The 72,089-nt window shown below is 36.8% G+C and overlaps 1 protein-coding gene and 1 pseudogene across 2 annotated transcripts; both read right to left on the reverse strand.

Moving 5' to 3' along the window:
• Positions 1 to 18,777: 18,777 nt before the first annotated feature.
• Positions 18,778 to 34,077, reverse strand: LOC121969920 (ferric reduction oxidase 7, chloroplastic-like). Of its 2 annotated transcripts, none has more exons than XM_042520240.1 (9): positions 33,805 to 34,077; positions 33,625 to 33,721; positions 33,351 to 33,548; positions 32,382 to 32,616; positions 26,552 to 26,879; positions 25,368 to 25,638; positions 24,842 to 25,097; positions 24,339 to 24,762; positions 18,778 to 19,280 (listed from the first exon to the last, which is right to left on the reverse strand). In XM_042520240.1, exons 1-9 carry the CDS (start codon positions 34,031 to 34,033, stop codon positions 19,111 to 19,113), a joined length of 2,208 nt encoding a protein of 735 aa, XP_042376174.1. In that variant the 5' UTR covers positions 34,034 to 34,077; the 3' UTR covers positions 18,778 to 19,110. The 2 variants fall into 2 exon arrangements, with proteins under 2 accessions (XP_042376174.1, XP_042376175.1); XM_042520241.1 differs by having other exon boundaries at positions 33,631 to 33,721; positions 33,805 to 34,076.
• A 7,870-nt stretch (positions 34,078 to 41,947) lies between these two features.
• On the reverse strand, positions 41,948 to 42,062 carry LOC121974043 (annotated as a pseudogene).
• Between the last annotated feature and the right edge of the window lie 30,027 nt (positions 42,063 to 72,089).

The raw sequence follows: 72,089 nt of genomic DNA on the forward strand, positions 1-72,089 counted from the left end.
ATAAAAGGGTCAAGAAACTTATTCTTTGACTTATCTTGGATTTAGGATTTTGTCCCTCTCCTTGAGAGAAGAGTTTTCCCCATAGGAGAAAACCCTAGAGCTCTTCTTCTTCATGATTTGTCCACCTCCAGAGCAAGGGAATGTCTCTAAAAATATCGGGCTTCAAGAATAAACACTCTCCTTTCTCTATTTCCATATATTAAGTAGTTTGTTACTTTCATTATTTTTTCGTTGTATTATCTTGTAATGGAATAGATCTTTCCTTTTCTAGGATGTATGGAGTAATTTTGATATTTTGATTGATGTATAAATTATGTATGTATCATTTCCTTATTCAATAAAGTGTTTATGTCATACTCTATGTGTGTTGTACCTTCTATGTGTGTTGATGAAATATGTGAATGGTATAAACATATAGATGTGTATTGATTGTTCACCCTGTTGAGAGAATACTCTAGATTGTATGACCGGGGGTCCTAGTGATAAGAGTATCGCCTTGAAAGGGAGGATAATTCTCCATAAGAAAACATCTAATTAGATTTAATGGGTTATCCCTAATTCTATGTTACTAAGTGTCTTGTGTAATCTAGCGATTGTATGATAAGGAGGCTATAGTGATAAGGGTATCCCTTTAACTGGACTTGCTAGGTTACCTCTTCTACTTAGTGACATCATATACCAATAGGAGTAGCATTCTAACATGACCATCGAGGGGTAGTATCGGTATTTAGTAAACTTTCTACATGTTCATAAGGATAGAGGTAAGGATATGAACAATGTATAGAGACATTAACTAGCATCATAGTAAAATTGAACTTCTAGAATCATTTTCCCCAACTAACTCTCTCTCTTTGTTCACTTACACTCACAGTCTCCCTCTCGCTTCTCTCTTTCCTTCTCTCTCTTCTCTCAATCTCTCTCTCGAGTGTTCATGAACTACCTTTTGATTGTCTAGATAATTTACTATGCAAAGTTAACTAGTATTTAATCATTAATCCTTGTGGGATTGATATTTTATTACTAACGATATAATCGTACACTTGCGGTATCATACTAAGTTTTTGGAGCCATTGCTAGGGGTTATTACGATTAATATTAGTTGATTAGCATATGAGTTACTCTTGACTTGTTAATAGGTTTTTCATTTACTTGTTTGTTTTCATTTTTACACCTTTCTTTCTTGCAATTTAAATTCTATATTTTCTTTCTTGCTTTTCGTTATGCATTTTATTTCTTGTCTTTAATTTTTAATTTTTATTTTTTTCTCATAATTTTTTTAGATATCATGAGTACTAACATATTAAACAAGCTTTTAAGAGAATTTTTTATACCCATGAGTGCAAGAGTAAGATCTTTCATTGATAAAAATTATGATTTAGATGATAATCAATTTGAGTACCTTTGTTAAATGTGTGGTAGTACGTTTTATCCAACTACTATTTGTCACTTCTTCCAAAAAGCTGCTAACACTCCTACGAAACTTCAGAATCTATTCGAACCTAAACATCAAGACATATATGATTAAGTTCCTAATATTTCTAGCTATGACTAGGGTGATCATCAAACTCAAAACTTGCAACCACAACACACTTCTAAGGAGGATGAGCAGTTACTACCACAGTAGTATATCCTTGACCCACCTCAGTACTACAATCAAGATTGAATGGATTATCAAATATTGATTATAGAAGCATGCAAGGTGTTGATCAATCTTTTCAACCATCTCAGAGTTTGTTAGAATTTCAGGATGATTTAACACTAGATGGACTACATCAATCTCAACACATTGAGCTGATTTTCTGAGAAGAATCCCAAAACGTAGAAACTCTTGCTCTCAGTCAAATGAAGACCATAACACATGATTCTGAAGAGCTAATGGTGCAATGGGGAATCTGGTTTCTATAGACGTTATAACAAATTAATGAAGATTTTTCTGATGAGGATGATCAATTTGAAATTTTTTATGAAATTGTCGATCATTTAGTTGATAATATTGATGTTATTGGTCTCTTCACCAATTATGATGATGATGTGGTGGATAAAAGTGTAGGGACATGTACTATAGAAGAAATATCTCAAGAATCACCTCCTTTGACCACACAACCAATTGACACTATGAAATTTGTAAGAATGAAATTGGTTGATGATAAATGTGTAGTGTTTTGTGCAGTGGAAGCAAATCCTCAAGACTCACCACCTTCAGCGACACCTCCACTTGAGCCAGAGCTAGAGCCACTATAAGACCACGAGGAAGTCACATCACATCCATGTGTTTTAAACTTTCAGTACCTCTCAGTAATGCAATATTAGTATTTTTGGTTATCTTTTAGAAAATTTCATAGTACCTGTAATAGATTTTGTTAGATGTGATTCAATTTTTAATACATACTTAGCTCATCTTAATATGCTTATGGTACTATCTTATATAGCATGCTTGTGGGATGCATATTTTTTCTTTGGGTGTGCAGATTTTACTTGGGCCAAAAATTGGAAGTTCAATCTGAACTATCTTCGACCACTTACAAGAACATTCAATAAGACAAAGATGGAGAGAGCGATACTTCACTTTATAGCTCCTATGATGAAAACACTCTCCGTAATAAGATCCGTTGGTAAGGAGGTGTTGAAATATCCTACCCCTCCAAGAGCGAAATTTAGATGAATCTAATGGGATGATTGAGCTAATGACCTAAAACAAACGCTTCTTGGAAGACAACCCAAGTTCTTTCTAGTTTCTATTTAATTTTTTTTGTTTCTTTTTAGTTTCTTAACCTAAACTCTACTTAATTTCTCTTGTCCAATTTATTTTTGTAGGTTTCAAAGTTGTGGAGTAATGTAAATATCAGAAGTTTTTTTCTCTATCTGAAGTTTTTTCAGAAGAAAATTTAGTGTATTGCCCATTGAAAACGTCTTAAGGGGGTGTGGTCTTTGGAATAGTAGTCGTTAGGCTGCGAACCAAGGAACCGATCATGTATATATATTTGTTTTTTTTTTAATTTTATTTTTCTTCCACTATGCACTCAACTTTGGATAAGCCGGCCAATCCTACAACTAGGGCTTCTTATCTCCCTAAGAGTTCACTTCTCTGGAACTTCATACCATTCTTAAAGTCAGTTCTCCATGACTTCCATCTACTAGGATTTCAACCTCCGAAAATTCTCATTTGTCAAGACCTATTGGCCTTTTACCCGCCAAGAATTCATTCCTTAGGATTTTGTAGCTATTAGGAGTCACTTGCCCACAATTTCCATCTGTCAAGAGTCCCACCACAGGGACTTTGATCTCCTAAGACCTCTTGAATAAGAACTTTCGGTTTAAACCCTCGTAAGACCAAGCTCAAGATCGAGCTTCACCATTGACTACAACCTGAACTCTCTACAAGTCAACTAAGCAATCCCTACCTAGTTTACCCACATCAATATTGACCAAAAGAGTAAACCACATATTACAAATTCACATTTAATCTCTCGTAATACATAAATAGCTTCTAGATCGTCAACCACTGTATGATCCTTGATGATGTTGCCTAGAGTTTTCTCGGAGCGGTACAGTGATTGAGACATGGAGTGTTGTCACATGAGATCTTGGAATCAAAACTCAGCGCCTCCGAGTATGTCATCCTCTATGCCTTGACTACTTGTACTAATTTATCTTCTCCATGTTGACTTAGGAACGGATTGGTGAGGGTGCGGGGGCGAGTGAATCGTCTTCTTACCCCATGATGATGTTGTTTAGAGCCCTGGGGCAGGGTTAAGTGGGCTAGTGTGAGACAGAATTATCACCATAGGACAAGGATTCAAATCTCGGCAAAACTAAAGTCTTCCTCGTATTAGCCAACTACAGCTTTCCGATTTACTTCCTCATATATGATCCTAGGATTGATCGTGTGGAACTGTTAAAATGACGAATTTCATTTTTTACTATCATTTATTATGTTGCCTAGAGATTCTTGCCTCTATGTATTCACATCTCTTGGCTAAAGACTCCTTGCCCCTAGATCTTTAACTATTAACCTAAAGACTCCTTATCTAAGTCTTCAACCATGTCTGCCTAACTCGACCACATTGAGTCATGAGCTCTCTGGCCTCCAAGCTCATTCTATTGAATCCTTGTACACTTGATGCACATATCAATAATATAGACAAATCTAACTTAAAGACTTTACAACACATCAAAATAAAATATCAAAACAACTTGAATATAATTCACTAAACCACGTGGGAGCATCATTGTATCAAGATGGATGACTTCATGGGCTTCAAAGAATATAAACCTTAAAACTTAACAAAGCATGATAAACCATAAAACTCCCAAAGTAAAGTCTAAAAGTTGAAACCCTAAAATATTTTTCACTAACCTTGGTAGACCTTATGGTGTCAATGTGTGTTCTTGAAGATTGCTTGGATTAAATGCGTTGAGAGCCTAAAAGAATCACGAAAGGTGGTAATTGGAACGACAAGGTCGAAGAATCATAAGAACAACAGGAAGTGAAGTGTGAGTGATTTTCGAGAATAGAAATTAATAATGAGGTTAAGCAATTGGTTAAGGCTAGAAGAGAGCCAGTCGAGTTTGTTTGGGCAAATACGTGAGTGGTTCAGGTAGATTTAGAGGGCATATAAGGCTTTTCACAATCAAGTGCAGCATCTCTAGGAAAATAAATAAAGTGTGGGGCTTTTAGTGAGAAAAATATAAATGTACGAGCATGATTTAAGAATTTTTTTTGTTGGAGCAATCTTAATGGTTCATACGATCATGTATTTTGATATTTGGATAAAGGGTTTAAATTAGGTTCATCGTTATATTTGATATATGTATGTAAGTGTGCAAGTTTATAGGATACACATATGACTCAGTTTGATGACTTCGGGTTCGGTGAAAGATGGAGAATCTGAGGGACTATGTATAAGGCAGCAAGGACAAGGGCCGAGGGAAGCGACTTCGAAGCATACACGAAGGATGACATTGGGGATGAGCCATGAGCTTGAATGCATCCGAGGGACGAGAGCCAAAGGAAGTAGGCTTGAAGGCAAGAGGTCAAGGCTGCAACGAAGAAGAGTCAAGTGAGTCGTAAGGGTGAGGGTCCGAGTGTTGAGAGACTGTACTGGGGGTACTAGTCGACTGATGGAAATGACAGTCGATTGGTACAGTCGTCTGGGCAGTCGACTGGGAGCAAACAGGATGTTTCTGTTCGCTCAGCCAGTGTGGAGCAATCGACTGGTATCGAGCCATTGGATTATAATGGTCGAATCTCCACAGAGGGTAATCGACTGACACTTTCACCAGTCGACTGGTAGACAGAGTTTTCCAACTAGTGGCCTACATAACCAAAGCTTTGGAGTTTGGTTATGGTTGATGAAATTAGTGGTGGTTAACCCTAATTAGTAGTCAACTAGTGCCCTAGCAATCTGAGTGCTCTTGGTTGAGTTGTGGTGAGGTTTCTCCACCGACAAGGAGGATTGTGCTAGCCAGAGTTTCCAGGGATTAATCCACCGACGGATTGAGAGATTGTCCACCTTACAGACAGCCATGGAGTAGGAGCAAGTTATCTCCGAACCACATAAACGAGTTTGTTAGCGGTTTGCATTTCTTTCTTACTATTTAGCTTGTTTATTTTGTATTATTCCGCTACACAACCTAACAAGTGTAGGAAGCTATTGATTTGGGGGCACCGACTATTTAACCCCCTTCTAGCAAGCCATACAAGATCCCAAACAAGTGGTATCAGAGTGAGGATGCTCTCCATTGGACTAACCGCCAAGGAAGCAAAAGTCTAGAGGGGGCAAACGGAAGTTGAGCCATGCTCAACATCCAAGGAGGAGAAGGAAGATGAGGTATCATCTACATTCTCAAGGATTGAAGAAGAATCCAAGACAAGTGAAGAAGAATCCAAGACAAGTGAAGAACAAGAAGAGGTCTTGGAAGTCAACTTAGAAAGCACCTTTACCGAAGTGAAGTCAAAAGAACACATTGTGTGCTTCGGGTGCAATGAGAAGGGACACTACAAGAGTATGTGTCCAATGGGTAAGAAGAAGGTGTAGGGAAATAGGTTGCTAAACACGCAAACACGCAGCGGAAAAACCTATTTCCTCCAGAAGATCCATGCGAAGGGAAACAAAACTTATACTAAGTTAGATCTAAAGAGCATGAAATTATACCTTTATAGCGTGCACTCGATTTCCCGACTGCTTGGATCTCAGCACGATCAAAGCGTCCGTGCCTCTTTCAGTATCCACATGAACAAGTACTCCTCCGTTTGTCTTACAAATTCTCAAATATGGAGAAGAAAAATCACATATGGTTGTGCTAGCAACCAAGAGTAATTTCGGTCAAGGGAGGAAGAAGAAGAGAAAAAGAATGAAGAAGTAAGGAAAAATGAGAAAAAAATAGTTTAAGTATTTTTCATCTAATGAAAAACAATTAATGCTCATTAATCCTGTATTCACTCTTCATTAAGGACCATTTTGAAAACTCCTCCTTTCATATTCAATTTCAAAAATTGAATATTATGATTCATTGAATTTCGAAAATTCAATGAATACTCTCTCATTTCATATTCACTTGAGTCTAACTCAAGTTTAGTTCACTTGAGTCTAACTCTAGTCTAATTCAATCGAGTCTTACTTAATTAATTCTCATGCAATTCAAATTCAAAGAATCACTATTTCATTAATTTGAATTGACTTCCTCGAGTCTAGTTTGAATTGGACTTGATCCAATAATTAGATCCAATTGAGTCTAACTCAATAAGTCCAATTCAGATTAGACTTAATCCAATTATTCATCATATGAATACATCTCCAAATTTACTTGTTCTTTATGTGTGACCCAATAGGTTCTCGTAACGTTGGCAATGCATCCAAATCAACATTTAGATACATAAGCAATGAGTGACATCTAGCAAGGCATCATTGCTACCCAAGTGACGAGAAAGTTGAGATTCGACCTAATCTTTCCATGACTATTATCTTGTGTGACTTGGTCTCTCTATCTTTGATATTTAGATTGATCAATGAGGCATAGACCGTGTCATCCTCTTATCAATCTTTGCGTTTCTTGATCTCTAAATAGACACACTCAATCAAATGAGCTCAATATCTCATATTGACTCATTTGAGCATGACCATGCTTTCTTTGTGTCCTACTAATCAAGGGGCCCACAGATATCACTTTTGTCATATGGAAGGGATAGATCCCATCTACATCACTCACATCCCTCCGCATAATTCATTGCATACCCAGTGAGCGACTTTATTGTCCATCTTGTTACAAGTGACGTTTGTCAAGACCAAAGTACACAACTCCTTATGTAGGGAACCATAGTGACTTCAGGTCTAAGGACTATTCATACCAATAGTCACATGAGAATGTTTATGACACTCATATAACGATCCATGAAACATTCTCATGGCGGGTCATTCAGTATATATTATCTAATATATACCCATGTATCAACCTGATATCTCATATCCATAACTTGTGAGATCAAGTCATCCGTTGACCTATATGCTAGTCTCAACGCATTAATATTGTCCTTTTATATTAATGCTCGACTAGGAATAGTTAAGAGTAGTGTTCTCTATAATATCTCACTATCAATTCAACCAATTGATATACTGTAGATAAGAACCTACTACCCAAGAATATTATTATACTTATTCAATTGACACTGAACTGAAATAAATATAATAACCAACTTTGCCTTTTATTAATAATGATATATGATATAAAATGAGCCCTTTACAATCATCTCATAATTGGTACTAGGGCTAATACTAACAGAAGGTAACTCCTAAATTCATTTAAGTCAATTTGAATACTAACAAGGGTTGTAGGAATGAAGAAGCCCAAAGAAGAAAAATGTGCATTGTGTGCTTCATGTGTGGAGAGAAGGGTCACTACTATACTAAATGCCCTAAGAAAAGGGAGATCAAGAAGCTAGCGCAATTGAAGAAATGGGAGAAAGAGAAGAAGAGGAGCTCAAGTCTAGAGGGAGCTTCAAGGGTAAGGGAGGTATACCCTAATTTGAATTGTAATTCAAATCTTTGTTCTCCTATGCATGCTAGGATAAATAATGATAATCATTATGTAGCAATGAAAAATTTTTAACTTTAGATATCAAGATAAAAATAGGGTAAATGTAGATCATAACCTTATGAGACTCATTCATGATAAATCTAGAAATGGTAGACCTAAGGAGGACCAAGACATTAATCCCAAGAAGGGGAGACATATGTCTAGAAAAATGGATAGGTCTAGGAATGCTCATGGTGGACATGTTGACTCTAGGTTTAGGAAGCTAGAAAGGGAAAATCAAGCTTTGAAGGCAAAGCTTAATAGTTTGGAGAAAACCCTAGCAAGATTCATGGTTGGATCTATAGGGTTAAGCATGGTGTTGGGTAGCTAAAGCCCCAACAATAATAGATCGATTTTAGGATACCGATCTAGTGTCTCCAAGGCTTATGGAAAGTCTTATGTTAGGGTTGCATATGAATATAGCAAGGAGAAGTCAATAAATGTCAAGGAAAAGTCATTTAATGGTAATAAGAAATTAACCAAGGACAAGGTATCCAAGGTTAAAAAGGTTAGATTTGTAGGCCAAGTGTCACCGGAGGTGCACCGATATGGCCTAGCAATTATGGATAAGTCACCTAGGGAGGTGGCTAAAGCTAAGAGCTCTAGGAGAGCTCAAAGAGTCAATTTAGGACCCATGACAAATGGATCTCAAATAGGTTTTACTTCGGAGTTTAGATTGGGTCATGAAATGTGCCAAAAGGTTTAGAGATGAATTTGAGTCTCAACCTTAGGGAATTGATATAATTGGGTTGTGTTTTATGCAAGGAAATATGACATTAGGGTCATATTGCATGATAATTAGTTTTGGATGTATAGATGTCATATAAACCAGTACTAGGGATGCATTGTGGTTTAGGATGAGCAAATACATCAAAAGGAAGCCAAAACTAGGACTTTAGGTCAATGTTCAATTGAACCATTTAGCTAGTTTTGGATTCTGTGTTAATCTTGGAATTGGTGATAGATACATTTTTGAAGGTATTTTCCCTAAGTAGACATGGGTAAAATAGACATCACCACAAAATTTAGGGATTTTTGGATGTCTGTGAAATTTCTGGTGCATTCCTGAAATTAGTTCAGAATGCTATTTGGGTTGAAAATAGTGTGCCAGTCGACTGGTACAGTTACCAGTCGATTGGTAACAGTGTTTATCGAACACAGAATGGTTCTGTGAGTTTGTTTCGATAAGGGCAATCGACCTATACTTTTGGCAATCAATTGATACCAGTTTGAAATTATTTCTAGCACTAGATTTTAACCGGGTCAGCTCGTATAGGTGTATGAGATCCTAGGGGGATAAATACATGAGTTTAGGGTCAATATAGATGATAAGTTTTCGCAATTGAAATATTGTTGGAGTTTTTTAATATTAGGCAAAGAGGGAGAAGTAAGGTTTAATTGAGAAAACCTTAAATGCCTTTGTATGAAATTCCTAGTTCAATGGGGAGCATATGTGTAAGGGGAGTCTTGTGATAAGTTCTTAAATAGCCCTGTGGTAAAATTCCTAGCTCAATGGGGAGCATAGGTGTAGGGGGAGCCTTGTGATAGGTTCCAATGCATGTTTGCATTTTCCATTCGGCAGTATAAGTCCAAGTGTGTAGCCTTGGCAACTCAAGTCCATTCGATGATGTAAGTCCAAGTGTATAGCCTTGACAACGTAAGTCTATTCGGCGGTGTAAGTCCAAGTATATATCCTTAGCAATGTAAGTCCATTATTTTTAGCATGTTTATTTTCTATTATATTTTTCCTAACTTAAACGTATTGTCAAATATCAAAAAGGGGAAGATTGATAGAGCAATCCCAATGATCCATGCGACCATGTGTTTTGATGTTTGGGCAAAGAGTTTAAGTTAAGTTCACCCTTGTATTTGATTTGTGTATGTGAGTGTGCAGGTTTGCAGGATACACATATGACTCAGCTTGATGACTTTGGGTTCGGTGAAGGATGGAGCATCCCAGGACCATGGACAAGGCAGCAAGGACAAGGGACGAGGGATGTGACTTCGAGTAGGGGGAGCCTTGTGATAGGTTCCAATGCATGTTTGCATTTTTCATTCGGCGGTATAAGTCCAAGTGTGTAGCCTTGGCAACTTAAGTCCATTCTGGCTTCGAGTCCGGTGAAGGATGGAGCATCCGAGGGACCGTGGACAAGGCAACAAGGACAAGGGACGAGGGAAGTGACTTCGAGGCATACGTGAAAGAAAGCATTAGGGACGAGCCGCGGGCTTGAATGCATCCAAAGGACGAGAGCCAAAGGAAGTAGGCTTGAAGGCAAGAGGTCAAGGCTGCAATGAAGAAGAGTTAAGTGAGTCGTAAGGGTGAGGATCTGAGTGCTAAGAGACTGTACTGGGGGTACCAGTCGACTGATGGAAATGATAGTCGACTGGTACAGTCGACTGGGCAGTCAACTGGTACAGTCGACTGGGCAGTCAACTGGTACAGTCGACTGGGCAGTCAACTGGTATAGTCGACTGGGCAATCGACTGAGAGCGAACAGAATGTTTCTGTTCGCTCGGTGATAACCATGATTTTGGCTATATTATCTTGATTCATAATGCATGTTTTAATGATATTTTCATATCTTAAAGTCATATTTACTCTACATTTCATAATTTCATTTTATCTTGGACCTAATTGCAAATTGGTTTATTATCATGGTATTTGGTGTTAATATTTGATTCTTATTTTGTAGGCATCAAAAGGTCATGGACCCGATCAGATCAGACCACACTGGGTTTAAATCTAGGGCTGAACAAGACGATCAAGCTCCAGAACAACCGTAGCCGTTCATTCAAGTGTGGAGCAGATCTACACCATCCATTGAAGATCTGACTCATCCAATCTAATGAGGAGTAGATCTGGACCGTAGATGAAGATCCAGAGACTTTGATCCAGATCCAAGATGATCTAGCCGTTGATCAAGCCCAAATCAATCTGGATCGTTCGATCAGATTTGAGGAGGTTTAAAAGCCGCGTGAGGAACTACAGTGTCCCTGGGCTTGGCATTTCCACGACAAAAACACTGTTCCTCCTTCTTCTTCCTTGCGGTGTCGTAGTTCCCGTTCTCCACTTTAGATCCAGATGTTAACGTTCTTCATCGGCGGCGATTCCTGAGCTCCGGTGATCATCGTCCGAGGGCGCAGAAGCGATAGAGAGTGTTCCCCAGTCCGCGAAGTTGAGCTCTGTCCATTTTACAATCCGGATTTAGGGGCGTTCTCCGATCCGCGATTACCATCATCACCGGAGTTCGAGGGCGTTCCCAGAAGCTCCAATCACACTTCCATTTCTCCATTCCATCAGCAACTCCGGGATCGATCTGATCAATCGATTGGTCTTCGCAAATTCCAGAACTCAGCGATGTTTCTTCGTGCGTTGTGAACTCCAGTCGGGTGTGAGCTAGAAGGGCGTTCTCTGAGGTTATGATCATCCGGATGGATTAGTTGATAGCTCAAGATTCAAAGCCAATTGCCGAAGGGCGTTCTCAACGGCAATTCTGTAGTGACAGTAGGAAGAAGAAGGTTTGCGGCAAGGATCTGTGGTTTGTGGAACGTTTAGGGTTTTAGTTTTCTTCATTATTTGTCTTTAAATTGTCTCAAACTTGCTCAGATCTTTAGATCTGATTTCCTTTACCTTGCAATTTCATTGTTGTTTCAGTTTTGTTACAATCCTATTTCTATTTTCTTCCTTGAAATTCTGATTTCTTTGAATTTCTACATCTTAACCCCATGTTCAGCTACTAATTTAGTCTTTCAATCTATTTCCTATTCTGATTTCCTTATTTCAGTTTAAACCAATTAATGTTTAGTTACTAACAAGTGTCATCTAGTGTTTTGTTTTGAATTTCTAGCTACTAACTAGGTTTTCCTTTATTAGTGTTGGTTTGACTTTTAATTTTAGTGACTGTGAACTAGTTTAGGTGTTGAATTGATCACGAGATGGACTTCATGATTTACCTTTGTATCATTTTTGTTGATGGTGAGAATGACTTGAAGATGTGTGATTGAGTCAATTGTTGAAGTTGTTGTAGTTGTGAACATGCTAGTCTGATGATCGCTTGACTTGAGATTTAAAATGCTGCTGTTAATATGAGAGTTGAATTCTTAGTTACTGTGATTTGAATAGAAGGTATATTAATTGACTCATTTAGTAGATGAAACTTAAGAATCCGAATTTAATTGTGGACAACTTGACGAGGTGGAATTAAATCAAGTTTAGATGAGAATGAACCTTCTTTGATTTTATTTTTGATGGTAGAAGAATTCGATTTGCAATGTGAATCAAATGGAGAAGTTTAATTGATCTTGTTGATGTAATAATTTGATTGGAACCAATTCTAGAGTTGCACACACATACTAGTTATCCTTGAAAAAATACGACTTGGGACTCCGTACTACAGGAGTTTTCTTTAGTTAGCTGAGTTCCTAATCTTAATTAATTTGATATGCCACGTGACATGTGAAAATGGTCAACACCAAATTTTGGTGCCGTTGCCGGGGAAACAACTAACTAGTAGTGTGTGTTTAATTTTAGATTGTGTATTGATTGATTGTCTTTGTTAGCATCTTTCTTGATTTGATTGCTTATTCTTTTTGTATTTTTATGTTGGTTTGTTCTTGAATTTATAAGTGCTTTTACTGTTCATGTTTTCATGTGTACGAAACTTTATGCTTTTGAATCTTCTAATTTTGATTGCTAGTGTTGTAGTGAAGAACAAGAGATTTCAGTAGCATGAATTCATATTTTTAGAATTTTGGAGGTGGAATGGAGAATCAGTATTTTTAGCCTGAGTATCAATTTTACCCAAACATGGATCAACAGAATAGGTATGAATCATTTTCTAATGATTTTAATGCTAATTGGGTGGATAATTCATGTTTCAGGTATGAAAGTGCACAAGGACAATTTGTTGAGCCATATCTAGTCTACCAGAATTCATATGGGTTTCAAGAAGTTTCAACATTTTCTATGCCCAATTCTTTTCAACAAAACGATCCTCAGATGGATGAGTCAACATGGAAACTCAGAGAGATTATGCAACAAATGAGTGAACATCAAGAGCAACAATTTTCAAGGATACAGAACATACAGATTCAGTTAGATCAAATTGCATCATCCATCAATCAACTGCAAGCACGAAATTCCAGTGGAGAGATGGAAAGTAGTGATTCTGTCAGGCCTGACCCTACTTCTATCACTTCACATGATTTTTCTAGTAATTTTTGTGATAATGATGTAATTATGTAAATTTCTGATCCTACTGATATTGTTGTTGAAGATGTTGTTAGTGATTCAGGTTCTGAACATTTTTTTGAAGATGATTTAAATGTAGGGAATTGCTTACTGGAAGCATTACCTCAAGAATCACCAAGAATTAAGGATGAAAGTGTAGGGACTTGTGCTATGGAGCCAAACACCCAAGAATCACTACATGAGGATGTACATTCACCAGAACCAAAGCTTGAGCCATATCTTGATAAAGAGGAGGTAACAATCACCACTCTAGGTACTTTTCAAAATGACAAGGTGAGTATTTCTTGTGATTTATCAGAAAATTCAATAGAGGCACCATTTGTTGATTTTATTAGCTGTGATTCATTTCTTGACATATCTTCTATCGAAACTAATATTCTCCTATTTTCTTCTCATCCCACATGTGTATGGGAGGTATTTTCTTTTATTGATGTTGTAGGAGAATACAAGCTCCCGGAGTGGATGCTTGAACTGAACCGCCTTCGTCCTCCGGAAAGAATTTGAAAAAGTAAAATGAAGAATAAAAAGAATTTTAGTGGAACAACGATTACTCCATTTCCTGCGTGGATTCTTTTGCTAAATCTTCTTCAACCACTGGAATTAAAGGGGAGTTGGTTCCAATTTCGATTTCTTTTACATTTTAATTCATGCTTTGTTAATAAATTCTTTTTATGCATTTCTTTAGTTTCATACTTTGCATTTTGCATTTTGTTTCCACACTTTGTTTTCATATTTTGCATTTTGTTTAGTACATAGCATTTTATTTTGAATAAATCCTCCATGGGAATTTTCTAAGTAATACTTTTAAGATGGTAAAAGCCTCTTAAATTTGATCATCGATTTTAGGTCATGTGACATAATTGGATGCTTTTCTTACATGATATTGGTTAATATGGTGGTGGATTCCAATTTGATTGATTAAGCTTGATTGCATAAAAATACCTAGAGAGGACCACTTCAAGCCTACATTTTATTTTCTTGTTGTGTGACATGCACTTACAACAATTGAAACTCTAGAACTTGCTTGGCTTCTTTTAAAAGTCACAATAGCATTTGTATGCATGGAAATTGAGGATTTTGTCAATTTTGTTCCCCGTCATACTTTCCAATTTCTTTCCTCACAATTTTTCTTTATACATTCTCATCTAGCATTTTAATTCTTGATAATCTTTGCTTGTAATTCTTTAATTGGGTGTTGTGGTTGAATACTTGATGAGTTAGATTTTGCAAGATGGCAAAGGATTAAGTGTGGGGGAGGTGTGTAGTGTTTTTGAATTTTTGGATGCACTTGTTAATGGATGGGAAAATTCAAGCTAATGATGGAGTTTTGGAAGAATGCTGTTGATTCCAGCTTCGAGCTTCAAGTTCTAGAACACTTCAAAAGAATAAGAACTCCAATGCAAAAACTGCTGGTTTAAATTGTGATATATTTGATGTGTGAGTAGAAATATTATTAACAGTTTGGAATTCTGGACTTGATACTATGGTGATCTTTTATTGAGTTAGGGATATGTACATCAGAAATGCAGAAACCTGTTTGCTGGTATTGTGTAGTAATTTCAGAAGTTGTTCAATCTGATTATTGCTATTGTGTAGTGATGGGATTCTAATGGAGACCACTGAAATTCAAAAACATCATTGAATTTGAACCTTGTAAGTGTGTGCTAATGCTGTGTAGAATCCAGGGTCCTGAAATTAAGGTTGGCTGGTTCTAGAGCAGGAATTTTTAAGTAGAAGAGTTAAGCATGGAGTTCAGAATTCAGGTATTTAAAAGGAAATCAAACAAAGTGTTGAATTTGAGCTTTGTATCCCTGAGTTTGATTCTTAAAGAAGCAATCTGAAATTGTTTTGCACCCACTCGATTTAGCAATAACAATGTAGAATTCCGCAGAAACATTGTAGTGAAGAAATATTGGAAATGGAAAGTTTGTATCAAAGTTGTATCAAGATTTAAGAATAGAATTTGAATCAGTGAAAGGGTTTCGATTGCTGGAAAAGGTACAAGTGAAGGGGAAATTTAGAAACTGTGAAGCTGAAAAGTGAACTGGAAGCTATCCGTGGTGTTAATTCTGTGGGCTCTAAAGTGCAAAATAAAAGGAATTTTAAGCTAACAAAGAAACTAGAGTTAAATACAATTGAAGAAACAAATTTTGGAAGTTTTAGTGGAAGATAGTTCAATAATGTAGTAAAAGGAGCAGCTGGAGAACAGAATTCAGATTGGAGAATTTTATCAAGTATGTGTCAATTTTCTATCACCAGCTCCAAAAATAGTGAGGAAACATAGAGAGGCTCTTGCTTTCACAGTGACAAATGGTGTTTAATTGCTTATCATGTCTTTACAAACTGTGTTAAACAGCATGTTGAAATTATCATAATGCAATGAAAGGGAGATCTGGAAAACTGAAATGTTTGAGGTTGTAAGGAATTAAAATGTTGTTATTACACTTGGAAAACAACTTGATGAAATCAAAATGTTGGATATTTTTGATAAGGGCAATCGACTAGTACTTTTGGCAGTCGATTGATACCAGTCTGAAATTATTTCTAACACTAGATTTTGACCAGGTCAGCTCATATAGGTGCATGAGATCTTAGGGGGATAAATACATGAGTTTAGGGTCAGTCTAGATGATAAGTTTCCGCAATTGAAATATTATTGGAGTTTTTTGATATTAGGCAAAGAGGGAGAAGTAAGGTTTAATTGAGAAAACCTTAAATGCCTTTGTATGAAATTCCTAGCTCAATGGGGAGCATATGTGTAAGGGGAGTCTTGTGATAGGTTCTTAAATAGCCTTGTGGTAAAATTCCTAGCTCAATGGGGAGCATAGGTGTAGGGGGAGCCTTGTGATAGGTTTCAATGCATGTTTGCATTTTCCATTCGGCGGTATAAGTCCAAGTGTGTAGCCTTGACAACTCAAGTCCATTCGATGATGTAAGTCCAAGTGTATAGCCTTGGCAACGTAAGTCCATTCGGCGGTGTAAGTCCAAGTATATATCCTTAGCAATGTAAGTCCATTATTTTTAGCATGTTTATTTTTTATTATATTTTTCCTAACTTAAACGTATTGTCAAATATCAAAAAGGGGAAGATTGTTAAAGCAATCCCAATGGTCCATGCGACCATGTGTTTTGATGTTTGGGCAAAGGTTTTAAGTTAGGTTCATCCTTGTATTTGATTTGTGTATGTGAGTGTGCAGGTTTGCAGGATACACATATGACTCAGCTTGATGGTTTTGGGTCCGGTGAAGGATGGAGCATCCAAGGGACCATGGACAAGACAGCAAGGATAAGGGACGAGGGATGTGACTTCGAGTAGGGGGAGCCTTGTGATAGGTTCCAATGCATGTTTGCATTTTTCATTCGGCGGTATAAGTCCAAGTGTGTAGCCTTGGCAACTTAAGTCCATTCGACGGTATAAGTCCAAGTGTGTAGCCTTGGCAACGTAAGTCCATTTGGCGGTGTAAGTCCAAGTATATATCCTTAGCAATGTAAGTCCATTATTTTTAGCATGTTTATTTGTTATTATGTTTTTTCTAGCTTAAACGTATTGCCAAACATCAAAAAGGGGGAAATTGTTGGAGCAATTCCAATGGTCCGTGCGACCATGTGTTTTGATGTTTGAGCAAAGGGTTTAAGTTAGGTTCACCCTTGTATTTGATTTGTGTATGTGAGTGTGCAGGTTTGCAGGATACACATATGACTCAGCTTGATGGCTTCGGGTCCGGTGAAGGATGGAGCATCCGAGGGACCGTAGACAAGGCAGCAAGGACAAGGGACGAGGGAAGTGACTTCGAGGCATACGTGAAAGAAAGCATTAGGGACGAGCCGCGGGCTTGAATGCATCCGAAGGACGAGAGCCAAAGGAAGTAGGCTTGAAGGTAAGAGGTCAAGGCTGCAATATTGAAGAAGAGTTAAGTGAGTCGTAAGGGTGAGGATCCGAGTGCTAAAAGACTGTATTGGGGGTACCAGTCGACTGATGGAAATGATAGTCGATTGGTACAGTCGACTTGGCAGTCAATTGGTACAGTCGACTGGGCAATCGACTGGGAGCGAATAGAATGTTTTTGTTCGCTCCGCTAGTGTGGAACAGTCAACTGGTACTTTCACGAGTCGACTGGTATCGAGCCGTTGGGTTGTAACGGTCGAATCTCCACAGAGGGTAGTCAACTGGCACTTTCACCAGTTGATTGATAAGCAGAGTTTTCCAACTCGTGGCCTATATAACTAAAGTTTTGGAGCTTGGTTAAGGTTGACGAAATTAGTGGTGGTTAATCCTAATTAGTAGTCAATTAGTGCCCTAGCAATCCGAGTACTCTTGGTCGAGTTGTGGCGAGGTTTCTCCACCGACAAGGAGGATTGTGCTAGCCGGATTTTACAAGGATCAATCCACCGACGGATTGAGCGATCGTCCACCTTACGGACAACCGTGGAGTAGGAGTAAATTATCTCCAAACCACGTAAACGAGCTTGTTAGCCGTTTGCATTCCTTTCTTAGTCTTTAGCTTGTTTTTTTTTGTATTATTCCTCTGCGCAAACTAACAAGTGTAGAAAGCTATCGATTTGGGGGCACCGACTATTCAACCCCCTTCTATCCGGCCATATAAGATCCCTAACATTTTTCCCAACTACAATCAAGTTGGATCTTCTTTAGAGGAAAATTTTCATTCAATGTCGCAGGGTAATATAAAGATTGTTGTCACCTTTCTTCAGGTGATACAATGCCATATTTAACAAGTCGAAATAAGTGATACGAACAAAAAATATTGATCTTTGTCAATGAAGACTGCTCAATTCTTGTTGAGACTCCGTTACCTATCAACTTTTTATATTGCCAGCTGTATGCACTACGGAGAATAGGAAAACAATGTGTTTTGCAAAAGAAGGGGGATATCAACCTTACTATCGAAATCCTCGTGGAATATACAATGGAAGAAGGCTCTCTTTGGATGAGGTGGGTTCATCATCAGTATTATGGGAATGACAAGCCAAGGCATCGGACAATTATACTATTTTTTAGAGATAGCGGTATTTCAGAGATAGCCGGATCAACAAAGGAGGCCTTTTAGGTGTCTCTTCTATGCTTTACTTGATGTGGCAAAGCAGAATGTGCGCCAACATGGTGGTGGTGTGTGGAATATAGAAATAGTGTTTAGGAAGGTCCAACACATATATTTCAGTAGTAAATCCTTGATTGAACAAAAAGAGAATAGGAACAAATATCAAAATGTCAACTGTAGTACGAAACACTTGTTGGAGATCATTAACTTGTCAAAAAGAGAATAGGAACAAATATAGAAATGTGTGTTTCTGTTTATGTTCTTTCAAGTTCGCGGATAACGACACATGTGTCTCAACTAGCACTAAGTAATTTTGTTGGAATTTGAATGTCTATTTTTCTTGGTTTTATAGTTCATATGATGTACACTTTATACTATTTTTTATTACATATATAGTAATTTTGGTAAAATGTTCACAATTATACTATTTTTTTACAACAAAAACACTATGGTATAACTAAACAATATTCACTATCTATGGTAGATATTATAGATCCATCCAACTAAATAATATACAATTAGAAAGACAAGATCCAGCTTGAACATAGAAGAAATAATTCTTGGTGGATCCCAGAAACTTCCCTATCTTGTAGTGGAGTAGCCAAAGCTCAAAATGCAAAGTAGCAACTAGCAGACTGACCACTGATCCTGTACATAAATCTGGCATACTAATGATGTACTTACTGCATCATGTCTTCCATTTGACTTTTAGTTCAAATGGAAAATTACCTAGAAGTCAAAGCTGTGGCTGTTGAAATGGAAGATTGCCTGATTCCTTTTGCGCTTGATGTTCAGCGACCTGACCTCTTTTGCAACGCTAATCTGGAGGCCCGGTGGTCCACATACAATGACACCCACATCTATGAATTCCTTTTCCTTCACAAACAAACTGAATAAATCTAGATAAAAAGAAATAAGTTAGTTGTAGATATAGCAGTCATTTTGCAAGCTAGAACTTGTGTATATTTTCACTTGTTGAAAGTGTCAATAACAGGAATCCTTTAACAATGCTAACTGACATTTTGCTCCCTGAAAGTTTTAAGGTTCTGAGAGTTGGATAGTTTGAGGGAAGAAAATTAACTGATAGAGTTTAACGTTTGTTTCTTACAAAAAAACTGAACTTTCAGAAGTTTGGTAGTACACAGAATTTGGAGTGGGATCACCAATAAATTTTTTTTTTCAAATAATATACTGACTTTTGTTGAATTAATTAGTAGAAAAAACATATGATAGAAGCCTCAAACTACTATGCAGGTGAACTTTAGAAGAATGAAACATCTACTAATTATAGTGATGTGATAAAAAAAAAATATGATAATGTTGTCATTAGTATTAAAGATATTGAAAGTGTGCACATGATTTTTTTTTTTCATATTTGTGGGGTTTCGTTAAGAGTCAACTCTAAATAACTATTTTTTACATTAGTCTATAAGATGAACTAACAAATTATGTTCAAGATGAATCCCTTAATTTATGTTTTTTTACTGATGATATTTGTTAATGCCAAGAATGTAATTAAGCTAGAATTATGGACAAAAGTTTAGAAACTACAGGTTTAAAATATAGAGATCTAAAAATGAATATTTAAAGCATTTTAATCACAAGAAAATAATCAATGGGAAAACAAATCATTAAAAGGCACAAAAAAAAATCAATGGTCAAACTAGAAAGGTGCATGTGGAACCTTGTGCAATGGTTGTATTCCCTTTTGACTAAAAGAAAAGTTTTAAAAGCTATGGTATGATCACGAATTAAAATCTCAAGGCGAGCTAAAGTTTAGGTCCTTGTCTGGCTCAAGATGATGTCATCAATGTCAATATTAGTATCAGAGGTGTGAACAAAGAGGAGAAGAGGATGTCCGTGTTAGAGGAAAAGGAAGAAGATGTGTAAGAGATGAGGAAGCATACCTAGAATGGAGCTGATGATGAAATTTGATGAAGCTAGGATTTCAATTTTGGCACAAATGAGGAGAAGCTATAACACAAAGGAGGAGACCATGAAGGTGTGCCAAGTTTTATGGAATCAGTCAATGAAGGAACTACAATTATTGGTCAAGCATATCTACAATCTCACATGTGAGTGAGCGAAATGAAAAACATTTGTTGGTGCAATTATGCTCCAAATGTTCTAGTCGGCCAATTGAATGATATTAGGGGAGATTAATATGTTTAAGAGATTGTTGGTGCAATCACATCTAAGTGACGGTTGAGTTCAACCAAGTGGTTTTGATGTTTGAGTAAATGTTTAAGTTGGAAATATATGGTGTTTACTGATGAGGTTTGTTGAGTGTGCAGGTGCAAGATTACTTAATAAGGTATTTTAGGTGCAAGGCATAAAGCCTAAGTAGATCCAAGTTGACTGAAAAAGTCCGAGCAAATCAAGGACCGGATACTTTGCAGATGGAAGTCCAAGAAGGTCAAGAGTAATGCTTAGTGATTGGAAGCTTAGGTGGGTTAAACGAGATACTTAGTAAATGAGGAAGACTTGAAGGTAGTGGCCTCTTAGCACATAAGATCCGGATGCAAGACTTCTTGGCATATGAAGAAGTCCAAGCGTGGCCTCCTGGCAGACAACTCATGGTGAGTTGTGAGAGTCAAGTAAACCTATAATTTAGTTTCAAGTTAAACTTGACTTTGGCAAAGACTCAACCTTAGAATTGATTGTAGCCGATGACCCAAATGACTAAAGGTTGAATTGAATTAGCTGCAACCTTCAATTTACTACATGTGAGTCAACTCATGCTAATTTTCTCACAAATAGATTGTTTATATTTAGGGTGGAGTCGACTAGGCAGTAGTCAACTTAGGCAAGATCATGAGGCAATTGACTAGTTTCTTGATAATAAGATTATCAATGTAATAAAAAAAATGCTAAGATTGTTAAATGGATCAGGTGATGTAGTGCCCTAGTCAACTAGAAATTAATTGAGTCAATTAAAGTACTTGTTGTAAGGTAGAAGGCTGACGCAACCAAGGATTCAATCAATGGTAAAAGCATGAGTCAAGTCAATTGTTTTCGTGCAGAGCAACTATTTTGAGAATGAAATGTAGCTTACTTAAAGGCTATAAATTGGGACCAACGGGTGCTTGTGAAGATAACTAAAACTACTGAAAGTGTTCATTCTCAACATCAAATGCTCTTGTCTTGTTCTTTTATAGTCTTCATTTTATTGTTCAGCTTAAGGTTTCTACCTTTAAGCTTCCTGCTTTTTCCATTCTTACTTATGCTTATTATTGTCTTATTTGTAAGCAAAAGAAATGTAAAAGATTTTTTTACTTATGAAAGGAGAAAATATAGTGGTATTTGAGGAGTGACTCACCGAATGAGCCATAAGCTATAGAGCTAGAACTAAAACTTCCAAATCACTTAAATTGATGTGTTAGCATTGGTTCAAGTTCTTAATTGTTGCATTCTTATTTTCTCCGCGAAATTAACCATACACTTGAGTTTAAAAACTTGCATTTTTAGTTTTCATCTATTCACCCCCTCCGTATACTGGTTTCAACAAGAACAATTAGGGATTTTTTTACTTATGGATTGAAGTGTCAGGTAGGTTATTAAGAAGTATAACACTTAAAACATTAATATAGCATGGATCAGAATGCTAAGATTAATGTGTGGAGTTAACAAAATAAAAATACTAGTAAGTAAAGCAATTAGGTGTACTTCAATATAACAACAACCAAACTTTTATTCCATCAAGTAGAGTCAACTATATAGATCCTTTTATGCCATTGGACTCGATTGTCCACTATATTTCTCATCTATATTTAAATGAATTTTATCTTATTTTATAGTTGCTAACCGTTTTTTCTTTGCTCTCCTTCCTCAATTAATGTGTATTTATCAATCTCATATCATCTAATTGTGGCATTTATTGGTCACCTAAGTATATATTTATACCATCTTAAATGTGACTCTTGGAGTTTCCCTTCAATAAGTGCAATCCTGACTTTTTCTCAAATATTCTTATTTTTTATCTATCATTGTATGTCCATATATCCATCTTAATATCCTAATCTTTGTAAATTTCATCTTTTGCTCATATGCTCACTCATAGTCCAATATTCAATTTCATATAATATAGCATATCTAACCGCCGTTTTATAAAACTTCCCTTTAAAATTTAGTGATACCTTACAATCACAAAGAACACTTTGACATCCTCCTCCATTTTAATCATCCTACTTATATCTTATGTAAAATATCTCTATCAAATCCTTTATCATTTTATAAAAATACTCCTAGATACTCAAAACTATCATTTATAGGGAACTCATCAATTTTTATCGTAATAACTATCTTGCTACATTTACTACTACTAAATTTAAATTCTTGATATTTATCTTTACTCTACTAAACTTAAAACCTTTTACTTCTAATATGTCCGCTAAAATTTAAGCTTGACATTTACTCTTTCAAATGTCTTGGCTTTGTCCAGTGAGTTCATCCATGACTAGCATAAAAAAATATGAAATTAAAGTTGATCTTTGATATAACCCCATCCTTATAAGAAATTGTTCGATTAATCTACCTGGAGTCTTCATTCTTATCATTACATTCTTATATATATATATATATTTAATACTTTGACTATATGCTACACAAACACCTTTTTTTATGTAGAATTATCTCGAAACTCTATTATAATTTCCTTATAGGGAACTCTTGTAGTATATAATTTCCCTCGGGATGTTATTGTAAGTTTTTTCTAGATTACAAAATCTAATATAGATTTTTTTTTAATTTATTGTTGTAAAATTATAATCGTCATACACATTATCATATTCTTCATAAGAAAATAGATTGAGATAATGCTAACATTTTCAAAGATGTTCAATAGATTTTGTAATTAGAACAATTGAATTTATTCAAGAGGGATGTGAAAAGGTGAAGGGAGGCCATATAAAATATTCATTAATGTAATAAAAAAATTAATTAATTTAAGAGTCATTAGTGATATCGGCTTGCAAAAGGGCTCAATAAAGGGGAGGTAGAAAACTTATCTAGCAAATCTCAAATATTTGGGTTAATATGGATAAATTTGGCATGATGATATAGAATTTTAGTGGCACAAAATAAGTTAAAATCATTACGTGATCCGGAATGCATCCGCACAGTTCCATTTGTTGAACTTTATCCATTTTATCTGAACTAGGTCATCTATTTATTCAAATGGATTTTTCTCCACTACAATACTATCTAGTTTTGAGGAAGTGTGTAATCTTCATTATTTACTAATATAGTCTTGGATTTATGCAAAACGAATATGTGTTATGAATGACATTAATGTATCAATTATTCAGATAAAATGGATTAAAATTGATTAATTGATATCCTTCAAAAGCTCAAACTATTAGGAAACGTAACAATTGTACTTTGATTATTAAAGTTGGGAGAAAAATATTTCTTTTTAATTGAAGAGAATACAGCTTATGTATTTAACCCACTACCTCAAATACTAAGTAAATATATGACTAGATAATATGAAGAAAGCCTACACTAAGTACTTCAAAAGGCATTCTTTCTTACTGTTAGAATATTGTAACATAATAACTAGAGGTATTATTGTAATTATAGTGTATATCCTTCTCTATATAAATCAATAACTCCGTGGTGTCTGATACACAGTTTTCTCTTAACAATTACAATATAAAAGCCCCTGAGTGTAGATCAACTGATTGGATGACAGATCCAATCCAAGCACAACAACATAAGACATCAATATTATGTTAAGATTGATAAACTAATCATTTAATTATCTCAAATTTTTTTACTCTTAAGAAAGGAACCCGTGTATGTATATGTGCTTAATAAAGGGTTCCTTTGGCGACCTTTGCACCATGCGACAGACCTCCTTTAGTTTGTATATGCATGTGTTTAGTGTAGTTTGATGGAACTATAGAATTAACATCCATAAGTATAACAAAGAGTCGTGCAAGAAGTAGAAACCTTACCATGGAAATCTGGTCGGCGTCCATATTGAGGGGAAAGCATGCTTGTAAAATCGACATGAGGCAGGGTGCTTTCCTCACTATGCAGCACACTTTTGTTCTCATCCTTTTCAATCCACTTTGCATTACCTGAATTCTTCTCCCAGTGGTTCCATAAGAACAATACAATTCCTCCAAAAACAACAGCACCAGCAACCATGCATAGAGTAAACAAGAGCCCACGATACCACCACGCATGAATTCCAAAAGGACCTATATAGTATTTTTCCACCAAACCAAATAGCAGAATGAAGCCGAGTGTAGATACTGCATAGTATATTGCAGAACAAAAGGTGTTCCCTGTGCCAACCAAACATGACATGCTCTTTCCATTGATAGTGAAGATGGAGGCAGGCTTCACATCTTCATGAACAAGATTGCCCTCTTCCTGAAATAATTAAGATGTAGAACATAGAAAGTAGAACAATTATCAAGAAAAAAGAACAGTTTAATAGACTGAGTAGTACCAATGGAGGTTCAGATTCTTGAGTGACATAAGCTAGTAGATCCAGATGCAATTTGTCAAAGCAAGATGATGAAATGCACTGTTCATTAAGAACTGAAAGAAGAGAAAGCTCCTTGGATTTCTTTACAGACCAAATAACAAGCACATTCTGGGGGAGGCATGGTTTGCCTTCATTGATTCGCCAACATATGTCACTTATAATAGCCAAAAATGGTGTAATGCCAATTCCTCCAGCTACCAAGATAAGATTCTTGTACCTGGGAGTTAGTAAATAATCAGTTGTGTGAAAATCTTTTGTTTTCTTTTGCAGATGGCTTGTATTTGATATTGTATATATAAAATGTCTTACTTTACCTTCTTTTATGCCCTTATTCTTTGTTGTTTCATTTTGAAAAAAAAAATTTACAAGGGAATGGAAATTGTTTATGGATGTAGTAGTAAAACCAAGACTTGGTAAAATTAAAAAATGGGGTTCACTAGGAGTATTTCATGTTAATCTGTCACAGGAAGTCACAGGAGAGACTTACATCAAATGGTATGGTACCTCATGACCATAAGGTCCTTCAATAGAGGCAGTTATCTTATTAGCTTTTGAGTTAATGTTACTTTCTTGTTGCTCTGGTGAATCCGTGATTAGGCAACACAGTTTGTCTGTCCATTCACCAAGAACTTTTATAAGAATAGATAGATGGTAGCTACCATCCATTGGACTGGAGGAAACGCTGAAGGGATGCCATTGCAGCCATGACAACTCTCGAACTTGAAGGAAAATAAAACTTAGTGCATTATACCGAAGGCCTGCATAGTTTAACCAAGTGCTCATTAGGAAACCACAGGAGAGCTAATAAAACTATAAGACCAATCAATTTTAGAGGAAATTATTACAACATTTAGATTTAGTCACACATTGCCAATGGTTTGCTAATTGAGATGAATAGTCTATTATCTTTTGTATTTAATAAAGAAATAGTTTATTATCATACTTAACCTACTGCATGTTATGCACGAGGTTATTAAACATCAAATTAGTGGATTTCTAATAATTAATGTCATAGTAGAATTAGTTATACTTTGTCATTTTTAGGATTAAACTTTGGGCTGTTGACTTGGGAACCTATTGAGTGGCAAAAGTTATAACAATCCAAATTAATAGATATCAGAAAAAATGGGTAATATTATGGCTGTTTAAGTCTAGAGGGGTCTATTAGCATGTGATTTGGGGCTCATTTTTATGCCCCTCTTTCAATACTGTTAATTTAATTTGGATCAGCAAAGAGGTATAAACGATCTAAACTACTGATAATTTTCTTAAAAGATAAACTTTGCGTTCTAATAAGGAAATAGTTCAGGATATTTAGATCAAGAAATATTCTCAGTTTGGACTTTATTGGGACATTGAAAAAAGATAACATTCTTCTCAAGCTGAAAGGGAAAAGTTAAGAACCATCTCTCCTCTTGTGGTTTAGCCCAATATCAGTATATCACTAATCAACACTTAGCTAATCATTTATCAAATTACATCTATGCTATCCAATTCCATGCATCCTCATTCTCTTAAATGACTTAATCTACTCTGCATCTCAAAGTAATTATTGACTCTTTTTTAATATTTTAGACAGAGAGAGTATTCTCGATATAAAGAGCAGAGATAAATGATGACCTTCACAATTAAAGAGTTAACCTTCACAATTAAAGAGTTAAGGAATTTTACTTGCTGGTTTTGAGAAAACAAGTTCCACAGTTCCACATGGTCTGCAAACTGCTGAAAGGACATCCACATTTGTTCTTGATTGACAGAATCTAAGAAAGCGATCCAGTACAAAAAGGAAAATTGCAGCAGCAGCTATGCTGAAAACGAAGTCCCCAACATGCAAGGCTAGGAATATAACAAAGATCACATACAGTTGATGAGTGTAAAAGAAGAGCTCAAAGTAGTTCTTCCTCACAGGATGAAATGATGTAACCCACATAAATAAACCAGCTAGCAGACTAATAACACCTGGGAGATTGGCAACACCCACTTCCTTCCACTCTAGAAGCTGCAGCAATGTTAAATTGATTGAAATAAAGGAAGAAGAAAAAACTCTCTTATTACAAGTTAGTTTCATTATATTGAAGCATTTATTGATGAACATTAATTCCAAAATCTTAAACTGGTTGATAAATTTATGGTTTAATAAACAGGAACAAGCAAACCATGAGTTCAAAATGTTAAAGTGACTACAACTATTTATGTATGAGCCAAATAACTGAAAAAGCAAACTAGAATTGTGTGAAACAAATGTTGAAGTGTCTTCTGTTATGTCAGTGTTCTTTAAACAAGATAGTTAATGAATCTTAATGTTTATAGACAATTCTGATCCACATATATATTGATAGTTATTGCATTAAATTAAAGTGAATTTATATAGTGATCGTAGTGTTTGTATAAATGTTGAAACCCTGCGTTATTTTGTATCCAAGCCTTTAGCATCTGAATTATCTTGTAAATCTTCTTTGCACAAATTTCATACAAGTTTTTCGCTTGTACTTGCTTTTTCTTCTTCCTTCTTCTTCTCTTGGTTAGAGATTGCCAGATAGTGGTAAATTGTTAGCCATTATTTGAAAAAGTGTTGAACATTAAGACTTAAGTTGGTACCTTCCTTTCTTCACAAGTACCAAAGCCTAGAGGAGGGTTGATAACAATTATACTTCTTATATTACTATTGCTAATGGTTAGTGAGGTCACACGATCAATTAGCAGCAGAATAAAAACACACTCAAGAATTTAAGCATACCACAATGCTAATGCAGGCATATAATATGGTTTGGAATTCTCGTTCCTACTCCACGACCTACGATTCACCAATGAGTCACTCTCAGAAAGCCCATTATCTTTTTCCTTTATAGAAAAGCCTCTGACAACATGAACATACACTTGAAGATTAAGAGGAAGGCTAAGGAGAAGACATTGGAAAGGCCTAAAGTCAACTCACCCACCACAGATCAGTCGATTGTCTAGTCAACAGAACCCCCAACAGAAACATTCTGTCTGGACTTAGTTCCAGTAGAATCGAACCCGACTACGATGATCATGATCGAGTTTCTCCAAAGTTGAGATATGCCCTCTCCCAATAGTAGATCTTTAATCTTTCATAAATAACAAGCAAAGCTTACCATCTACAAATTAACTTTGTCACTATGGTCATCTCCTATCATGTTACTCATCCCTCGGATGCACCAATTCATCGGCTTGCTCCACATGTCATACTTCATACTTCACATATGTAGTTCACCTTCACCATTATCATCAATGTTGTACTTTAATGCTCCTCATCTTGTGGCCCCTCAGATGTTTTATATCATCCTTTTTCGATCTCTACGAACCTTAAGCCGCATAGTTGCCAACTTAGTCTACATAGTTGCCAACTTAGTCTACATAGTTGCCAACTTAGTCTTGCCATGTCATGCTCCACGAACTGCTCCATCACCATCTCAGTGCTTCTTATCCTGTGGTCCCTCGATTATTTCATGCAACCTTCTTTGATCTATATGGACATCCAAGTTACTTAGCGAGTCACCTTGGCCACACTAAGTCATCATCATCATCATCATCATCATCATCATCACTTAACCTTGTCAAGTCACAAGCTCTTCAAGTTCATTGTGTGTTTTGTCAAGTCTCTACACAATTCAAACACACACATATCAGATCTAGTTAGACCTAACATAAACCACCTAACATAAACCCTTTCCACAAACATCAAAACCCAAGAAAACCCAAGGTCAAACACAACCACTTGGGATACGATTACACTAACAAAGTTTTCGTTCAAGATCTTTTGTTAATAAGTCAAGATTCTAACATAGTTCAGATTCGTAGTTCTACTCTATGACCTATTGACTTGTAAGGTAAGTCATCTCTCGAAATTCCATAAAAGATAAAGTTCTCTATCTAGTAGGTGGAGAAACCTCATATAAAAATCTTTATTTGTCGCTTTATAAAAATATGGAAATTAAAGCACAAAAGAAAATAACAACTGAAAACAAGAAAATAAACCATTTTAGAGAAACCTCTCCTTCAGGTCCTCAAGCACACTTCTGGAAAGTAACAACAAAGAAGAGAAAGAAGATTGAGAGCTTGTGATGATGAAGTTTGAAGTTGTATCACTCTCTTATTTATACTTGCGATATGCAAGACTCAGTTGACCCAAATTTACTTAATAGTAGACTAAAACACTAAATTTGAAAATTTATTTGTAACAACTATTTCTTCTCCAATTGAATCAAAGTTTATCCAATCAACTAAATCTTCATCAATTGACTCAAAACGATATCAATTGACTTTAAAAAGCATCAGTCAACTCAACTCAACTAGATAACCACTAACCTTTTCAACTAATAACTATGTCTTCGGTCAACTCTAATTTATAACAGTCTACCCCAACCTTTGTTAGTCAACTCATCTAGATAATTCCTTAACCTTTTCTTCTAATGATTATGTCATCAGTCAACTCAATTAATGCTCAATCAACTTACCTAAATGCGACCTATTTGTTGATGAATTGGCTTTAGGTGATTCCACTCAAATCTTGTCACCATGAACCTAAGCTTGCAAATAACAAGTCTTGAGTTAACTCACAACCATTCTGGTTGAGTCAACTCAATAAATATTAGTCAATTGAATTTTAGTTCAATCAACTCTAGTTAGAACATAATGTTTTTGTTCTCGAGTAGACCTTTTATGGTCAACTACCGGGTTGACTCAACTACTAATCAACTAAATCTACTCGACTTTGAGTTTATTTGTTAACTTGGATCCAAAATACCTATTCTCTACTCAAGCACATAGCTATGTAGAATTTTTTTTTACCCAAAATCACATTCACTCATACTCTCATCTCACATGTCTTCATGCTAATGATTCTCCTCCCTCGAGTCTTTCTCAACAAGCATTTAGCCTTTAGAAGTATTCAAGCTCCCCTACCTTGACCTACTTTTGAATCCAACTTTATTTTAATCATTGAACCATTAACCCAACATCTTCATAGACATGTGTATCTTTCTCAACACTTGTAAAACAAAAAGCTACCTACTCCACAATAAATTTGCTAAGAGGTTGCCTCCAAAACTTCTTTTACCAAAGACCTCTTCCATTTCTATCAACACCTGACACTTTTTTCAGGTGTGCAAAATATCTAATTAGCCTTGAGCTATTTGACCTTCATCCATCTTCAAGTATCTAGTCATATAACCTAGTTGGAATTCTTCTATCTGTCAAGTATGCAGTCATCTTGACCCATTTGTGTACTTCTTCCATCTACCAAGCCATCCACATCTACACCTATAGTTCCTATCGAGTTCATGCTCTGGATTCTCGACATTCATTAGAATAACATAAATTAGGGGGAAAAAATCAATTACCTCAAATTCATCCATACTTAGGGGATGACTGCACCAACAATCTCCCCGTCAACTTAGATAACCTAAGGTATGATTATAACACAAATCATCCCCTTAACTTAAACTTCATAGGGTATGATTATGCTAGCAATAGCTATTGATGCAACACATGCATTTGATTGGTTAAGAAAAATCTTTCAAATTTGCAACAAAATTAATCTTCACCATCTATCATAATTATGATAGCATGTCAACATTACAATGACCAAAAATCATATCTTCCATGTAAGATCCAAAAAACTTAAAAACTTTGGAGGTGAAAGAAATTTATCAATACCACAACACTAGAAAATAAAGTGTCGATAGATAGAGATAATGGAGGACAAGGTTGCTTATTAGCAGTAGAGGTGAGGATGCTATTGATGAGTGTATTTCATATAGGATTTTTATTAGTATTTTGCACTCATCTTGTGATATTCTAAGGGCATATTTTGCATGGCTTGTTCCCTTTTAGTATTGTTTCACTACTTGCTTGTTCAGAGATCTGCTCTTCTGCTTTTTTATTGTGGATGAAGAATCAGAGCTAAAAGGGAATAATAGGAACCTTGGAATGAAAACATCAAGCAAGGATTATGCTCTAGCCATGTTCCAAGACACGAGCGTATTCCTCGGGACGAAAAAGAATGAAGACTGAGTAGCCGTGGAGGTCCTAGAATTCCACACCGCCTGGCCGTGTGTTTTTCACACTGCCATACAACGTGTCTGTTGGAGGTCCCACAATTCCATACGGTCGTGCGCCAACTCTTACCGAGGTCCCAGAACTTCACATGGCCCAGTTGTGTTCCAGTACCTACCGAAGCTTAGAATTTCACACAGTCGTGTGGCCCTACTATAAGAATTTTCATATGGTATTTTTACTAGGGAGTATCCCTTTGATATGTAGACACTCATTTTCTTTCCATGGTTTGATATATTTGTGTTTCTTAATATCTATGATTTAATTGTTTGTGGTCCGTTTCCACTGTGCATACACAAACTCGACGTCAAAAGCGTGTTTTCATATCCCAAGGGGTGCAGGGAAGGACCGAAAGGTGAACTCAATCGTCCAACCTGTAGAATACCGAAACGTGGGGGTCAGTCACGAAAGTAGGTTGGGTTACCACGAGGATTCCCTAGACTTTCACGGAGCTTAATGGGTTCGTCTCAATTCGGTGTTACTTAGTAAGGGAAGGCAACTCGAGAATCATGGGGCATCGTGACAGGAGCCTCTATGAGAAAGTGGTTCTTCAACAATGTTGCCCTAAAAGTAGACATCGCGTTTGGGCGTATACACCGTCGTAGTTCCAAAAGCTCACATCAGGTAAATCGGGATTGTCTACCTACGCAAACAACCGATGAGAATTACGAAACCAAATATAGGTTAGGGTGTCTACAGTCATTGTGGTGAAACTAAAGTCCTAGGATCACTTCTTAAGATCAGATTTTCTCTCTAGAAACTTTTCCTCGCGATTTTCTCTATTTTCTAAAGACCTTCATAACATTCAGATTCTCTAGATAACTATTTTTACATTAAAGACCGGTACTCCATTTTCAGTCCTCGTGGGATCAATACTTTTATTACTTGACGATGACCGTGTACTTGCGATTTGCGACACATTAGCTATCTTGTATGACATTCTTACGAGGCCATTTTGCGTCCCTAGCGGAGCTCCACATGTGCTATACATGAGGATGAGAGGAAAGGAGATAAAAGGATTAGGAGGATAAGGGCTAGGTTAGTGACTCACGGGATATCTCTTTGGAAAATTCTAAAAAAGTAACATTAATACTATGTCAAATTTAAGGAATGGGAGAAAACATTGCTATGTTATACTCAACATAAAAACCCTAAACAAGTTTAGTTCTATATAAATGACTAATCTTATTTAAATAAGTGTTTTATTTAAAACATAGGCATTATACTAGGTATGCCTTTAAACTAGATTGTTTCTTATATTTTTATCAAAGTAAAATTCTCTATTCCATAGGAAGCAAACATCACCCAAATAGATAGCAATTTTGATAGTGATAAAGGATTCAATAAAAGCAATATCTAAAGTATGTATAGGTGCTATAGTGATGTTGTTAGGTGAAAAAAAATTCACTATAGACAAACTCACTTGCTGTAGGAGGCGCCCTTCAAGTGCCCATGCAGCCACATAGAAGAGGCCATGTATGGTAAATATAACCATTGTGAGATGTCCAAGCCACACATGGTATCTAGTAGCATGCTCAAAAGGGATGTCTATTAAACGAAGAAGAATGGAACCCCTGGCAACTGGAAAAAACAAAAACACCAAGCAAAACAACCCTATTGAGCCGAACTGAGCCCCAGTAATCTCCAAGAAAAAGTACCTATAAGTTTGAAAAAACTCCTAAATTAGAGGTGAAGAACACATTGAATTAGCATAAATTTGCTTAAAAACAATAGACAATGAAATATATAGAAACATCTTATGATACTGCATACTGTTATGAACCCAAATAATTAGCGTCATCGAGAATTATTTCAACAAGATTGCAATGAGATCTTTGAGGGTTGTTTTACTCTTCAATTATATCATGTTCCGATAATTATCTTTCCGTAACATGCTTCAAAAGGTTCGTAGCTTCTCATAAAAGGGCATCCAACTAGATCAAGAAATTGGAACATGGAATGGGAGTTTGATTATATGCTTTGAGTGTTTCATAAGCCATTAAATTCTTCAACAAGAAATTGGAACATGGAACAGGAGTTCAATTAGAGCCATTCAATTATTTCTTTATTGATAGCTTCTCCAATCCTGGTGTGGTTTTATTTGCATGTAAACCACTTGGTCAAGTGTTCTCTCTTTCAATCATCCAGACAAGAAAGTCAAAACATAGATTAATCTGATTCAAAATAGGCAAGTTGATCTAGCCCTTTTGATATTCTATACATAAATTAGATTCTTATCAAATAACTGGAGCTTTGAGGATTATACGAACCATTTTAATCTTTACACAAATGTGCACACCTAAAATTTTGTGTTATAAGCCATCATTAAAAATGAAGAATTTATACAAGAAACAAAATTGCACTTATAAACAAAACTGTTAAGCTAACATACAGTTTCTCATTTGATGGCAAGGGCAACATCGAAACTGTGCTCTGGTTCTCGATGATACGAGCAGTGACTGTCCACAAAATATAGATTGAAAACAAGAGTACCCCTATAAACTCAGCAGCAGAAACAACACCAAAAGGACCGTCCACAATAACCGGAAATGTCCAAAGACGAAACCTGGGTAACTTCCCACTATTCTTCCTGATAATTAAAGAAGCCATCATCGATTCTAAAATCTCGCAAACGTACAACAGGAATTCAATCAAAAAATTCATACGCGTACTCAAATTGGCATCTTGGGAAAGCAATTATGTAGACAAACGCGAGAAGGGTGATGACAAGGATCGGTCCGCTGAAACCAAGGAAGATACTTCCTGCAATTTATACTTATCTGTTATAGCAAAAAAAAAAAAACATCTGCATCGAAGGCAAATCCAAGAGCAGAAGAACGGTTTGCCTGTGATCCCAAAAAGGGTGCTTTCGGTTAATTTTGCCCATCGTGAGAACAAACCCCTGACGGTGTGGGTGGGGAAGAAAAATATTACAACGACCCAGAGAATGAAGATGAGCCACATGAGGGATTTGAGAAGAAGCCTGGCCAGAGAGCGAAGGAAGGAGGTGGGCTTGGATCCGCCATGGTCGACAAGGTTTTGCTCCTTTGCAAGGAGGGGTTGGTGTTCAGCCATGGACGTAGTGCTTCAGAATTGAGCATCTTCTTAAGACGGACCTCAACTTCATTTTATACTCCCTAAAGGATGAATAAAATATGTTATGTTGCAATCAGGTGTGTACAGTTAGCGTAAGAGATTATGGTAAAAAATTAATTGTTATTAACTCATCTCTTTATCATTTTTTTCTTCAAGTATTTCTCTTTTTATTTCTTCTATATTTTCACGCATATATTTTTTTAAATAATTATTCATTCAAAATCGCACTTTCTACCCTATATTTTTTTAAATTACTCACTCGTTATTCTTTTTTTTACTTCTTTAGGATCATGTTCGTTTGGCTAAAATTATTACAAGAATCTAAAATTCTAAAATTAGAAAAGAAAAATATATAATGACTCTGTGGGGTACCAGAAATGCATAATTCTATTTATTTGTGAATTTCAGTTCAGATACGTGTAATAATTTTATCCATAATTATTATTTAAAATTGCTATATAAATCCAAAATATTCAAAATTTAAAAAGAATGCAAATAATGACTTTATAAGGCCCGAAGAATGCCTCTTGTTTGTGAATTTAGACTAGTATAAATCCATATAACAGGTCTGCCTAAAATTTTTAGATGAACCTAAAATATTCTAAATTTTGAAAAGATTGTATATAATGAATCTATAAGATCTAAGGGACGCATATGATTTTTTGTTTGTGAGTTTTGGTTAGTTTTTATCCATGTAATATTTTTGATCAAAATTGTTACATTAATCTAAAATGTTCAATTTTTTTTTAAAAAAATGCATATTACTTCATAGGGTGTAGGAAACACATAGAAGTACTTGTTCGTTTGCTTGTTTATTTTTTTTTATAAGTTAAAATATATATATATATACTCTCACTAATGAAACTATTATTACGTGCTCTCTATACAAGGTGAATCAAAGAAGACAAAATAAGATGCTTGGTCTTCATTAGTCTTCGTCTACCTCTAGAGCCCATAGACCTCAAGCATTCGTCGGTATATAGACATCTCTTGTCCCATATGAAACTAAACTTTGATCCTCTTTTATAAATCTGCGATAGGTGGACATCTAAAGAATATATGCTCCTATGTCTTTAGCACATGTTTACAAAAAGTATATTATCGATCATCTAGATAGTCTTGATTGTCTCTAGTCGGAAGACAGGTCTATGCCAACATCCAAATCGTAATTGCATGAATGGGTTAAATGTAAAACTTCCACACCATCCACACTTAGGGATTCATAGGGTCAACCTACCTAAAGAAATCATAGGCCTTGGCCACTCTACCATCTTGCTTAAACCCATCTGCCATTCTCTATGTATCATTCATCGACTACCCAACAACCGATAGGATGCAATCTCGGATATGTAATAGCCACTTGATTAGGAGAGAATCTAAGCGCACCATATCCCAAGTCTAGATATCCACTCTCCTCAAGTAGGTGTGGTACACCCACTTGATTCATAGGGCATCCTCCTTGGCATGTATCTGCTAGCTAGAGCACCTTAGATAGAAGGGTAAGGTTCCAAGCTCGTAGGCCACAAAAATTCAATTCACCCTTATCTTTAGGTCTACACATATCTGACCATGACACCGATGCGTATTTTAACGTTCACATAAAAAGACCTGTAGATGCTATAAATGCGGTCAATGATGGCCATGGGGATAGGAAGAATTGAAAGCCAAAAGAACTTAACCACTTGTAGGACATACATGATCAATTGTGCCTTACTAGCATAAAATAAAGTCTTTCATGACCAAACATTAATCCACTGACCTAGGAAGTCCAGTAGTGGGTTGTAGTCAGAGAGTCAAAGACGCTATGCAACTAGTAGATTCTCCAGATATCTGAAAAGCATGATCTCCTCTTGAAAACTTGTGATGGTAAGTAGCTAGTGATGTGCTGAGTCTGCAACTCTAGTAAGAAAAATATTTGACTTTAGCCTATCAACTTGAAGTCCTACCATTGCACCAAAATCTAGTAAACAATCTATCAGGATACCAATAGAAGCTACATCACTTCAGCTAAATGGAAGAAGATCATCCACATAGGCAAGATGGGCTAGTCTGAGATGACCACATTGAGGATGATAGTTGAATTATGCTCTTATGGTATACCTCTATAGTTGTCTTACAAAGATCTCTATACAAACCCTAAAATATAAGGTGATAATGGATCTCCTTGCCTCAGTTTTCTAGCCCATCTGACGTGCCCATAGGTGCCTCCATTGATAGCCATGATCCATGACACAAACAACAATAGAAAGTTCAGTCTAGCAAAACATCTCACAAGAAGTCCCAATTCACATAATCAAAAACCTTCTAGAGATCAATTTTCATGATGTATTTGGGTGATATCCTCTTCATGTCATATCTTTTAAAATGTTCTTGGGCTAACTGAATATTATAGAGATAAACTTGCCCTACACAAACGTCACTTGAGACTGGTGTAGATTTTGATCCATTGTGCCTGAGATCATGCTTGGCAATATCTTAGAAATAACTTTATAGAAAATCATACAGCAAGATATAGGTAGATTGTCAGACACTTTACTAACACGTGTCGACTTAGGAACAAGTACGCTCAAGATATGATTCCATCTCCATAATAGCTTCCCAGTGCAGAAAAATTATTGTATAGCAACCACAAAGACCGGATTAACTATATCTTAAGCATGCTTGAAGAACTTAGAGTTATATCCATCTGAACCAAACACCCTCTGATCATCAATATCAAAAAGGTCTCTTTGATTTTTTTCATTGGAGGGAATACATAAAAGCTCATCCATGTTTCATACACTCATGTAGAAAGGAAGATCTATCTACCCTTATGTCAAGTTGCAATTGGAAGTGGTTCGTAAAGGCTATCACAACTTTCCTAAAAGATGTAGTGAGATTCCCATCTAATTTTTCCACAACTATAATCTACTAATTGTTACGATCCGCAAGTGTACGAAAATGTCGCAAATAATATAAAAGATTATCGTATCCACAAGGACTGGAATAAGCACTAGAAATATCTCAAAGCGAATTAGCTAAACAACTAATCAATTGGTTTCAAATGCTAAGGATGAAAAACAAATTTAAAATGGAAGAGTAACAAACAAGAATTTGGGGGTTTGAGTTATGATAAAGGGAGGTTCTAGGAGTTTTGGTTTCTTTGTAAGATCTCTTGAATGTATATGGTTTACCAATTCTTATTTCTCAATTGTCTAAGAATTGTAAAAGGTTGTCGGTTCTCTCTTGCAATAGATCACCGGCTTAGGACTGAAATTGTACCTAAATGTAATCAATTAGATACGAACCTACGTTGTCCTTACACAGGATTGCACCTATTACTATACTTCCCTCGGATATCAACATAGAAGTTCATAGCTTCTTAACCCATAAAGATACAAGGATTGAATTATAAAATATATCCTACTCTCTTGAATATTCTCATTTTTCCTTTAAGATTATCCCCCAAACGTCCTTACACGGGCTTGCACCTGTCACGTGGATCCCTCGGAAAATCGAGTGAGGGTTTATCCCTACTAAGTCTATAAGATATCCAAATGATCAATCAAGAATGAGAATTAAGCCCTAATCACAATTAATCATTCAAGATCCAATCGATACAAACTAGGCAACATCATAGAAAACAAGAAATGGCAAATCCACAAGAGTTTACATCAATTTATCTTACAAATACTCCCTCCATCCTAGAACAACAAGTTCTACTCCATAAAATGAAGGAAGAAGACCAAAGATAAGAAGATTACAAGCATTCTTCAATCCCAATCCAAGAAGAGGAAAGAAAGAAAAACTTATCTACAATATAGCTCCATCTTCGGATCCAATCCTCACTTCCGGAGTCGAATTCGCCAAGATCTCCCTTTAGATCGCCCAAAAATCCTCCCAAGAATGGGAGGAATCCACCAAATTTTGCTTTCTCCCAAAGGGGAGAAGATCCCCTTTCAAATCTCCAAGGAGGCCTTAAATAGAGGGAAGCTTTTGGGCACCACACGGCCCCGAAGTATGGTCGTGTGAGGTTCACATGGCCAGAGTCTTTCCCCTCTCTGCCATCTATACACGATCGTGTGTGATACACGGCCGTGGACAACTCTCTTCAAGACCTCCAAGCACGGTCGTGTAGATCCACACGGCCTGGACTGCCCCAGCTTATGAAAACTTGGCACGACCATGTGGTGCACACGACCAGAACACTTTTAAGCTCTAGGAACCCTGCATGACTGTGTGGTACCCATGGCCAGAGCCTTCTTAGTCTCTGGAAACCTTACACGACCATGTAGATCCACACGACCATGTAAGGATTGAACTCTGGTTTACTTCAAAACTTGACACGGTTGTGTGAGGTTCACACGGCCTGGACTTCTTCCTTTGCTGTTGCTGTCACACAACCTCTGAACTCAACACGGCTAGAGCTTCCTACCAATGCAGGGTCGTGTCTGGTACACGGCCAGGTGCTTTCTCGCTTGCTTAGCTCATAAGTTTTATCCAAGAATGTAGAATCTTCACCGAATTCGACTCCTGTGTACAGAAAATGCACAAAAGCAGATCTCCGAACAAAAAGAGTAAATATGCTAAAAGGAAGACTGGAAGGTCAAAAATGCATAGATCAAGCATGCTCAAAATATGTAAATGTGCGTCAAAACATGCATAAAAATATATAAAATCTACGCACATCACTAATCCAAGACCAAGTCTTGGTACATTTTTTTTTTGTTTTGCAAGATCAATTATACCAAATGGCCCATCAAGAAGGCTGCAATACCGCACACCCACCCCCTTCTTTGGTGAGGATTTCAGATACTAAAAAGGCTGAATGGAGTATTATTTAAAGACCCAAGTTGAAATATGGATTATCATCTAAACGGGCTTCTCACTACCACTCGACAACACTGGAAAATCGATGACATGCGACAACTGAGACCCTCACATAATAAAGAAGGTTTAAGCTGATGTTAAAGCTATTTAGTAGGACCTATAGGAAAAGTTAATCGAATTGCATGAGGGGACCTCCAATAGAAGAATAAGTAAATGCGACTTAATTTTAAATAAGTTATATAACATAAAAAAATATAAGATAGTGAATTGGCGAGCCAACTACATGCTTAGATCCAAGACCTATTCAATGGTCTCCACGCGATCGGACAAAATGTGGAGAACTGCGACATAAAAATTTGAACGAGAGATCAAGAAGGTGATTCAAACAAAGATGAAGTAATCAAGTTCAATTTTGAGTACAAAGACCAAGTCAAAAGTCACCTATTATGGATGCAATAAGAAAAGACACGTCAAGTCAAACTGTCCGAATCTGAAGGAAGCTAAGAAGTAATGGGAAAAGAAGGCATTACAAGCAATGTGGGATGAGTCTTCATTCGAAGACTTTGACGAGAACTCGAGTAAGCAAGCTTCTTTTTGGTCCCTTGGCGACCGGCTAGAGGGTGATGAATAGCCTATATAGTAAAAAAAAAAAAAATAAAACTCCTTCTCAAACTTTACAGTTTTATTAGTCTAACACTTGCATACAAAAAAAATAAGAGACTGAAAAAGAAGATACATGATGTGCGTAGATTATATACACTTGTTTAGTATGTTTTGACGCACATTACTATATTTTATGTATGCTTTATCTATGCATTTCCATACTACTTGCTTACTTTTAGCATATTTACTCTTTTTTGTTTAGAGATCTGCTCGTGTGTCTTTCTATCTATAGGAGTCAAATTTGGAAAAGAAATGAACAAACAAAGGAAAACGACACCAGCCATGAGTGCCACATGGCCATGCCAAAGGAAAATGGCCTTGGCCGTGTGGAGCTGATAGGGTCGTACAACTTCAACAGAGGAGAAGAAAGACATGGTCGTGTGAGAGCCGCACGACCGTGTCACTTTTGAAGCCAATCAGAACACGGCCGTGCATATTTACACGGTCATGCAACCTTTCCAGAGGCCAAGCATGACATGGCCATGTGTGCCACACGACCGTGTGACACTTCCAGAGATAAAGATTGGTTAGGCCGTGTGGATCTGCACGACCATGCAAGCTAATCAAGACAAAGCATGGCACGACCGCATGAGAGTCACACGACCGTGTGACCCTGGCCGAGAAGGAAGTAGGCAAGGTCGTGTGAGATTCACACGGTTGTGCCATGGGCCATGTGGCACCCAAGCACCCTCTTCTATATAAAGGGCTTTCTCCACTTTGAAAGGGGGAGGCTCTCCCTTTAGGGAGATCCAATTCTTGAGGCTTTCTTCCACATCTTGCCGGCGATCAAGAGACGTTTCCATCCAAGATTCGACTCTGGTACCAAGAATTGGTTCCGAAGATCACTCGTCATCTTTAGATAAGCATTTCTTTTCTATCATCTTGATTTGGATAAAAATGTTTACGATCTTCTTGTCTTCGGTTCTTTTCTTTTGTATTATGGAGTAAATCTTCTTGTTCTAGGATGGAGGGAGTATTTGTGATGTGAACTGATGTAAGATTTCAAGGATTTACCATCTTCTTATTTCAATGACATTGTTATGTTTTGTATCAATTCAATCTTGAGAGGATTATTGTGTTTTGAATCTAATTACCATTCTTGATTGATTGTTTGTATTTCTTGTGGAATCTTGTAGAGTAATTCTCTAGATTGTATGACCGAGGGCGTCGTGATAGGACTACCCCGTTAACGGACATTTAGGGGATCATCTTGAAGGGTAAAGCAAGAACCTACAAAGAAGTGGGATAGATAGGTGAACTGAATTCTATATCTTGATGTAAATTGATTAGTGATGTATTTTTATGTTGTATGACCGAGGGACGTCATGACAGGGCTGCCCCATTAACGGATTTCATAGGAGTCATAATTATTTGATTGTTTAGGGTGTATATAAGAGTCCCTTGACCGGTGTTTTCTGCAGGAAATAACCGGTGACTTCTTACAAATACATTGCAATTGAGGTTAAAGATTGGTCGATCATATTACATTGATGAGTATCACAAAGAAACCAAAACTCCTAGAACCTTCATTAAACCTAGTTTTCTGTGTTTTCCTTTTTATTTCTATTTTCTAATTGGAACTTAGATCATATAATTCTTTGATTGATTTTTTAGCTAATTCGCTTTGAGACATCTTTAGTGGTTATAACTAGTCCCTGTGGATTCGATATTCTCTTATTACTGACGATGTAACCGTACATTTGTGGTGCGTAACAAGTTTTTGACACCGTTGCCGGGGACTGTGTCTATAACATTAGAGATTATCATTTGAGTTAGACTAAGCTTTTCTTTTCTATTCTTTTCTTACATCTAACTTGTAACTAGTTTTCTAATTATGTTCTGAAATTTTTCTTTGCATTCTTTATTCTTTTTGTTTGTGAACCAAATTCTTTACATTCTTTATTCTTTTCTTTGTGAATCAAATTCTTTAATCTTGTTCTTGTATGCAAAGATCTAACTTTGCAAGAGATTTACTTCCTCTTGATTCTGAAATAAATAGAACCTTTCATAGAAGGAAAATCTCACAAAGACAACAAGAAGAACAAGAACATCCAAAAATGGCAAATAAACCACTTAAGAATTATGCTGCACCCTATGCTAAAGGGTTCCGTTCAAGCATAACAAGACCCTCTGTTGAAGCTAATCATTTTGAAATCAAGCCTATGATAATAAATATGGTGCAACAAAATCAATTTGGTGGAGGACCGCATGAAGATCCAAATCAACATATAGAAGTTTTCTATGAAATATGCGGTACCATGAAGATGAATGGTGTACCTTCTGAAGCAGTGAGACTATTATTGTTTGGGTTTTCTCTACGAGACAGAGCTAAACAATGGCTGAATTCTTTATCTATAAATAGCATTACCACTTGGGAGCAATGTGAGCAACAATTCTTAGACAAGTTCTATCCTCCAAGCAAGACAACACATATGAGAAATCTTATTATAAGCTTCAGACAATCTGACTTAGAATCTTTATTTAAAGCATGAGATAGATACAATAATATGCTCAGACAATGCCCACATCATGGATTGGAGAAATGGTTGGTGTTGCACACATTTTATAATGACATCAATTATCATACTAAAGTGTCCCTAGATTCTGCAGCTGGAGGAGCGCTCATGAATAAAAGTTTAGATGAGGCTGAAGATATAATTGAAAGTGTAGCACAGAATCATCATCAATGGGCAATAGAAAGAAGTGAAGGCTATTCTTATTCAAATCCAACAAAGGCATCAGGAAAGTTTGATGTGGATGCAGTTACTTTAATGACTACAAAACTGGATGCTCTTACTAAGAAGTTAGAAAATATGGGAACAAATTCTAACACGGTCAATGCCATAGTATGTGCTTGTGAAACTTGTGGAAGTTCTGAACATTCTTAAGACTCATGTCCTTTGGGAGCTATTTCTGCACGAATCAATCAATTGGAGCAATGTGATACTATCATGGGTTTCAATCATAGATAGAACAATCCATACTCCAACACATATAACCCTGGGTGGAAGAATAATCCTAATTTCTCCTACAGAAATAATCAAGAACAAGAATCATCCATGGGAGTTAGACCGGGTTTTCAGTCTGGGCAACAAAATTTTCAACAACAACAACAATCTTCTCAAGGCTATGAGTTTTCTAAAATTGAGAAAATGCTTGAGGAAATTATTTCCAATTAAAATGAAATGAAGCAAGATATTTTAAAGCTAACTCAGAGAATGGATAATTCAGTCAAGCATCAAAAGATTCAAGATAGCCAAATTTCCCAATTAGCTTCATCATCTTCATGAGCACCAGGACAATTTCCTGAAAAACCTGATGTCAACCCAATAGAGCATTGTAATTGAATTGAGCTTAGGAGTGGACGGACCTTGGGAGATCCTCAAGTGACTGCTCCAAAAGGGATAAAAACTGAAGAAGAGCTCTCTCCTCCAGCACTTGAACCCATTCAAATTCAAGAAGAAGAGGAGAGTACCAATAAGGTTGAAGAGACTCTTCCACTTAACCCTCAAAGCCAAGTAGTCCCTTTTCCTCAAAGATTAGTTATGCTGAAAAAAGATAAAGAGTTTGGCAGATTTTTGGAAAAAGTTAAAGAAATTTGTGTTGAAGTTCCTTTGATTTACGTAATTCTTCAAATGCCAAAGTTTGCCAAATTTCTAAAGGACATCATGTCAAATAAAAGAAGAAGAGGAGACATAGAGACCATAACACTTACCGAGGAATGTAGCGCTTTATTCGAGAAGAACATTTCTCCAAAGCTTAAAGATCCAGGAAGCTTTTATATTCCTTGCAATATAGGAGTTGAATTTATAAAAAAAAGCTTTTTGTGATTTGGAGGCAAGTGTTAGCCTCATTCCATATTCAGTTTGTAATAAGTTAGGTCTCAAAAACTTTAAACTTACTACCATGGCATTACAATTAGTTGACCATTCTTGCAGGTATCCTATGGATATTATAGAAGATGTGCCGGTAGAAGTTGGTGGGATTATAATTCCCACATATTTTGTGGTACTCGACATGGTAGAGGACCCGAAGATTCTAATCATATTAGGAAGACCTTTCCTTACAACAGCTAGAGCGATAATTGATGTCAAAAATCATAAAATATCATTGGTAATTGGTAAAGAAAGGTTGGAGTATGATTTATCAAATTTTCTAACCATGTCTCTTCTTTGTTAGCAAGTGTTTGCAGTGATGCAGACACTTACAAATTAGAGGATTGGAATTTTCATCCTCACGGGAGGCCACTAGATGAGGAACATGATCCGACAAGTGATATTAGGAGAAGGTCTCCCAATAAAAATGAAAAGTACATCTGCTCTCCTAGGGCAAGAAAATGAGAAAAAGATTAAGAAGATTGATCGATCTAAAGATCTTAAACAAGCACTTCTTGGGAGGCAACCCAAGGGTTTCTTTAGTTTGTTTCAATTCAAGTTTTCCTTTTCATTTGAGTTACTATTTTTATTTTGTTGTTACTTTTGTTTTCAAGTCATAATTTGGCTTCCATGAGCTGGCCATGATTATTTCATGGGCATGGAAGCATTGGAAAAGTCAGAAAGGAGTAAAATCATCCATGTTGAGCTAAACAGAGCTCGGTCGTGTACCAGACATGACCTTATAAAGTTTATAGAGGAGAAGGAGTACTCGGCCGTGTACCAAACACGGGCCGTGTGAACCTGCCCAAGAAAGAGATGTGCTCAGTTGTGTATCACATACAACCGTGTGATGATTCAAGGGGAGGAGAAGTGTTTGGTCGTGTACCACGTACGACCGTGTGATGAATCCAGAGAAGAAGGCTGCACTACCTGTGCCAATCAACATGGTCGTGCAGAAATTCTAGAAAAGTAGAAGGATCTGGCCATGTCTTGGACACAATCGTGTGAACAAGACCGAGAAGAAGTTTGCATTGCCTGTGTTCCATACACGGCCGTGTAGACTTACCTGAGAAGGAAAGGGGTAGGGCCGTGTAGATCTACATGGGCGTGTGATGCTACCTAACCCTGGCCGTGTCTATAAAACATGGTCGTGCCTAAGCCGTGTCGGCCACACCCCAAGCCCCTAAGCTTCTTCTTTCTTCCAAACTCTTCTCATCTTCAACCTGTCTTCTCATCCTCTCAGATCTACATCTCTGACTCATATTTTTCTTCATAAACTAATCTCCTCTCCTATCTCTAAGATCTGCTATTCCTTGTCCCAAAAATCTTACTTTTCAAGATCTATTCTTAGAAGATCTTACTTCTCCAACAAAACAACACCTTTCCCTACTTGAGCTTGATAACATGTCTAATCTCTTGAAGAAACTTCACAAGGGAAGCAGTGGATCAAGTGGAGGAAGGGAGCCAACACAAGAAAAAGGAAAAGAAAAGGCAATAAAGGGCAAAGGAAAGAGGATTGCACGCGATGGAGGTAACGACAACGAATTTAATATTATTTTTAGAAATGAAGATAAAAAATCTAGATTTGATATTCTTGTCAATAGAAAGATTGTGTGTACATGTTATATGGACCCAACTATTTTGGATATTCTAGGAAAAAGAGATGATGTAGATTGGATGATTGAGTCTCTTAATTGGAATGATATTATGTACCCACATCTACCTACATATCCTCGTATCATACTGAAGTTTTTGAGTTCACTAGATGTTCACATTGCTAATGAAGATGATTACATTGGAAAAATAACTTTTAGATTAATGAATCAATAATTTCAGTGGACATTTAGTGATTTCAATAATTGTTTTGGATTGTCTACCGGTAATTCTCGCAGGTTTGATTCAAGATTCAATTGGAATCATTTTTGGAATTTGATCACTGGATTGGATCAACCTTATGAGACCTCTAGAGCTAAGGCTTCCCATATGCAAAACCTCATTTTTAGGTACTTACATCGAGTTATAAGTAAAACTATTTTTGGTAGAGGGGAAAGCGATGAAGTTATTAAGAAAGTGGAACTTTATGCTTTGTGGGCTATGTTACATAAGGTTGACTTTGATTCCGGTTTTCATTTTTTGCAAACCTTGGTGAGAGCTGGGAAGACATCCTCAAGATCGATTGTTTTTGGTGGCTTGATTACTCAAATAGCTGTAAGTTTGGGCTGTTATCTAGATGGGTTAGAGATCATTCATGGTAATAATATGATCGATATTGATGCATGTCTTGCCATGAAAATGATTTGTTGGGATGAGAATGACTTTGCTTTTCCTAGGAAGAACGGTTTTCCATTACCCCTTATCCCGAGCGAACTTCTGTTCGCAACCCTGCTAATTGGGTAATCACTGATGTAGCTCCTGAGAATGTTCCTTCTATATCCAGAGACACTAAGCCTCACCTTGAGCCCTCGTCATCTGGACTCCCGTAGCCTTCCAGACATCTGGAACCTGCTAGGCACTCTTTTGCCTATGGTATGGGTCATTCTAGATTTGATTTTTCTAATTTTCGTGCATCTCTAGATTCACTTCATGAGAAGCGGAAGGCCCAACGAGTAATGTTGGAGGGTCACTTTTCTTTATCTGATGACTAGTTTAGAGAGGTGTAGGATCATTTTCAGTTTATGAGGAATTTTCAAGGTCAAGTGGTTGAGTTTGTTCAGGACTATGATATTGATCAAGCTAGGATGAGAGAATTTATGCAGGGCATGAGCATCACTAGTCAACAAGTGGATGACCTCCATAAATATCATAAGATCCTGAGTGAGACTCTAGGTTTTCCTAGTTTTCCTATTGGTCATACACGTAGACCTCCTTTTCCTTGTCCACCTCCACCACTATATTGATTTTCATCGGGACGATGAAAAAGTTTAAGTCTGGGGGTCGGGGGTGGGGGGGGGGGGGGGGGGGGTTGAAACCCAAAAATTTTTATAATTTTTTTTAGTTTTTTCCACATTTTGTTTGTTTATATCTTGCATTTGTTTTGTTTCATTTGATTGTCCTTTGAAACATTGTGACATATATATTGAGAACATCAATCTTCACTTTTATGCTTTCTTGTCTTTAAGTAAAATGTTTAACATGTTTTTATCTTGATTCATGATGTTGTAAATGATACTAGTATGTTTAGTGTACCTCTTTTTTCTATCTTAAGTAGCATGATGTGAGCTAAGTATCATTTGGAGATAAATTTAAGTTTTAGCTTAACTTTAAGGATCTTACTTTCACTTTACTTGAGCTTGAATAGTTGATATCATTGAATTAGTCATGATTCATCCTATTTGTTTAGTACTTGGTTTCCATGATGATTTCTTAAGCTTCATTTTGGTTACTAGATGAGGCTCGAATCTTGTAAGCTCATTTGGAAAAATCAAAATATCCCAACATTTGTGCTATGATCAAATGTGTTTAAGTTTTGCACCTTGCAATCACTTAGAAAAAAAGAATAATATGAAAAAAAAGTGAAATGAAAAAATATGCTAAATAAGAGATATAAAAAACAGTTGTCGTGAATGGAAACTAGCAAGTTACCCATTTGAGACCGAGTTAGGTTACTGGGGAAATACTTGTTATGATTCTCTTGATATCGAGCACGCCTTTGAGACCTTAGGTTGATTGAGAAATATGAACCAAGTGTGTGGCAGCTAAGTGCCTATCACCGGAAACATTAGGAACTCAATTGGATAATGACTTGACTACGACATAGATTGAGACTTGAAGGGTTTGGGTCACTTATTTGCACTGTGCACTAGAGACTTATACTTAAGCCATACTTGATGTATTTATATGATCATGCTTACCAATGAAACTTTTGGATAGAGTTAGGAAAGTGCATTAGGGATTATGAGGCATTATAGAGCTCATGAATCTAGATTGTGGCATTTTGCTTGAGGACAAGCAAAGGTTTAAGTCTGGGGGTGTGATGTGTGTATATTGTATACACTTGTTTAGCATGTTTTACCGCACATTACTATATTTTACGCATGCTTTATCTATGCATTTCCATACTCCTTGCTTGCTTTTAGCATATTTACTCTTCTTTGTTTGGAGATCTGCTCTTATGTGTATTTCTATCTACAAGAGTCAAATTTGGAAAAGAAATGAACAAACGAAGGAAAACGACACCAGCCATGAGTGTCACACGACCATGCCAAAGGAAAATCGCCTTGGCCATGTGGAGCTGACAGGGTCGTGTAGCTTCAGCAGAGGAGGAGAACGACATGGCCATGTGAGAGCCGCACGATCGTGTTACTTTTGAAGTCAATCAGAACATGGTCGTGTATATTTGCACGACCGTGCAACCTTTCCAAAGGCCAAGCATGACATGACTGTGTTGTTAGGATGTATATTAAAAGCCTAGCTTTTTGTATGTACATTTATTTTGAAGTGAAAATCACATTGATCAAATGTCTGTATTTAGTTAAATGCAGTTGTCTATTTAATTTATATTGTAGATAACATGGTATATGGTGTCACACAGAAGATCATGTTATCAATTCCTTATAAATTATAAATAGTAGCTCACAACCAAGATGGATTGGGACAAACCATTGGAATGGTTATAGTGTAATTTGGTATTAGTTTGTCTTGACTATAAAATTACACTAATACACTATGTATGTATTGAGCAGGACCATTTGAGGTTGTTTCTTTTTATACTGACTGCATAAAAGAACAAAACTTCTGTTATTATGGATGTGCGTACTCTTAATCCCGATATAATAACAAGCACATATACTTAGTATTTATTTCTTTAATTTATCAATGGGTGAGATTTATTCGTTAAATCAATATGCCTGATAAGTTGAAAAATAATATTATTTATATGGTGTGTTGTTGATTATAGAAGGAAATTGTGTCCTAGTTATCTAGGTTGATGATGTCCCCTTGAGGAGCTCATAAGGATTATCATGTAAACCCTGCAGGTGGACTTAGTCTGGCATGATAATGAAGTTGAGTGGTATTACTCTTGGAGCTAGATATTAATTAAGTGGATTGTCAGTAACACATTTAATTAATGGACATTCGATATCTTAAACACAGGGAGACTAATGCACTCATGATAAGAAGGAGTCCATAATATAATATGGGATTGGTGCGGTAGTTCAATAATGACCCTTTAGTGATATGAGTTATTATTGATGAACTTAAGTTGGGTGTTCGGGTCGAACACAGGAAGCTCAAGTCTATCAGGAGGCCAAAACCAATTCCTCCTCTAGGTCCCTATTGTAGCCTCTTATTAAAAACCTTTTTATCCACCCAAAGCCCAGCTTCTTACCCAAGCTGGGGGCCGGCCACATCCTTGCTTGGTGCCCAAGAAAGGGTCGACCAAGCCCATCTTGGTGTCTAAGATGTGGCCGGCCAAGCCTTGCTTGGTGACCAAGCAAGGGGCCAACCACTAAAGAAATAAAAAGAGAGATTTTAATTTTTTTAAAATCTTTTCTTTTATAGCAATCTACAAAGGATTAAAAGAGAGATTTTAATTTTAAAATCTTTCCTTTTTTGATGTCATCCATATGGTTTTAAAAGAGAGTTTTAAATTTTAAAATCTTTCCTTTTTTGTTGCCATCTATAATGGCTTAAAAAGAGAGATTTTAATTTTGATAAAACTTTCCTTTTTGTAATCATGATTTAGAAGAGAAGTTTAATTTTAAAATCTTTCCTTTTTGTAGACATCTACAATGTTTAAAAGAAAGAGATTTTAATTTTTTTAAACTTTCCTTTTGTAGCCATCACAATAGGAAATTTAAAAGAGAGAGATTTTAATTATTATTAAAATTTCCTTTTATACCATGACCAAGGATTATAAAAGAGAGGTAGATGGTGCCTTATGGGAATAATACATCTCCATATTTCTCTTGTTCCCTTAGGGCCGAAACCTAAGCTTTCCCTCTTCTCTTTTCCTTGGTGGCTGGCCCTTCTCTCATTCTCTTCTCCCTTTGTTTTCTTCTCTTTTCCTTGGTGGCTGACCCTTCTCTCATTCTCTTCTCCCTTTGTTTTCTTCTCTTAAGGCCGGTGGCACATCAAGCTCCATCTTCTTGTGGTCAGTTTGCTTGGAGGGGAAAAAGAAGAGAAGGAAGTTTCCTATTTTGGCATTCCTTAGGTGGCCGAAACTTGTAGGCAAAGAAGACGGTTTGCGTGGATTTCATCTTGGTAGATCGTTGCCCACACGACGCCCAAGAGGAGGAGAGGAATACAACAGAAGATCAAGAGGTCTTTAGCTGCAAAGAAAGGTATAACTAATTATTTGTTTCTGTTGCATAATTAGTTTGGGTTCTTTGTATGGATCCTGAAATACCAACACAAGAGGCTATCGATTTTGTGTTTCGATTTTGTGTTTCTATTGTGGTCTCTATAGTTAACCTAAGGTTTCTATAAGAAGTTTAAATATTCAATTTCTTTGAAAGACTTTATCTAGGAAGTGGTGGATGATCCCATACCCAAGAAGGTCAAGTGCCTCGCCATGTTTAACTTGGAAGCTAATCTTTGAAATAGATATTTAATCAACTTCTGTAATATGGTTTAACTTCTGAAGAACACATGGGTTGAACTTGGAGTAAAAATGTTAAGTTCCATTTCCAATCCAAGTATAACTTCTGAAGAAAAACTTAGATTAAAAATGTTAAGTTTCGTTTGCAATCCAAGTTTAACTTCTGTAGAGCACATGGGTTACTAGGAAAAGTTTTGTTCTTGTACAAATTTTTAAACAAGGGAAACAGAACGGAATTCCAAGTAGCACCCAACAATTGGTATCAGAGCTAGTTTTCTACCTCTATGTGTTTGGTTTTCAGTTAAATTATGCACTTTTCATATATAAATTTAGGCAGGATAATAGTAGGATGTGCAAATAGATTAACTTTGTGGTTACAGGTATCCTAGCTCCAACTATTATGTTCCTATTGTGTTTGTGTGTGATTAGACCCTCGAGCATGTTGAGGGTATTTTATGTGTGTGCATGATTGTAATTATTAAATACAGCAGGAGCTGTATTAGTTTTAGGATTTTATATTCTGTTTGATCTAGATTACATGTGCATTCCCTTGTGGAATATAAGATCGATAAATGTAAAATTTTATTTTTGTCGCGGATCATATCCTTGTAAGGCGTGGTGCTATTTGAGGACCAGAGGTGCATCGGAAAAGGAAGCAAGATAGACGCAATGACATGACCCGTTGGTGGGGGCTAGGGTTTGCGGCACACGGAGGACAACTATGGATGAGGCCATAATAGTTGGAAAATTATTTTTCATATTTATTGCCTTTTATGTTGTTTATATATGCTGTGTGTGTGTGTGCATGTTAAAATTCCTCCCTTTAAATAACTAAGTGGGAGAGAAATTATTTAAATTTCATGGGTCTATTATTGGTTTATAAGTGATGCATTCAAACTTGCGCGATGGCTTTGAGTGCCTTCCTCCACATCGGATGAGTATGTTTGTGGATCACTAGATCAAACTTCCTTTATGGATGATTATAGGAAATTATTTAGGTTTGTGTGATCTTCTCCATATGAAGGGGCACACTCCTATTTAATGGACTAAATATCAAGTAATGGTATACACTTAGGCACATTTAATAGTATCCTCCCCATCGGAGTCACTGCTATTATTTGTATGATCAAAGAAAAACTAACTATTAATTTTATTTGTCATAAAGTTAGGTTGACAAGATAATAAAATTAATGGGTAAAACCCCCTCTTATAAATGTTTGAATTTGTATATGTCCACACTATCATGACATACAAAATTCACGGTGTTTTGAGGTGTTGGTGAATTTAAATGATATTGTTTGAGGAATCAATATTATTTTAAATTCTAAAGTTTTGACCAAATATTTTGTGATTCTTAGGATTTCAAATGACTTTCAATCCTCTTGCTGTTATATTGAAAGAAAAACAAACTTACTGGTCCCAATTACATTGATTGGAAATAAAACTTGGGCATTGTCTTAACTATTGAGGGATACAAGTTCGTACTTCTTGAGTTATGTCCTAGCATGTCTAATAAGGATTCTAGTGAAGAGACATAGGAAATGGGTCAAGGCAGATGAGATGGCATGGTGTTACATTTTGACTTCTATGTCAAATGTGTTGCAACATCAGCATCAGTCCATACCCACTGCTTATGACATGATGCTCAATCTCAAGGAACTCTTCGAACACCAGAATCGAGCTGCTAGGCAGGAGGCCATGAGAAACTTAATGGTGACCACCATGACTGAGGGGACACCCATAAGAGATTATATCCTCAAGATGATGACTCATTTGATGAACTGCCCTCGCAGAAACGAGAACAATGAAGGTGTATCTTATTCATTAGTTATCAAAACATGTTTAGCGATGTTATCTACCGGTACCTGGTGTGTAGATACGGGAGCCACTAATCATGTCTGCAATTCATTGCAGGGGTTCCAGGAAACCCGACGACTACATGAATGGGAAATCACCGTCTACATGGGCAATGCTATGAAAGTGACGGCTGTTGCAGTGGGAGATGTTTATTTATCTTTTGATAGAAATAAAACATTGATTTTGATAAATTATCTTTATGTACCATGTTTTAGAAAGAATTTGATTACAATTTCTAAATTATTTAAGGATGGATATTCTATTTCTTTTGATGATAAAGTGGTTGTCAAGAAAAATAGGATGGTTATTTGTTCTGGTATGTTGGTTAACAATTTGTATACTCTAAATCCAATAACTCCCACGATACAACAATAGGAAATTTAAAAGAAAGAGATTTTAATATTTCCTTTTTAGAATTACCAAATTCATTTTGGGGATATGCTCTGGAAACAGCAGTGCGCATTCTGAACTTGGTACCTTCTAAGTCAGTACCCTTTACTCCCACAGAATTATGGAATGGCCGTAAGCCTAATCTGAAATATATTAGGATGTGGGGTAGTCCAACACATGTGCTGAAGGGAGACACTGATAAGTTCGAATCACGTACAGAAGTTCGCTTATTTACGAGTTATCCTATAGGAACGAAAGGTGGTTTATTTTATAGTCCTAAAGATCAGAAGGTCATTGTTAGCACCAATGCTCGATTTTTAGAGGAAGACTATGTAATGAACTACAAGCCCATGAGTAAAATTGTTCTTGAGGAAATAAGAGAAGACATGTCTATTTTAGTACCAATGGTACAAGATGAGATACTACAAGAAACTGCAACACGTGTCACAAATGATGCACAATTACAAGTAGTGCCTCGTCGTAGTGGGAGGGTTGTTAGGCAACCTGATAGATTCATGTTTTTGGGAGAATCTTCGGACTTGATCCCTGGTGAACATGAACCTGATCCCAGGACATATGATGAAGCACTCCAAGATAAAGATGTAGCATCTTGGCAAAATGAAATGAACTCTGAAATAGAATCTATGTGCTCTAATCAGGTCTGAAAGCTTGTGGAACCACCAAATGGTGTAAACGCCATTGGATGTAAATGGGTCTACAAAAGAAAAAGAGGGACAGACGGGAAGGTGGAAACCTTCAAAGCAAGGCTTGTTGCAAAAAGGGTATACTTAGAAAGAGGGAATCGATTATGAGGAATCCTTTTCGCTGGTAGCCATGCTTAAGTCTATCAGGATTCTTTTATCTATTACCGCTCATATGGATTATGAGATTTGGAAAATGAATGTCAAGACAGCTTTCCTTAATGGAAGTCTTGAAGAAAACATCTATATGAAGCAACTAGAGGGATTCATTGTAAAGGGCAAAGAGCATCTTGTATGTAAGCTCAATCGGTCTATCTATGGATTGAAGCAAGCTTTGAGATCTTGGAACATTCGGATTAATGAAATAATCCAGTCTTATGGATTTATTCAGTGTCTGGATGAGTCTTGTGTATACAAGACAAGTGACAGAAATGTGGTGGTATTTCTTATACTATACGTAGATGACATTTTGCTCATTGGCAATAATGTCAAAGTGTTGTCAGACATACGGGTATGATTGTCCAAGCAGTTTGATATAAATGATTTGGGAGAATGTGGACATATTCTTAGGATCAAAGTAATAAGGGATCGCAAGAAAAGAATGTTGTGTTTATCCCAAGCTTCATACATCGATACTATCCTAGCTCGTTTTAGCATACAAAACTCCAAGAAAGATTTTCTACCTTTTCGTCATGGAGTACCTTTATCTAAAGAGATGTGTCCTAAAACATCAAAGGAGATAGAGGACATGAATGCAGTTCCTTATGCTTTGGCTATAGGAAGCCTAATGTATGCAATGCTATGTACGAGATCGGATATCTTTTTTGCCGTGGGAATGGTTAGAAGATATCAAATTAATCCAGGACAGGGACATTGGACTACCATAAAGCATATATTAAAGTACCTAAGAAGGACTAGAGATTATATGCTGATTTACCAGGCAGATGATTTGCTCCCTGTGGGTTACACGGATTCAGACTTCTAATCAGATAGGGACAATAGTAAGTCAACCTCGGGGTATGTGTTTACTTTGGGAGGTGGAGCCATAGCATGGAGGAGTGTTAAGCAGTAATGCGTTTCGGACTCTACCATGAAAGCTGAATATGTGGCAGCCTCTAAGGCAGCCAAAGAAGCTATATGGCTCAGAAACTTCTTGATGGACTTAGATGTGATTCCTGATTTGCCCAAAATTATCGTAATTTATTGTGATAATAGTGGTGTAGTAGCAAACTCGAAGGAACTACGAGCCCATAAGGCAAGTAAACCCATTGAGCGCAAGTACCACCTACTACGACACATCGTAAAAATGAGGAGAAGTTATTGTCGGCAAGATTGCATTAGCAGATAACCTAGATCCTTTCACTTAGGCCCTTCAGGCGAGAGCTTTTGATGGGCATGCTGAGGGGATGAGAATCAGATGTATGGCAGCATATATGACAGCATAGTCTTTTAGTATAACTGGGAGATTGTTAGGATGTATACTAAAAGTCTAGCTTTTTGTATGAACATTTATTTTGAAGTGAGAATCACATTGGTAAAATGTCTAAATTTAGTTAAATGCAGTTGTCCATTTAATTTATATTATAGATAACATAATGTGCGGTGTCACACAGAAGATCATGTTATCAGTTCCTTATAAATTATAAATAGTAGCTCACAACCAAGATGGATTGGGACAAACCATTGGAATGGTTGTAGTGTAATTTGGTATTAGTTTGTCTTGACTATAAAATTACACTAGTACACTATGTATGTATTGAGCAGGACCATTTGAGGTTGTTTCTTTTTATACTGACTGCATAAAAGAACAGAACTTCTGTTATTATGGATGTGTGTACTCTTAATCCCGATATAATAACAAGCACATATACTTAGTAGTTATTTCTCTAATTTATCAATGGGTGAGATTTATTCGTTAAATCAATAGGCCCGATAAGTTGGGAAATAATATTATTTATATGGTGTGTTGTTGATTATAGAAAGAAACTGTATCCTAGTTATCTAGGTTAATGATGTCCCCTTGAGGAGCTTATAAGGATTATCATGTAAACCCTGCAGGTGGACTTAGTCTGACATGATAATGAAGTTGAGTGGTACTACTCTTGGAGCTAGATATTAATTAAGTGGGTTGTCAGTAACACATTTAATTAATAGACATTCGATATCTTAAACACAGGGAGACTAATGCACTCATGATAAGAAGGAGCTCATAATGTAATATGAGATTGGTGCGGTAGTTCAATAATGACTCTTTAGTGGTATGAGTTATTATTGATGAACTTAAGTTGGGTGTTCGGGTCGAACAAAGGAAGCTCAAGTCTATCAAGAGGTAAAAACCAATTCCTCCTCTAGGTCCCTGTTGTAACCTCTTATTAAAAGCCTTTTTATCCACCCAAAGTCCAACTTCTTACCCAAGCTAGGGGCCGGCCACTTCCTTGCTTGGTGCCTAAGCAAGGGGTCGACCAAGCCCATCTTGGTGTCCAAGATGTGGTCGGCCAAGCCTTGCTTAGTGACCAAGCAAGGGGCCGACCACTAAAGAAATAAAAAGAGATATTTTAATTTTTTAAAATCTTTCTTTTTATAGCAATCTACAAAGGATTAAAAGAGAGATTTTAATTTTAAAATCTTTCCTTTTTTGATGCCATCCATATGATTTTAAAAGAGAGTTTTAAATTTTAAAATCTTTCCTTTTTTGTTTCCATCTATAATGGCTTAAAAAGAGAGATTTTAATTTTGATCGTGAGTAGGGGCGCTACCCCTAACCCCGCAAGGGGCATTGTCCTGCGATCACGCTCGAAAATCGCTAATCGGGACAGCCGGGAAGTTATAGCTCATAAAATTCATAAAAATAGTAGTAAAATTATAGAAATTTATGTAGAATACATAATTTAGAAGGCCCCAAAACCCAATTTGATTGGACAAAAAATTGTGTTGTAATTCATAATATGGCTCGCGCGCCATTTTTGTGTTGTTCGTGTTGTATGTGATTTGCGACCTGCGCGTCGTGCCTCCTTTATTTATATTCCTTTTGTAAAATAGTTTTAGACTCGAATGTAACTCAAGTTTCAATTTTATAATGTACAGTTGAAGATGGAGTTACAAGAAGGAAGCCGACAACACAAGGCGGTCAAAGGAGATGCTTGAAGAAGCTGTTGACCCTAGATTGACCGTCCGATCTTCTCATTGGCTTGAGAAGATCATAGTAGGGCCATGACCTCATCACAATATATGTTTATATCTTGATATATTAGCTTGTGTGTATGTGATGCATGCTAGTGTAGGGTAATTAGTGCCTTGATGCGTATATGATACACATTAATGATTAGATTATATCTTAATCAAATCAACTCGAAATGCCTACCAAGTTTTGATACCCATCACTACCTCGATCATTTGTTGTTGTTGAATCTACCAAAGTAGAGCAACACATATTATCTTGGTAGGGTGTGGAGGGACAATCTTGGTCCCGCCTATCAAGGCTTGGGTGAGTACAAACTCAATTAGATTGAGTATAACTAGTTAACTTAATTGGATCGGGTATAACTATAGGCATTTTCTAACGGTTGGAAGATAGGATACAAATCACATTTATACTAAATCTTGGGTGATTTAGCCAAAGCTAACTCAAGGTTTTTTTATAAATGAGGATTTTGATCCTATAAACAAGAGTTGCATAGAGATGTAATTGATAATTCGTTATCTACAGATCATACTAAGTTTTGGGCGATTTAGCCAAAGCTAACTCAAGTCATAGTATGATATGGATCTTGTCCCACGAAAATTATAGCTAATTAGTATGAATCTAGTTGGGTGGTTTGACCACATCCATGACTTGATTCTACAAAAGCTCTATAATTCAGTGGGAGCATCATTTAGTTAAAGGCCTAATTAAATTATAAATGGAATATGATATTTACTTTCTGCATTATTTCTGTTGTAGATTGCCATGTCGACAAACACGAACACCTTCTCCCTGAGTTCTGTCCTTGACTAGGACAAGCTCAATAGAGCTAACTTCCTGGACTGGTACAGGAATCTGAGAATCGTTCTCACACAAGAAAGAAAACTGTACGTCCTAGAGCAGCCCATTCCCGAGGCACCTCCTGCCACTGTCAGGCGAGCTGACCGAGATGCTTATAAGAAGCATCAAGATGATGCATTAGATGTGTCATGTCTCATGCTCGCGACCATGAACTCTGAGCTTCAGAAGCAACACGATTTGATGTCTGCTTATGATATGGTTGAACATCTTCGTCAACTATATCAAGGACAAGCGAGGCACGAGAGATTCGAGATCTCCAAGGCACTGTTTCAGTGCAAGATGCAAGATGGGATTCCCGTAGGTCCATATGTGCTCAAGATGATTGGGTACATAGAGAACCTACAGAGGTTGGGATTCCCACTTGGCCAAGAGCTGGCCACTGACTTGATCTTGCAATCCTTGCCAGATAGCTACAGTCAATTTGTCATGAATTACAACATGAACGAAATTGACAAGCCACTGCCTGAGCTGCTTAGCATGTTGCGAACTGTTGAGCTCAACCTTAATAAGGTAAAGCCCAACTCCATTTTGATGGTGCAAAAGCCTAAAGGTAAGGGAAAGTCCCAAGCCAAGGGTAAAGGCAAGATAATGAAACCTAATGGAGGGGTTGCTAAGGATGCTACCTGCTTTCACTGTGGTCAGACCAGGCACTGGAAGAGGAACTATAAAGTATATCTGGAAGATCTTAAGAAGAAGAGAAATGAGACTTCTACTTCAGGTATATATGTTATAGAAGTCAATCTATCTATTTCTGCATCGTGGGTATTGAATATCGGATGTGCTTCTCACATTTGTACTAATGTGCAGGCGTTGAGAAATAGCAGGGCATTGACGAAGGGCGAGGTGGACCTACGAGTAGGCAATGGAGCATGGGTTGCTGCTATTGCTGTAGGAACTTACTATCTATCTTTGCCCTCTGAGCTTGTACTAGAATTAGATGAATGTTGTTATGTGCCTGCTCTTACAAAGAACATCATAATAGTCTCTTGTTTGGACAAGAAAGGCTTTTCTTTTGTAATAAAGAACAAATGTTGTTCTGTTTATTTAAAAGATATGTTCTACTGTAGTGCACCTCTGATGAACGAACTCTATATTCTAGACTTAGAGAACCCCATCTATAGCATAAATACCAAAAGGTTCAAGTCAAATGATATGAACCAAACCTATCTCTGGCATTATCGCTTAGGTCATATAAATGAGAATCGCTTATCCCAGCTCCATAATGATGGTTTGCTGGACTCATTTGATTTTGAATCATATGAGACATGCGAGTCATGCCTACTAGGCAAGTTGACCAAGACTCCCTTTAGTGGACACAGCGAAAGAGCGACTGACTTGTTAGGACTTATACATAGTGATGTATGTGACCCTTTCAATGTTGCTGCCAGAGGTGGTTATAGGTACTTCATTACATTTACTGATGACTTCAATAGATATGGTTATGTGTATTTGATGACACATAAGTCACAATCCTTTGAAAAGTTCAAAGAATTCAAGAATGAAGTACAAAACCAGGTAGGCAAGAGTATTAAGATACTTCGATCAGATCGAGGTGTTGAATACCTTAGCCATGAGTTTCATGACTGTCTAGCTGAGTGCGAAATTCTATCCTAATTCACTCCTCCCGGAATACCACAGTGGAATGATGTAGCCGAAAGGAGGAATCGTACCCTATTAGATATGGTACGGTCTATGATGAGTCACACAGATCTTCCTATATCTTTTTGGGGATATGCTCTAGATACAGCAACCTTCACACTAACCATGTTCCATCCAAGGAGGTGATAAAGACACCATATAGGATATGGACTGGGTGAGATGCCCAAATGTCTTTTATGAGGATTTGGGGTTGTGAGGCTTACGTTCGATGTCAAGTCTCGAACAAACTGGGACCCAAATCAGATAAGTGTTATTTTATAGGATATCTCAAGGAAACGAAGGGATATTACTTCTATATTCCCAGTCAACACAAAGTATTTGTGGCTAAGACTGGGGTATTTCTAGAAAGGGACTTTGTTTCTAGAAAAACTAGTAGGAGTACGTTCGATCTTGAAGAAGTTCAAGATATGGACCATAGCACGGAAGCCTTGATGGAAGTTGAACTGGAACCACAAAGTGTTGTGGATGATGAGATTGTTCCACAAGGAGTTGAGGGACAACAACCAGTTCAAGTAGACCTACCTCTTCGCAGGTCTGATAGAGTACATCGTCAGCCTGAGAGATACTCATTTCTCTTGTCTGACCATGATGGCGTTGTGCTCGTTGAGAATGAGCCTATCTCCTATTAGGAAGCTATGATGAGACCAGATTCTGAGTCATGGCTAGAGGTCATGAGATCTGAGATGGAATCCATGTACACCAACCAAGTATGGACTTTGGTTGATCCACCTGAAGGCGTCAAACCCATTCAGTTTAAGTGGGTCTTTAAGAGAAAGACTGACATGGATGGACTTATTACCTATAAGGGTCGCTTGGTAACTAAAGGTTTCAAGCAAATTCATGGTATTGACTATGATGAAATCTTTTTTTCAGTAGCGATGTTTAAGTCCATTCGGATCATGCTTGCTATTGCAGCATACCACGATTATGAGATCTGGCAGATGGATGCTAAAATCACGTTTCTGAATGGAAACTTGCTCGAGGATGTGTACATGACACAACCTGAGGGTTTTGTAGATCCACAACATACTGGCAGAGTATGCAAGTTGCATAAGTCCATATATGGACTAAAGTAAACTTCTCGGAGCTGGAATCTTTGATTCGATGATGCGATCAAACAGTTTGGTTTCATCAAGAATGAAGATGAACCCTGTGTCTACAAGAAGGTTGTTGGGAACACAGTTGTCTTCCTTGTATTATATGTGGATGATATACTACTCATTGAAAATGACATCCCTTTGCTGCAGTCTGTAAAGACTTGGCTGAGGAATTATTTCTCAATGAAGGACTTAGGTGAAGTAGCCTGTATTCTAGGCATAAAGATCTATAGAGATAGATCTAAGAGATTGCTTGACCTAAGTCAAAGTACATATATTGACACGGTATTACTATGGTTTGCCATGCATAATTCCAAGAAAGGATTTTTGCAGATGTCACATGGTGTGAGTCTTTCAAAGACTCAAAGTCTCTTTTCTAGAGAGGAGAGAGATCGCATGGATAAGATCCCTTATGCCTCAGCCATAGGATCTATCATATACGCCATGCTATATACTCGTCCTGATGTTTCGTATGCTTTGAGCATGACGAGCAGATACTAGTCAGATCCAGGTGAATGTCACTAGATAGCGGTCAAGAATATTCTTATATACTTAAGAAGGACTAAAGAATATTTCTTGATATTTGGAGGCGATGGCGAGCTAGCTGTAAAGGGTTACAGTGATGCCAACTTCCAAACTGACTAGGATGATTATAGATTGCAGTCTGGGTTTGTGTTTTGTTTGAATGGTGGTGTTGTGAGCTGGAAGAGTTCGAAGCAGGACACAGTTGCTGATTCTACAACAGAGGCCGAGTATATTGCTGCATCAGAAGCAGCAAAGGAGGCAGTTTGGATCCGCAAGTTCATTACTAAGCTTGGGGTGGTTCCTAGCATAACCGATCCTATAGAGCTCTATTGTGACAACAATGGAGCAATTGCACAGGCTAAGGAACCTCGCTCACACCAGCGAACCAAACATATACTATGGCACTTCCATCTCATTCAAGAGATCATCGATAGAGGAGATGTGAAGATTTACAGAGTACCCACAGAGGCTAACGTCGCTGATCCCTTGACCAAGGCTTTGGCACAAAGAAAGCATGATGGTCACACTAGGTCATTGGGCCTTAGAGCCTATATTGATTGGCACTAGTGCTAGTGGAAGATTGTCAGTTAGAGCTCTAGAGCCAATCATATGATGATTGTTTTATGGACTCGATATATCATATTCCTATATACTTATAAAGGTATTTCTTTATGGTTATTATACTTACTTGTATTGGTGCCAAATAACTAAGTATAATAGCGTCTTTGAGTAAAAGGTTCTTATCTATATCAATTGATTGGTTGAATTGATAGTGAGATGATATAGAGAACACTACTCTTAATCATTCCTAGTCAAGTATTAGCATTCAGGGACAATGTTAATGCGATGAGACTAGCATGCATGTCAACTCGATGACTTGATCTCACAAGTCATGGATATAGAGATATCAAGTTGACATATGGGTATGCATTGGAGAATGTATACTGAATAACCGACCATGAGAAAGTATCATGGATCGTTATATGAGTGTCATATACTTTCTCATGTGACTATTAGTATGACTATCAGTCCTTGGACCTGAAGTCGCCATGGTTCCCTACATAAGGAGTTGCATACTTGGCTTCGTCAAACGTCACCCGTAACTAGGTGGACTATAAAGGTGATTACTAGGTATGTAACAAATTATGAGGAGGGATGTGAGTGATGTAGATGAGATCTATCCCTCCTATATGACGGGAGTGACATCATGATTCTTGATAGAGTGAGACCACTGAGTGCATGACCATGCCCAAATGAGTCAATATGAGATATTGAGCTCATTTATTTAGAGTGAGTTTACTTGGAGTTCAAGATATAGATTTATTAGAGGATGACACGGTCTATGCCTCAATTTAACCAATCTAGATGTCAAGGATAGAATGACATTATCATATATTGTGAGAGTCACAATTAGTAGTCACAATAGTGATGTTGGATCTCAACATTCTTGTAACTTGGGTAGTAATGATGTGTTGCTAGATACCGCTCATTACTTATGCTTCTAAATTAGTTTAGGAGCATTGCCAACGTTACAAGAACCTATAGGGTCACACACAAAGGGAAATTAGATGGAGAATAGGTTCATATGATGAACCAAGAGGATTAGGTTCATGTGATGAACCAAATTGGATTAAGAGTAATCCAAATTATTCTAATTGAGTTGGACTCAATTTGATTCATGTGTCCAATGAGTCTAATTTATATTATGACTCATTGAATCAATTTAATTTAATGGATAGAGATTCACTAAATCAAATTAACTTGAATCAATGGTTAGATTTGATCAACCATGGGAATTAAACGGGTCAAGTTTGACTTGACTTGAGAGGGAAGATGAAGGGTCAAGTTTGACTTGACCAATTGCTACGTCATTGTGACTTGGCATAGGGCTGGCCAATGATGGTGTTCCACATCATCAAGGCCACATCATTGTGTGCCACCTCATGAGGGAGACCAAGAGTCATGACTCTTGGTATTACATGGAGGTATAAGAACCTCTAAATGTGTCCGACCACATTAGTGATGTGAGTTACATTTTGTGTACTCATTCAAGAGGTCATCTTCTTCCTCCTCTCTTCTCTCTTCTCCCTCTCATCCTCCATTGTCGTGACCACCAAGAGTGCTAGCACACTCTAAGTGGTTTCTTCTCCACTTTTTGTCCGTGTGGATACTTGTAGAGGAGTGTTCACTTGATACACTATGAGATTCGACATCTTTTTGGACGAGCGGGATAAGCGTAGGGATTCGTTACAAAGGTATACTCTCTTTTCATGTAGATTTAAGGTAGATCTAGTGTAGAAACATGCACATGATTTAATTTTAAATATATCTTCACACGGATCCATGGCTAGAATTCAGGGTTTCCGCAACGCAAAAAGCGATTTTTGTGGCTCGAATTGCTAACAAGATTGTCATGACAGCATATGGAATTGCTGCTCTAGGGTTCCCTGGAAAGGGAAAACCCTCCTCCAAAGAAGGGGGCGGAGCCCTTGGTCCCAGATCTATCAAACTTTCTGGGTGCCGCTAAAATAGGTTTTTCACCCCTTAGACCAGGTTTTTACTAGTTTCACCCTGGTCTAAACTTGTAGATCTTGAAATTATCTTCAGTTGATAGGTCATAGGCCCCATGGATCTAACCAAGGCAAAAAGTTATGCACATTCGAGTTTTGGTCTATTGTTTAGCCGGAGGCTGACACAGTCATGCTTGGGAGGCACAGCCTAGGCATGTGAGAGTTGGGATTTTGGATAGATTGACATGACAATACTTGGTAGGCAAGGCTAGGGCTTGTTGGAATCTGGATTATGGACATGACCGTGCCTAGGGGTATGGGGAGGTCATGTTAGAGGTTATAGACTCCATTTTAGCACCGTTTCATATCAAATTTTGCCTAGAGGAACACACCCATGTCATAGGGCACGGTCAGAGTATGTTTCTTTTTTTTTTAAAAAAAAAAATCAATTTTATGGTCTTTTAGCTACTCTTTTTCTTCTCGTATGATCCACAATCATGTACCATGATGGAAATATGCATTATAAGGCTTCTTTTCTATCTTTTTTTTACTTTGAAAATGCGTTCTATCAATAAAATCAAGGCAAAGAGAAGTTTTTTAAACTAATAAAAAAACAAAAAGGAAGATGCAAGAACTTGAAATATGCTCATAAAATGCCACAAAGTGTATGTTAGACAATGAGAAAAAAAACACATAAGACACTCATCATTTGTTCAAACACCCACTGATGATGATTAAGTGTCATATTCTCAATGATCTCCTTGGCCTCATCATAACTGTGAAGTCTACAGATACCTTCGTCTGGTAGGTAATCCCATTATAGAAGGTGTGGATGATGAATCACTTCTCTAATCCATCATGAGGGCATTGACTGAATCTATCACATGCTTCAAATAGGGATCCACCATCTTTTTGCATGATGCTTGTGCTAAGATTCCTTAGGAAGATTGTCTTACTTGGAGGGAAACTCAAGGAATCGTTATTCACATTGGTCCATGTAGTTATGTTGTCTGTTGGAAGAGAATTTAGCCAAGCCTTGGTCTTATCCTGCAATGAGAATGTGAATAGGAGCAATTTGATCGCATATGTAAACACACCATTGTACTTTATGGTACCATAAATCTTCAGGAATACTTATAAGTGTTGATTGGGATCCTCAATAGGTCCTCCATTGAACTAGTTTTGTTGAACAATCAAAGTCACAGTAGGCTTAAGGCCTAGTGCTTAGTGCGACATATCCTTCAAAGGCCTATTTCCCATGGTGGAAGTTGTTTGAGATTATGAAGCCTCCAATTTCTTTTACAAGTTACATCTCTAATGGAATGTCCTGTCAATTTTAGAATCAACTGGAAGAAGAATTCTTATTGGGTTGTATCTGCATATACAAACACTATCACCTACCAAAAAGAGTCATTAGAAGAATAGAGAGATGAAACAGTAAAGAAAAAGAAAAGAAAAGAAGTGAAAAATTGTAAGAAATAATAAATAAATTTAGATTAACTAAATCATATTTCAACCAATATCAATCTTAACAGTCTTTAGCAACAGTACTAAAAACTTGATGTGTTGCAATTGTAAGTGCACGGTCATCATCATGTAATAAAAAGTGTCAATCTCATGAGGACTATAGATTAAGTACTAGTTGAATTTACAAAGCAAATTATCCAAAGAATCACAATTTGTAAGAATTTGAGAGAGTGAGAGAGTGAGAGAGAGAGAGTCGAGAGAGGGAGTCTAGAACTCATATTACAAGAAGTCAAGGGTGAAATATGAAATCGGGGGAACAATCTTAGGATTTCAATTTCGCCAAGATGACTATTAACATCCTAAATATTATTTACTTTCTTAGCTTTATATTTGTCGCATACAGGTGGACCCATCCCGATATAGCGATATAGAGTTTTAAAATTAGACCGTCATATTTATCCAAATATGATGCCTACTTTCAAGGTGACATTGCTAGCCCAACCTCTTTCTTAGGGAGACTTATGTCATATAAACCCCACGGTCCCCTAATTTCCCTCCTTTACTTCATGACACCGAATCGAGGCAAACCTATTAGGTTATGTGATATTTAATGGTGTCCATATTAGGACGCCATCCTCTCATAGTGTTCTTGTCTAATTTGAAACTGACTCTCTATGCCTCAATGATTTATGGGTCGAAGAGTTGGGTTCACCATTCGATCCTTCCCCGCTTCCTATGAGATTTCTAGGTGTAGGTTAGTGCCATAATAGTGTTTGCACAATAAAGTTGGACCATGGAATAAACTTGTCATGCAATAGAGAATGATAAATAAATACTTAACTTGATTGTTAACAATTAGATCAAACTACTTCCTAATCCTAGAATCTGAAGAACTACTCTATGGAGATAGAGTTACAACTGGAAGACATTATAGAAAGTATCTAACAACTATAAATAGAGAAAGAGGAGAAAAGGAAAAAATGATTAATCAGGTTGGGTAACGTTGAGCCAGGGGTGACCGGTTCGACCCCATGAAAAATTTTCACCGGCCACTAAGATAAATCAGCAAGCACTTGCGACAGTCGGCCCGAAAGCCTAGCATCCCTTAGTTATAAATCCCATTTAGAAAAAAAAATGATTAACCAAGCTAGGTAACGTCGAGCCTAAGGTGACCGGCCCAATCCCACAAAAATTTTCCACTGACCACCAGGATAAATCAGGAAGCACTTGCGGCGAGCGCCCCGAAGCTCAACCTCCCTTAGTTGCAAGTCCTATTTGGAGGAAAAATCCCTACACATACACCATAGCTGAGAAACGAACTGTGGGTGTCTGAGAGACAACGAGCTCCCTTACTGCTGCATCATAGCCCCAGGGGCTAAAGAGGAGAAAAGAAATCTTAGTGGGATGATTGCCGGTCTTCAAAAGGAACTACAAGCTCCAATTGGTGGATGGATTGCTTTGACAGCTCTTGGAATGGTGGCTCTAGGGTTCCTTAGAGGCTTCTTAGGCTTTTTATAGGCCTTCTAACCGTCAAAAATGGTTGGAAAACACCTAACCGTTAGGCCAAAATAGCTTTGATATGATTGTGCTTGGGAGGCACGGTCAACTCGTGCTTGGCTCGATGGAGAAAAGTATGGTCATGCCTGGGAGTCATGACCGTGGTGTGAACACTGGTTGGTTCTAGGGTGAAAAACATGGTCGTGCTCGGGAGGCACAATTGTAGCTGGTGCAGTGTCAAAAGTTATTTGGTTATGTGGAGAAGGACACGGTCATGCCTAGGAGGAACTATCATATCGTGCTTGGGAGACGCGGTCGTGCTTGGGAGGCACAATCGTTGGGCATCTAGCTGTCCAAACTTAGGAGATGCCTAAGAGATACGGTTGAGTTAGGAGGCACGACCGTTGCGGTTGTCCAACTCTATGGAGAAAAGAATAGTCCTGCTTGAGAGGCATGGTTTGTGTTAAGCGCTAGAAACTCATTTTCACTCCATTCTTCAATTAAACTTGGCTGGAGAGTACACCCGTGTCTTGGGACATGGGTATAGCATGTTTCTTATTGTAGTTTCTTGTTCCAATACTTAATTATTCCATTTTTACTAAGGGTACGTGTCTTATCTTATCAATATAAATAAATAAAGAGTACTTCTCGAACTTATTTAGTAAAACAAATAAAAAGAATATATATATATATATATATATATATATATATATATATCACATCTTTCATGTGGAGTTTCTTAAAGTTTTATATATATATATATATATATTCACATCTTTCATGTGGAGTTTCTTAAAGTTTTATGGTCTTACCTCATCAAGACACACCTTCCTTCATGAATTCGCTCATATAATTCACCTCCTTAGTTGTGTAGCGCTCTAATGTTCTTTGTCCTATGGTCCTAGATGTCGGCGTCATTTTCTTTGATCGCTATGGACCTCATCTTGTGGTCCTTAGGATTCTTATGGCATTCTTCTACAATCTTCATAGTCCTCATCCCGCGGCCCTCATATTCTTACGTCATCCTTCTCTAATATCCACATATCTATGCTATGGTCTTCGTATTTCCACGTCATCCTTTTTTGATTATTACGGATCTTGAGCTATCAAACATCTTGATCACGCTAAGTCTACCCGTATACATGATAAATTAATTTGTATTTTGATTTAGGTCATATCGAATTATATTGTCCTGTTTATTCCAATCAATACTAGATAGTCGTATTCTTCATTTTATAGTAATTTAAACCACAGCAAAATTGGCAGATCGCGAATGCCATGAGGTTGTTATCTTTAGTTTCCTGCCATATGCAATTTTTCTGGACAAACAATTGGCTGATCGCCAACCTTACATAATCTTGCAAGGGAGACCACAAATAAAGGCCATCGAGGCGGAAAACCAGCCCCGAAATAGACTGTTTATCTTCACTGTTTTTTTTAAGGTAAAGATTTCACTTCGACCTTATATTTAATTTGTCCAACTCTAACGAGCTTTTTTTGGTTCCAAATTTTTTGAATTGTCAAATTATATGATTATTTTCAAGATTTTTGCATTTAATCTGTCCATCCAACTTTACTCATGTCATTTGTTATATTATTTTAAAATGTGTGGATAGAATTACCCACTATCACTATTATAATGTGAAAACAAGATGATTCGTTCGTTGTTAGTATCCCGTTAATTTATCTTTAGATTAACATGGAGATAATAAAATATAGATGATTATTAGCCATTAGTATAGTTGGAGAAGATATACTCGAACATGTCAAGTTTCAACCCTAATACCTCATATGGTAATATCCTATGTTTTAACCACCGCATCACCCCGAGACCAACACAGATGAGTTAAATCTTGGATCATTACTAACTATTAGTGTACGTGATCAAAGTATGAAGAAAATATATTCGGACATATCAAATTTTAACCCTAAATTTCTATATCTTAACCATCGTAATATCCCAAGAGACACTATCACTTATAATGGATCATCATAACGTTGACATGTCCACTATCATTAAAAAAAAAAAACAAAAAAAAAAAAACAAATAAAAAAACAAAGCTTTAACTTCCAGTAGGGTTGAATACTTGAATCTAATGCATCAGAGATTCCCATCAGTTATGGGCTTAGAGAAGCCCATGAATATGGATAAAGATATATGCGAAGCCATGAACATCAAACCACATGGGCCAAGTTTTGGAGCAAGATGAGACACAAGAGTAAGTCCTGTCTAATGTAATGAGACTGAAGAGCAAGGCCTTATCTCAGTGTCTGGGGTTCGAGAGAAAGGGAAAACTGTATCAAAATCCAACAGTTTAAACAGAATGGGTGATACTACCCTAGTGAAAAGAATTTACTATGGCCAAATTTACATTGGAAATCTACAAGAGCAAGTTCCCAACATTTTTTTTTTAAATTCTGCATGTGAATATAGATTATAGTTGTGTAAACCCATCAGAGCATGTCGGCGTTGATTCTAAAGCATGAAATAAAGAAATATAAAATATGTAAAATCCATAGTGATCTCCTATATTAAATCTTGATTTTCACTTGTAATCACAACGAATCGAAAAGCTCTTCAAGATTTCACGAACTAAATCTCAAAAACCTTCTCTTATGTCTTCCTTCACTCTTATGATAAACTCCCCTCTCTATGAATTCCTAGGATGGACTTATATAGGAGAAGGAGGTAAACTTTTCACCTTCTAAGCTTTTCACCTTCCTCTATAATGTAAGCTCTAATTGCACAAAATAGATGGAAGAGGAAGAGAAAGAGAAAGAGGAATGGGCAATCGATCAATAACCATTCTTCCATCAACGTGTGAAGTCAATGCGCAAGTCCAACATCTGTCACTCATTCAAGGCAATCTATAAAAGTCAACTAGTCACAAAGATTATATAAGTCACATAGACTATATTATAATCAAGTCACAAAGACTAGAGCAAAACACTAATTAGTTACAAAGACCAAATAAGAACATTCAATCCATACTTTAGGAAAAATAATTTGTGCGATAGCAAGCACGCTGAGCAAGTATTGCTAAGAAGATTAGTACACCTTACATAGCAGTTCAATAGAACAATTTAAAGACATCCATAACTTACCTTTACCCTAAATTAATCATTTTCATTTATATCAATATGAACATCTTTAATCTCTCATAATGACTATTATGTCAAGAGCATGTTTCATATTCAAATATTCACAAATATTTCTATACATAATATAAATGGGTCTACCAGAGAATAACATCAAAAGATGTAAATCGATCTATTTAATTTTCTTTTTTTATTTAGAATCTATTAATTCTAATTAGTTGCTTTCCTAATTATGCTCCAGAGACCAAATCACCTACAACCAATAGGAAACATGCTAAAGTAGCAGACACTGATAAGAACTTTAAGAAAATAACTAAATAGTCACATATGGTAAGGTTGAAATTAACTTATAATCTCTAGGGTCTCATATAGTAGAGAAGTAGAGATCCATTTCCCTACTATCCTTATTATCGCCATAGTACAAGTAGTATGAATCATATGCTACGATATTTTTATTTTTACTAAAAAAAGTACATATTTTCTCAAAATTTAACATTGTATAAATTTAGATTTAGAAATATCTAATATCTAATCCTGAATTCAACATATGAATTCTAATATTGTCTTAAGCAAATTCAGTAAATCGTGAGTTCATTTATTCTGATCATTATATTAATGAACTCATCTTAACACAATTATCAAGACGACATTAACTTATGGGTATATCTCTATTCACAGTAACATAAGTTGCCCTATAAGTAACGATCTTACCTCTATTTATACTTAACTAATAGAGATAATTGTCCATATGAATGGATCAATCTTAATCTGTCAACATGTTCATCAAGACCTTAATCAAAATATAACAACATATACAATAAACATATCATGATATTTTACAATATCTTATATTTTACAAAGTCATAAAGACTTTACATATCCTTGAAAAGATTTTTTTGTCAATGACTTAGTAAAAGGATCTAAAAGTGTATTACATGTAGGAATGTACTCAAGAACTATCTTTTTCTTATCAATAATATACCTTACAAAATTATACTTAATTTTTATATGCTTGCCTTTTTTGTGATATTTGGAAAAAGATATAGCAGCTTGACTATCACAGTACAATATAAATGAACTCCAACCTGTTATTTAGAGCCCTAGAGCCAATCATTTGATGATTGTATTTTGGACTTGTTGTATCATATTCTATATAAATAAATGCATTTGATTTTTGGTTATTATACTTACTTGTATTGGTGCCAAATAAAGTAAGTATAATAACGTCCTTGAGTAGAAGGTTCTTACCTATATCAATCGATTGGTTGAATCGATAGTGAGATGATATAGGGAACACTACTCTTAATCATTCCTAGTCGAGTATTAACATTCAGGGACAATGTTAATGCAATAAGACTAGCATGTAGGTCAACTCGATGACTCGATCTCATAAGTCATGGATATGGAGATATCAAGTTGACACATGGGTATGCATTGGAGAATGTATACTGAATGACCCGCCATGAGAAAGTATCATGGATCGTTATATGAGTGTCATATACTTTCTCATGTGGCTATTAGTATGACTACTAGTCCTTGGACCTGAAATCACCATGGATCCCTACATAAGGAGTTATGTACTTTGGTTTCGTCAAACGTCACCCGTAACTGAGTGGACTATAAAGGCGATTACTGGGTATGTAACGAATTATGCAGAGGGATGTGAGTGATGTAGATGAGATCTATCCCTCCTATATGACGGGAGCGACATCGATATTCTTGATAGAGTGAGACCACGAAGTGCATGACCATGCCCAAATGAGTCAATATAGGATATTGAGCTCATTTGATTGAGTGAGTCTACTTGGAGTTCAAGATTTAGATTGATTAGAGGATGACACGGTTTATGCCTCACATTGATCAATCTAGATGTCTAGGATAGAAGGACACTTGTCATATATTGTGAGGAGTCACAATTAGTAGTCACTAGGTGATGTTGGATCTCAACATTCTTGTAACTTGGGTAGCAATGATGTATTGCTAGATGCCGCTCATTGCTTATGTTTCTAAAGGAGTTTAGAAACATTGCCAACGTTACAAGAACCTATTGGGTCACACATATGATGAACCAATTGGATTAGGTTCTTATGATGTACCAAAGATTGGATTCGGATTAATTCAAATTAGAGTTATTGAGTTAGACTCAATTAGATTCAATTGTTGAATGAGTCTAATTTAAATTTGATTCATTGAGTCAATTTATATTAATGAATTGAGATTCATTAGATTAAAATTGACATGAACCAAAGGTTGGTTTTAACTCAACAAGAAAGAGAATTGGTCAATTTTGACTTGACCAAATGGAAGTTGAAACATCAAGTTTGACTTGATGTATTGCCACATCATGAAGGTTGACTCATCCTACATGGCATGACTAATCTTGCCACATCATCTCCACCTCATTATGGTGTGCCACCTCATGGAGGTTACACATCCCATTCACTTAATGTGGCCGGCCACATTAAATGAGGGAAGTTACAAGATGTGGCCGGCCACACTAATGTGTGTAGAGGTTTTCATTTTGTGGCATTGATGTGTGATTACTCATTCCATCATTTTCCTTGGTCTTTCTTCCTCCTTCTCTACAGTTGCCGTGGGTTTCAAGCAAGGAAGAAGAAAGGTGATGCTAGTTAGAGCCCTAGAGCCAATCATTTGATGATTGTATGGACTCATTGTATCATATTCTTGTATATTAATAAAGACATTTGTTTGGTTATTATACTTATTTGTATTAGTGCCAAATAGACTAAGTATAATAGCGTCCTTGAGTAAAAGGTTCATACCTATATCAATCGATTAGTTGAATCGATAGTGAGATGATATAGGGAACACTACTCTAAATCATTCCTAGTCGAGTATTAACATTCAGGGACAATGTTAATGCAATAAGACTAGCATGTAGGTCAGCTCGATGACTTGATCTCACAAGTCATGGATATAGAGATATCAAGCTGACACATGGGTATACATTGGAGAATGTATACTGAATGACCCGCCATGAGAAAGTATCATGGATCGTTATATGAGTGTCATATACTTTCTCATGTGACTATTAGTATGACTATTAGTCCTTAGACCTGAAGTCACCATGGATCCCTACATAAGGAGTTATGTACTTTGGTTTCGTCAAACGTCACCCGTAACAGGGTGGACTATAAAGGCGATTACTGGGTATGTAACAAATTATGCAGATGAATGTGAGTGATGTAGATGGGATCTATCCCTCCCATATGACGGGAGTGACATCAATATTCTTGATAGAGTTAGACCACGAAGTGCATGGCCATGCCCAAATGAGTCAAC

This window comes from Zingiber officinale, chromosome 4A, assembly GCF_018446385.1.
Source record: "Zingiber officinale cultivar Zhangliang chromosome 4A, Zo_v1.1, whole genome shotgun sequence".
NCBI classification, from domain to species: Eukaryota; Viridiplantae; Streptophyta; class Magnoliopsida; order Zingiberales; family Zingiberaceae; genus Zingiber; species Zingiber officinale.

Coding starts and splice junctions, on each gene's coding strand:
- LOC121969920 (XM_042520240.1), bottom strand. CDS start 34,033: ATGGCTGAACACCAACCCCTCCTTGCAAAGGAGCAAAACCTTGTCGAC. Junction 33,722..33,804: donor CACCCTTTTTGGGATCACAG/GCAAACCGTTCT, acceptor TATAAATTGCAG/GAAGTATCTTCCTTGGTTTC. Junction 32,617..33,350: donor TTGCCATCAAATGAGAAACT/GTATGTTAGCTT, acceptor TCAAACTTATAG/GTACTTTTTCTTGGAGATTA.